General features: G+C 41.0%; 2 protein-coding genes, 1 long non-coding RNA gene, 1 other non-coding gene and 1 pseudogene across 7 annotated transcripts; 2 read left to right on the top strand and 3 right to left on the bottom strand.

The window, feature by feature from the left end:
* Positions 1–3,192: 3,192 nt before the first annotated feature.
* On the bottom strand, positions 3,193–30,207 carry LOC115834473. Its single transcript, XR_004029406.1, has 2 exons — positions 30,129–30,207; positions 3,193–3,728 (listed from the first exon to the last, which is right to left on the bottom strand). It is a non-coding gene; the product is annotated as an uncharacterized LOC115834473 (long non-coding RNA).
* LOC100600965 lies at positions 14,987–18,943 on the bottom strand (annotated as a pseudogene).
* On the bottom strand, positions 23,699–23,824 carry LOC115834575. Its single transcript, XR_004029515.1, has one exon. It is a non-coding gene; the product is annotated as a U4atac minor spliceosomal RNA (small nuclear RNA).
* WTAP (WT1 associated protein) lies at positions 29,192–59,833 on the top strand. 4 transcript variants are annotated; one of them, XM_030809922.1, is made up of 8 exons: positions 29,192–30,626; positions 39,504–39,541; positions 42,200–42,255; positions 45,276–45,334; positions 46,862–46,989; positions 51,702–51,880; positions 56,947–57,101; positions 58,544–59,833. In XM_030809922.1, exons 2-8 carry the CDS (start codon positions 39,512–39,514, stop codon positions 59,125–59,127), a joined length of 1,191 nt encoding a protein of 396 aa, XP_030665782.1. In that variant the 5' UTR covers positions 29,192–30,626; positions 39,504–39,511; the 3' UTR covers positions 59,128–59,833. The 4 variants fall into 4 exon arrangements, with proteins under 4 accessions (XP_030665782.1, XP_030665784.1, XP_030665783.1 ...); XM_030809923.1 differs by lacking the exon at positions 29,192–30,626 and adding an exon at positions 30,785–30,982; XM_030809924.1 differs by lacking the exons at positions 56,947–57,101; positions 58,544–59,833 and adding an exon at positions 52,101–52,929.
* LOC115832905 (collagen alpha-1(I) chain-like) lies at positions 30,641–31,715 on the top strand. Its single transcript, XM_030804691.1, has one exon. The coding sequence runs from the start codon at positions 30,641–30,643 to the stop codon at positions 31,226–31,228; it is 588 nt and encodes a 195-aa protein (XP_030660551.1). The 3' UTR covers positions 31,229–31,715.
* Positions 59,834–64,300: the final 4,467 nt, after the last annotated feature.

Genomic DNA, 64,300 nt, shown 5'->3' on the forward strand with positions numbered 1-64,300 from the left:
AACAAAAAAAAACACTTGAACCCAGGAGGTGGAGACTGCAGTGAGCCGAGATCCTGCCACTGCACTCTGTACTCCAGTATGGGGAACAGAGCGAGACTCCGTCTCAAAACAAAAAATTAGCCAGGCATGGTGGCAAGCACCTGCAGTCCCAGTTACTCAGGAGACTGAGGCAGGAGAATCGCTTGAGCCTGGGAGGCAAAGGTTGCAGTGAGCTGAGATTGCGCCACTGCACTCTTGCCTGGGTAACAGAGTGAGACCTTGTCTCAAAAAAAAAAAAAAAAAAAAATCCAATAAAACATTTAGAAAAAAAAAAAAAGAAAATAAATCTGACTGTAACTTTTGACTCCCTAAAAACTTAACCACTAATAGCCTGCTGTTGACTGGCAATAACATAAAGTTTGTACATCACAGAGAGGACAATAACAAAGTTGATTAGCACATATTTTTATGTATATTGTGTTCTTAAAGTAAGCTAGAGAAAAGAAAAATGTTAAGAAAATCAAGGAAGAGAAATTATATTTACTATTCATTAAGCAGAAGTCGGTCATCAAAAAGGTCTTCATCCTCCTCATCTTTATGGTGAGTAGGCTGAGGAAGAGGAGAGGCTGATCTTGCTGTCTGGGGTGGGGGGCAGGGGTCGAGGCAGAAGAAAATCTACATAGAAGGGGACCCATGCAGTTCAAACCCATGTTGTTCAAGGGTCAAGTGTATTGCTGTTAAAGCTGTGTAACTCCGTGCCTTTAAACAGCTGCCACTCCCTCTCCCACATTCCTCACACCCAAAAGAATTGGGCCCATCCTCTTACACATGACTGTAGTCATCACTCTTGGACCTAAAGCTTGATACTGCTTCTCTGCCCTGACCTTGGTCCATCTGCCCCTTAGATCACATTTGCTTTGTAGCCTCAGTGAAGACCCAGCTTCCTGGAGTTTCCCTTCACAATGGCCCAGCTGATTCTTCCCAACCTAGTCGAGTGAAAGACTCAGACTTGCTGGGGACCCAGGAGGCCAAAAGAGAAGGGTTGTCCCATATTGAGAGTCTGGCAGAGCCCTCCATGAGCCTTTCATGAGGACTTCCTGCAACATCCTGCCTCCTTTATGGAAATGGACACCACCTCTTCCCCATTACTACTCCACGAAAACAAACAAACAAACAAACAAACATGGTCACTGCATTCTATGTAAGGGTGGGATCTGTCATTATTAAACTGCCAACTTCTAGTTCATATCCCAGGATTTGTCATGGAGTAAGATTGATTTCAGGTGCACAGTTCCAAGAATGACTCTCAAGAGCTACTCAAGCTACTAAAGAGTGGTCCAGACCACTGAGGGCTGTGACCAAGCATAAGGATCTTGGCTGGCTGAATCTCTGGGCCAGCACAACCCAGGGGCTGCACTCCACCCTGTACATCTACTCGGAGCAGCCAAAATAGGTACACAGGAGGAATGGCCTCGCATACCACCCAGGTCCATGCCAGATTGTGGTCCACTGAGAACAGTATTGATATCAGAGTATTTCCGGGAACCTATGTCCCATCTCAGGCAACTCCCAGGACTCAATCCATCTTGGCCTGCATCACTCTCCTCTAGTGCCAGCTTATATCTGCATTTACCCTTTGGTGAGAAATTAGATAAAATCGCATAAAATAAAATTTCATTTTCATGCTAAAGATACTTAGTGTGAGGAACTAGTCAGCTGTATGTTGGTACACTAGAGGTGAGCCACTAAAAACGATCACTGTTCAGTTAGATGTGGACAAAACATATTTAAGAGTGGGACAATTATTAAACATTTAAGGGATCAGATTGGTTTGCAGGTGTCTTTAGGGGCCAATCCACTTTAGAGAATTGATGGAAATTAGAGACAACACATTACTAGTGTGGTGATGCAGTAGCTCCAATAATTTTCTGGTTCTTCATCTGAATTCATTTACATGTTTTAAGTTAAAATGCATTGTTGGCCAGGCGTGGTGGCTCACTTTTTGGGAGGCCGAGGTGGGCGGATCACAAGGTCAGGAGATCGAGACCATCCTGGCTAACACAGCGAAACCCCGTCTCTACTAAAAATACAAAAAATTAGCTGGGCGTGGTGGCAGGCGCCTGTAGTCCCAGCTACTCGGGAGGCTGAGGCAGGAGAATGCCATGAACCAGGAGGCGGAGCTTGCAGTGAGCTGAGATTGTGTCACTGCACTCCAGTCTTGGTGACAGTGCGAGACTCTGTCTCAAAAAAAAAAAAAAAAATGCATTGTTAACATGTGTGGCATGTTTTCCAACTCCCATTTTTTTGATGGCATGGATAAGACTTAGTCTCTAAGTACTAAATGAAGAACAGCTATCTCTCTGAGTGCACTTTGAAAGTAATGCTTAAATGTCTGGTCTCTGGGACATAACATCTATCTTTGTTAAACTCTGACTTTTTACTGACCTGATTTTCATTTAGGTTCAGTCTAAGCTTTCCAAATCAAGCAGAGACCTAATTTTCTTAAGCTTCCCTGGAACACAATGTAGGATCTCGGCTTTTAGACTGAACTCTAGGAGACACAAATTCTCAGTGATGGGGTGGTCTCCAAAACCATGAGAAAGAGTCCACTTAAAGCAACTGTCAGGCAAGACAATATGTAAGATTTCCCTGTATTCCACCCACATGCCACCATTGTGAGCAATATAACCCCACACCTGCTTCCTCTCCAGGCCAATCCCTGGAGATGTGAGAAACCATGGTTAGCATGCTCAAAGATGAGCAGCAGCAGCAGAAGGCAAGACACTAGAGAAGGCACCTGCCAGCTGCCAACATCTTTCTCCCGCTGTAGGCTGCTGACCTGCTTAGAGGCCTGTGCTGAAGAAGTTTTGACTTTAAATCACTTTCGGAGTTCTGGTTCTCACATGGGAATGAGCATTTTGGATAGTGAATTGAGCCTGTGTTCTAACTTAAAGTGATTATAAGACTTTTTATTACTAAAGAACATATATTTTTTAAAAGGTCACAGGACCAAGCTGGCGCGATAGCACATGCCTATAGTCCCAGCTACTTGGGAGGCTGAGGCACGAGGATCACCTGAGCCTAGGAGTTCCAGGCAGCAGTGAGCCATGATCATGCCACTGCACTCCAGCCTGGTGACAGAGAGAGACCCTGTTTCAAAAAAAAAAAAAGTCATGGGACCAGCATTTGATCCAGGGATGAAGAAAAAACAAGCCCATGAAGCAAATTTAATGACCTATTGGGCAATAAAGGAATATCACTTCATGATCTCATCCATGAGTCATTGTTATTGTGTAATAGTCACACATCAGTGCTATGGTGGAATCTCAAAATCTCCAACATTTTTGGTATTTGAATGGTACCCAACATTTCCAGCTTGAATGTGGACTTTTCCCCAGCAATTTGTATATTCTATGAGTCATTTCAGCGGGGATTTTAGGAGAGAACCTGTGCTCATTCCCCCTCTTGCCGGAGGATCACCCACCCCCAGTCAGCCCAAGTGTGACCTTTACAGTTAGAAAGTGCTATACACAGCTGTGGCTTGGGATCTTAAAGACTTTTTATGGCTTCCTGAGTTGTCTTCAAACATTTTTTGAAATTCCCTTTAGAAGAGTAACACTAGCTGCTTTGACAGATATATTCCTGCTTCTCCATGGTCTGCATTCTCATCACAGTCTCATGCAGAGGTTCCTTGGCTTCCACTTCATGGCTTCATCCTCCTCTAGGTCCTTGGCTTCCCCTCCATCCAGCTGGCACAAGGCAAAGAGAGTGAGAAAGGTTGTTGTGGAGTGGAAACATCATATATCCCCGCTGGATTATCTGGAGCTCAGCTACGTGGCCACATCCTGGCCATACCTCTGTGACCAGGCAGAAGAGGAAATGGATTTGGTGACTATTTGACAAGTCTGTGTCACAAAAAATTTATTAAGGTTTCTGTAACTGGTAATTAGTAAATGTTAAGATATCAATTAATATTCAGAGACTATCAAGAAATGTTATGCCACAATTCTAGTCACTTTCTAAAGAATTTAGACATGCAAGAAATGGATGCTTTAGCTGAATGCCTAGTGACCAGTTGTTAGGATCAATATTTGATCAAATCCAAATATTACCATTAGAGAATAAACTTCTGAAATTCAAGAATGAATCTGAAGTTTTATTCAAAGTAAACTATTAAAACATTTAATAGTAGTAGTTTAAAATTCATTAATTTTAAATACCTGACGTAGTTTCTCAGCATGTCAGCTGCTAGATTACTGCAGAGGTCACTGCAGAACTATTAGTCAGATGAAGTATAAGTGTTGTATGTATTATTGCAAGGGCAAAATCCCATAATATTTAATAGTGATTGTGGAAGTTAATTTTATTTTTTCTATTTTTAAAAAATTAACCGTTATACAATCATGGCTGAAAGTTAATTTTAATAATTAGTTTTCTGTACAAAGATAATTATTAAGAACTTAAAAACCTAAATAGGGCCAGGCGCGGTGGCTCATGACTGTGATCCCAGCACTTTGGGAGGCCAAGGCGGGTGGATCACTTGAGGTATGGAGTTTAAGACCAGCCTAGCCAACATGGTGAAACCTCATCTCTATTAAAAATACAAAAAATTAGCGGGTGTGGTGGCAGGCACCTGTAGTCCCAGCTACTCGGGAGGCTGAGGCAGGAGAATGGCATAAACCCAGGAGGCGGAGCTTGCAGTGAGCCGAGATTGCCCCACTGCACTCCAGCAGTGGACGACTCCGTCTCAAAAAACAAACAAACAAAAATGTCTGGGCACGGTGGCTCATGCCTGTAATCCCAGCACTTTGGGAGGTTGAGGCGGGTGGATCACCTGAGGTTGGGAGTTCAAGACCAGCCTGACCAACATGGAGAAACTCCGTCTCTACTAAAAATACAAAAATTAGCCAGGCACGTTGGGAGGCGCCTTAACCCCAGCTACTCGGGAGGTGGAGGCAGGAGAATTGCCTGAACCTGGGAGGCAGAGGTTGCAGTGAGCTCAGATTGCACCATTGCACTCCAGCCTGGGCAACAAGAGTGAAACTCCATCTTAAAAAAAAAAAAAAAAAAAAAAACAAAATAATTAGCCAGGAGTGGTGGTGCATGCCTGTAGTCCCAGCTACTCGGGAGGCTGAGGCAGGAGAGTTGCTTGAGGCTGGGAGGCAGAGGTTGTAGTGAGCCGAGATCACACTACTACACTCCAGACTGAGCAACAGAACAAGACTCTGTCACAAAACAAAACAAAACAAAACAAAACACCTAAATAGGCTGGGCATGATGGCTCATGCCTGTAATTCAAGTGCTTTCGGTGGCTGGGGTGGGAGGACCGCCTGAGGCCAGGAGTTCAAGACCAGCCTAGGAAACATAGCAAGACTCTATCTCTACAAAAAATAAAAATTAGTCAGACATGGTGGCACTCACCTTTATTCCTAGCTACTCGGGAGGCTGGGATGGAAGGATCCCTTCAGTCCAGGAGTTAGAGGCTGCAGTGAGCTATGATCATTCCACTGCCCTCCAGCCTGGGTGATGGAGTGAGACTCTGCTCTCTTTAGAAAAAAAAAAAAAAAAAAAAAAAGCTAAATGCAGTGGAAAGTTAATAAAGGCATTAAAAGAGTATGTTATTAGCTAGATAACTTTAGAAAGACCATTATGTTCTTTTGAATCAACAAATGTATATGAATTTAAATAATGATATTAACAGAATGAGATGTATTTAGCTCATTTAAAGTTATTGCATAATATATACACATTTATATTTTAACTTACAGAATTTCAGTGAATACAGAACTTAAGAATATTTTCACCCCATACTTCATCTACTGACTATCTAGATAGTGAAAATAATAGAAATGGCATGGCATGTTCATATGACTGATGATGTTAGCCTGGTTGAATATGATGGTAACCTATGCTGTTACATAATCACTCATCTAGCAAAGGTCAGGGACAGCCCAAGTGACATTAAAATGATAACTTGACTCCAGCTTTCCAAAAGTCAAGGCTGAAACTACATAAATTTTAGAAAACTACCTAGGTCAAAGTTATGCCATGTTTTATCCTTAAAACACTTATTAAATATATATTATCTTTTCTGTGCCTTCTAGTAAGATTCCTGTATAGAGTAGGCATACCTATCTGCTGACATTTATCCTGTATATCTTGCTCATTCCCTAATTTCAGTGTTTGAGGCTCCCGAACACACCCTGGCCCTTGCCAATCCCTTCTTTAGGGGCCAGACTCATGTCTGTGTCCTGGCTTTCACTCACAGTCCTACCTGGAGTAATAACCAGCTGGTGCGCCACACAGTTCCACTTCCTGCACTCTCTCACTGCCGAGCCCTGCTTGGAGAATGGACCTCTGGAAACATTTGTTTGCCTAAAACATGCCTAAGTTTTCCCTGCCTTCTGGCCATAGCCTTAGACAGCCCAGTTTTCCTTATTAAGGAAGCCTCTGGGGCCCTGATGATCTCCACAGCAGCCCCTTTTAGCCGCCTTCTACCCAAATCTACCCTCATTACCATTTGCCCCTTCCCCTGTCAGGGGCAATGGCACTACTCAAACTTACTGGATCGTTTGGCTAATTAAGCATTTTCTTTTCTCTCACTTTTTCCTAGAGAACAAGAACAAAATCTCCTTGCCATGTATCTAAGGTTTTTCCTACTGAGAGAGAGACTTGTTATTCAGTTCAATAGTTTATGGGCATAAAATAAGGATGCCCTAAATAAGGGACCTTACTTTTATCATATAAATCTGATGAGCTTAAATGTACTTTAGATTACATTCTCTGTAGTTAGTTGTGCCTTTATGCTGCTAAGCATTTGTAGTGGCTAACACCTGTAATCCCGGTGCTTTGGGAGGCTGAGGCGGGAGGATCCCTTGAAGCCGGGAGTTCAAGACCAGCCTGGGCAGCCAAGCAAGACCCTGTCTGTATAAACAATTATTTTTCTTTTATTTGAAACTGAGTCTCACTCTGTCACCCAGGCTGGAGTGCAGTGGTGCAATCTCAGCTCACTGTAATCTCCACCTCCCAGGTTGAAGTGATTCTTGTGCCTCAGCCTCCCTAGGAGCTGGGACTACAGACGTGCACCGCCACACCCAGCTAATTTTTGTATTTTAAGTAGACAGGGTTTCACCATGTTGGCCAGGCTGGTCTCAACCTCCCAACCTCAGATGATCTGCCCACCTCCACGGCCTCCCAAAGTGCTGAGAATACAGGTGTGAGCCACCCTGCCCAGCCTATAAACAATTTTTTAAAAAATCAGCCAGCAGCAATACAGGGAGACTCTCTCTCTCCAAAAAAAAAAAAAAAAAAGCAGAAAAAAAGAAAGAAAGAAAAAAAAGCCAGGCATGGTGGTGTGCGCCTGTAGTCCCAGTTACTGAGAGGCTGAGGTGGGAGGATCACTTGAGCCCAGGAGGCAGAGGATGCAGTTTGTTGTGATGGCACCACTGCACGCCAGCCTGGGCGACAGAGCAAGAACTTATCTCAAAAAAAAAAAAAAAAAAAGCCAGGTGTTGTGGTATTTGCCTATAGTCCCAGCTACTCAGGAGGCTAAGGTAGGACTGCTTAAGCCCAGGGGTTCGAGGCTGCAGTGAGCTCTGATTGCACCACTGCACTCCAGTCCGGCCAACAGTGAGACCTCATCTTTAAAAAAAAATGGCTTCCGGCCTGGCATGGTGGCTCACGCCTGTAATCCCAGCACTTTGGGAGGCCGAGGCGGGCGAATCACCTGAGGTTGGGAGTTCGAGACCAGCCTGACCAACATGGAGAAACCCTGTCTCTACCAAAAATACAAAATTAGCCAGGCGTGGTGGCGCATGCCTGTAATCCCAGCTACTTGGGAGGCTGAGGCAGAAGAATAGCTTGAACCTGGGAGGTGGAGGTTGCAGTGGGCCGAGATTGCGCCATTGCACTCCAGCCTGGGTGACAAGAGCGAAGGGCTTCTGTTTTTGTATGTACGTATGGAAATTCTGTTGTGTGTTTCAAGGAGTGGACAAAGAAAGCAGCTTACTACATGCAAGTTGAGGCTTTACCTCTTTTTTTTTTAAAGGAAGATTTAACAAGTTTCACTTAGTACAATACTTCTAAATGGAAATCACAAGAAAAGATTTAAACCAAAGCCTCAGAATTCCATACAAATAACATGACAAAACTCCTAAAATATAGTATTACATCTTAAAATTGTCCCATATCTTAAAAAAAAAGTAAAAGTGTATACTCAAGTGTACACTCACATGCCTTACAGGATATTAAACCAAAAAGATAGAATTAACAAACATGCCAAATGTTTTCACTTTGAATCGCATACACAGCCCCTATATTTGACGTGCATCCAAAATTTTCAATGTATTTGTGGGGTATAAGAGCAACATTTAACATAAGTGAAACTGCATCAACCTAAATATGCTTACTGCTTAGGTACACTCCTACAACATAACTAACTTGAAGAAAGCTGAAAATTGTTTTAATAGTTATGGTCAATACTGAACTTTGTTATGTCCTAGATGAATGTTTCAGTGTTCAAAATTACTGAGCTCAAAGTTTTAAAATAATCTTCCACTTTTACAGTAAGCGTGTGTCACAAGCCTGTAATGCAAAACTGTTAAACTTTTGTTTTCTTTAAAAAGGAAAGGCCGGGCATGGTGGCTCATGCGTGTAATCCCAACACTTTGGGAAGCCGAGGCGTGCAGAACATGAGGTCAAGAGATCGAGATCATCCTGGCCAACATGGTGAAACCCCATCTCTACTAAAAATACAAAAATTAGGAGAGGCGGATCCAAGATGGCCGAATAGAAATAGCTCCAGTCTACAGCTCCCAGCGTTAGCAATGCAGAAGACGGGTGATTTCTGCGTTTCCAACTAAGGTACCAGGTTCATCTCACTGGGGCTTGTCGGACAGTGGGTACAGGACAGTGGGTGCAGCGCACTGAGAAAGCGCAAGGGGGCAGGGAATTCACTTTCATACCCGAGCAAAGCTGTGACAGATGGCACCTGGAAAATCGGTTCACTCCCACCCTAATACTGCGCTTTTCCAATGGTCTTAGCAAACAGCACACCAGGAGATTATATCCTGTGCGTGGCTCAGAGGGTCTCATGCCCATGGAGCCTTGCTCACTGCTAGCACAGCAGCCTGAGATTGAACTGCAAGGCGGCAGCGAGACTGGGGGAGGGGAGCCCGCCATTGCCGAGGCTTGAGTAGGTAAACAAAGTGGCCAGGAAGCTCAAACTGGGTGGAGCCACTGCAGCTGAAGGAGGCCTGCCTGCCTCTGTAGACTCCACCTCTGGGGGCAGGGCATAGCCAAACAAAAGGCAGCAGAAAACTCTGCAGACTTAAATGTCCCTGTCTGACAGCTTTGAAGAGAGTAGTGGTTCTCCCAGCATGGAGTTTGAGATCTGAGAACAGACAGACCGCCTCCTCAAGTGGGTCCCTAACCCCTGAGTAGCCTAACTGGGAGGCACCCCCCGAATAGGGGCAGATTGACACTTCACACGGCCAGGTACCCCTCTGAGAGGAAACCTCCAGAGGAATGATCAGGCAGCAACATTTGCTGTTCAGCAATATTCACTGTTCTACAGCCTCCACTGCTGATTCCCAGGCAAACAGGGTCTGGAGTGGACCTCCAGCAAACTCCAACAGACCTGCAGCTGAGGGTCCTGTTAGAAGGAAAACTAACAAACAGAAAGGACACCCACACCAAAACCCCATCTGTACGTCACCACCATCAAAGAACAAAGGTAGATAAAACCACAAAGATGGGGAAAAAACAGAGCAGAAAAGCTGAAAATTCTAAAAATCAGAGGACTTCTCCTCCTCCAAAGGAATGCAGCTCCTCACCAGCAATGGAACAAAGCTGGACAGAGAATGACTTTGACGAGTTGAGAGAAGGCTTCAGATGATCAAACTTCTCCGAGCTAAAGAAGGAAGTTTGAAACCATTGCAAAGAAGTTAAAAACCTTGAAAAAAGATTAAACGAATGGCTAACTAGAATAACCAATGCAGAGAAGTCCTTAAAGGACCTGATGGAGCTGAAAACCATGGCACGAGAACTACATGACAAATGCACAAGCTTCAGTAGCTGATTCGATCAACTGGAAGAAAGGGTATCAGTGATTGAAGATCAAACGAATGAAATGAAGCGAGAAGAGAAGTTTAGAGAAACAAGAGTAAAAAGAAACAAACAAAGCCTCCAAGAAATATGGGACTATGTGAAAAGACCAAATCTACATCTGATTGGTGTACCTGAAAGTGACAGGGAGAATGGAACCAAGCTGGAAAACACTCTGCAGGATATTATCCAGGAGAACTTCCCCAACCTAGCAAGGCAGGACAACATTCAAATTCAGGAAATACAGAGAACGCCACAAAGATACTCCTCAAGAAGAGCAACTCCAAGACACATAATTGTCAGATTCACCGAAGTTGAAATGAAGGAAAAAATGTTAAGGGCAGCCAGAGAGAAAGGTCGGGTTACCCACAAAGGGAAGCCCATCAGACTAAAAGCTGATCTCTCGGCAGAAACTCTACAAGCCAGAAGAGAGTGGGGGCCAATATTCAACGTTCTTAAAGAAAAGAATTTTCAACCCAGAATTTCATATCCAGCCAAACTAAGCTTCATAAGTGAAGGAGAAATAAAATCCTTTACAGACAAGCAAATGCTGAGAGATTTTGTCACCACTAGGCCTGCCCTACAAGAGCTCCTGAAGGAAGCACTAAACATAGAAAGGAACAACTGGTACCAGCCACTGCAAAAACATGCCAAATTGTAAAGACCATTGATGCCAAGAAGAAACTGCATCAACTAATGAGCAAAATAACCAGCTAACATCATAATGACAGGATCAAATTCACACATAACAATATTAACCTTAAATGTAAATGGGCTAAATGCTCCAATTAAAAGAAACAGACTGGCAAACTGGATAAAGAGTCAAGACCCATCAGTCTGCTGTATTCAGGAAACCCATCTCACATGCAGAGACACACATAGGCTCAAAATAAAGGGATGGAGGAAGATCTACCAAGCAAATGGAATACAAAAAAAAGGCAGGGGTTGCAATCCTAGTCTCTGATAAAACAGACTTTAAACCAACAAAGATCAAAAGAGACAAAGAAGGCCGTTACATAATGGTAAAGGGATCAATTCAACAAGAAGAGCTAATTATCCTAAATATATATGCACCCAATACAGGAGCACCCAAATTCATAAAGCAAGTCCTTAGAGACCTACAAAGAGACTTAGACTCCCACACAATAATAATGGGAGACTTTAACACCCCACTGTCAACATTAGACAGATCAACGAGACAGAAAGTTAACAAGGATATCCAGGAATTGAATTCAGTTCTGCACCAAGCGGGCCTAATAGACATCTACAGAACTCTCCACCCCAAATCAACAGAATATACATTCTTCTCTGCACCATATCGCATCTATTCCAAAATTGACCACATAGTTGGAAGTAAAGCACTCCTCAGCAAATGTAAAAGAACAGAAATTATAACAAACTGTCTCTCAAACCACAGTGCAATCAAACTGGAACTCAGGATTAAGAAACTCACTCAAAACCGCTCAACTACATGGAAACTGAACCACCTGCTCCTGAATGACTACTGGGTACGTAATGAAATGAAGACAGAAATAAAGATGTTCTTTGAAACCAATGAGAACAAAGACACAACATACCAGAATCTCTGGGACACATTTAAAGCAGTGTGTAGAGAGAAATTTATAGCACTAAATGCCCACAAGAGAAAGCAGGAAAGATCTAAAATTGACACCCTAACACCACAATTAAAAGAACTAGAGAAGCAAGAGCAAACATATTCAAAAGCTAGCAGAAGGCAAGAAATAACTAAGATCAGAGCAGAACTGAAGGAGACAGAGACACAAAAAACTCTTCAAAAAAAATCAATGAATCCAGGAGCTGGTTTTCTGAAAAGATCACAATTGATAGACCACTAGCAAGACTAATAAAGAAGAAAAGAGAGAAGAATCAAATAGATGCAATAAAAAATGATAAAGGAGATATCACAGAATCACCGATCCCACAGAAATACAAACTACCATCAGAGAATACTATAAACACCTCTACACAAATAAACTAGAAAATCTAGAAGAAATGGATAAATTCCTGGACACATGTACCCTCCCAAGACTAAACCAGGAAGAAGCTGAATCTCTGAATAGACCAATAACAGGCTCTGAAATTGAAGCAATAATTAATAGCTTACCAACAAAAAAAGTCCAGGACTAGCCGGATTCACAGCCAAATTCTATCAGAGCTACAAGGAGGAGCTGGTACCATTCCTTCTGAAACTATTCCAATCAATAGAAAAAGAGGGAATCCTCCCTAACTCATTTTATGAGGCCAGCATCATCCTGATACCAAAACCTGGCAGAGACATAACAAAAAAAGAGAATTTTAGACCAATATCCCTGATGAACATCGATGCAAAAATCCTCAGTAAAATACTGGCAAACCGAATCCAGCAGAACATCAAAAAGTTTATCCACCATGATCAAGTGGGCATCATCCCTGGGATGCAAGAATGGTTCAACATACGCAAACCAATAAATGTAATCCAGCATATAAACAGAACCAAAGACAAAAACCACATGATTATCTCAATAGATGCAGAAAAGGCCTTGGACAAAATTCAACAGCCCTTCATGCTAAAAACTCTCAATAAATTAGGTATTGATGGGACGTATTTCAAAATAATAAGAGCTATTTATGACAAACCCACAGCCAATATCATACTTAATGGGCAAAAATTGGAAGCATTCCCTTTGAAAACTGGCACAAGACAGGGATGCCCTCTCTCACCTCTCCTATTCAACACAGTGTTGGAAGTTCTGGCCAGGGCAATCAGGCAGGAGAAAGAAATAAAGGGTATTCAATTAGGAAAAGAGGAAGTCAAATTGTCCCTGTTTGCAGATGACATGATTGTATATCTAGAAAACCCCATCGTCTCAGCCCAAAATCTCCTTAAGCTGATAAGCAACTTCAGCAAAATCTCAGGATACAAAATCAATGTGCAAAAATCACAAGCATTCTTATACATCAATAACAGACAAACAGAGAGCCAAATCATGAGTGAACTCCCATTCACAATTGCTTCAAAAAGAATAAAATACCTAGGAATCCAACTTACAAGGGATGTGAAGGACATCTTCAAGGAGAACTACAAACCACTGCTCAATGAAATAAAAGACACAAACAAATGGAAGAATATTCCATGCTCATGGATAGGAAGAATCAATATGGTGAAAATGGCCTTACTGCCCAAGGTAATTTATAGATTCAATGCCATCCCCATCAAGCTACCAATGACTTTCTTCACAGAATTGGAAAAAACTACTTTAAAGTTCACACGGAACCAAAAAAGAGCCCACATTGCCAAGTCAATCCTAAGCCAAAAGAACAAAGCTGGAGGCATCACGCTACCTGACTTCAAACTATACTACAAGTCTACCAAAACAGCTTGGTACTGGTACCAAAACAGAGATATAGACCAATGGAACAGAACAGAGCCCTCAGAAATAATACCACACATCTACAACCATCTGATCTTTGACAAACGTGACAAAAACAAGAAATGGGGAAAGGATTCCCTATTTAACAAATGGTGCTGGGAAAACTGGCTAGCTGTATGTAGAAAACTGAAACTGGATCCTTTCCTTACACCTTATACAAAAATTAATTCAAGATGGATTAAAGACTTAAATGTTAGACCTAAAACCATAAAAACCCTAGAAGAAAACCTAAGCAATACCATTCAGGACATAGGCATGGGCAAGGACTTCATGTCTAAAACACCAAAAGCAATGGCAACAAAAGCCAAAATTGACAAATGGGATCTAATTAAACTAAAGAGCTTCTGCACAGCAAAAGAAACTACAATCAGAGTGAATAGGCAACCTACAGAATGGGAGAAAATTTTTGCAACCTACTCATCTGACAAAGGGCTAATATCCAGAATCTACAAAGAACTCAAACAAACTTACAAGAAAAAAACAACCCCATCAAAAAGTGGGCAAAGAATATGAACAGACACTTCCCAAAAGAAGACATTTATGCAGCCAACAGACACATGAAAAAATGCTCATCATCACTGGCCATCAGAGAAATGCAAATCAAAACTACAATGAGATATCATCTCACACCAGTAAGAATGGCAATCATTAAAAAGTCAGGAAACAACAGGTGCTGGAGAGGATGTGGAGAAATAGGAACACTTTTACACTGTTGGTGGGACTGTAAACTAGTTCAACCATTGTGGAAGACAGTGTGGCGATTCCTCAGGGATCTAGAACTAGAAATACCATTAGACCCAGCAATCCCATTACTAGGTATATACCCAAACGAATATAAATCATGTTGCTATAAAGACACATGCACACATATGTTTATTGTGGCACTACTCACAATAGGAAAGACTTGGAACCAACCCAAATGTCCAACAATGATAGACTGGATTAAGAAAATGTGGCACATATACGCCATGGAATACTATGCAGCCATAAAAAACATGGATGAAGCTGGAAACCATCATTCTCGGCAAACTATTGCAAGGACAAAAAACCAAACACCACATGTCCTCACTCATAGGTGGGAATTGAACAATTGAACGTGGACACAGGAAGAGGAACATTACACACTGGGGCCCATTGTGGGGTGGGGGGAGGGGGGCGGGATAGCATTAGGAGATATACCTAATGTAAATGACGAGTTAATGGGTGTAGTACAGCAACATGGCACATGTATACATATGTAACAAACCTGCACATTGTGCACATGTACCCTAGAACTTAAAGTATAAATATATATATACATATAAAAATATATATAAAATACAAAAATTAGCTGGGCGTGGTGGCGCGTGCCTATAGTCCCAGCTACTGGGAGGCTAAGGCAGGAGAAATCACTTGAACCTGGGAGGCGGAAGTTGCAGTGAGTCAAGATCGTGCCACTGCACTCCAACCTGGCGACAGAGTGAGACTCTGTCTCAAAAAAAGAGGAGAAAGAAAGAAGACAGAGAAGCTGACCAAGAGTGATCAGAATAAATTATATTTCCCATTTACCCATCATACTGGATATACTAGACATCCCTCCCATTCTATTCAACTCCCATAAATGCACAGCTTTTGTATCTGGAGTAGCTCTTTAGTGCTCCTTCCCTACCTAACCAAGGTTTGACTGACAGTCACTGGAGTTTTCCTCCAGAACGTAGTCATATCCACTCATACTGCTCTGATCACCCTAATCACCTCCATAACCACCACTCGCACTGCTCTGACCACCATAACCACCACTCACACTGCTCTGACCTCCATAACCACCACTCAGCTGATCTGACCACCATAACCACCTCCATAACCACCACTCACACTGCTCTGACCACCATAACCACCATTCATACTGCTCTAATCACCATAACCATCTCCATAACCACCATTCACATTGCTCTGACCACTGTAACCACCACTCACACTGCACTGATCACCATAACCACCTCCATAACCACCACTCACATTGCTCTGACCACCATAACCACCTCCATAACCACCACTCAGCTGCTCTGACCTCCCTAACCACCTCCATAACCACCACTCGCTGCTCTGACCACCATAACCACCTCCATAACCACCATCACACTGCTCTGACCACCATAACCACCCAACCACCACTCACACTGCTCTGACCACCATAACCACCATTCATACTGCTCTAATCACCATAACCATCTCCATAACCACCATTCACATTGCTCTGACCCTAACCACCACTCACACTGCACTGATCACCATAACCACCTCCATAACCACCACTCACATTGCTCTGACCACCATAACCACCCCATAACCACCACTCACCTCCCCCCCCCCCATAACCACCACTCGGCTGCTCTGACCACCATAACCACCTCCATAACCACCAGTCACACTGCTCTGACCACCATAACCACCTCCATAACCACCACTCACATTGCTCTGATCACCATAACCACCTCCATAACCACCACTCACACTGCTCTGATCACCATAACCACCTCCATAACCACCACTTACACTGCTCGGACCACCATAACCACCTCCATAACCACCACTCAGCTGCATAACTAGACTGGTTGGCTAAGCCCATCTCTCTCATCATTTGGCTACCATAAGCACCACCACTTGCCCCTGCTGTAGATTCAAGAAAAGTTCTACATAGCTGTGTTCATAAACCCCCCTACTTGTTCCTGCAGCATTTAAAAAGATCTCCATGTATCTGTGCTGCATATTAGCTTTGTCTTTTGCCATAGCTGCCACTGCATCTTCATGAGCAGCAAACTCAACATCTGCTCTACCAGTAGTCTCTGTCATCGGGTCCAGTTTCAGTATGTACTCTCATGAGGTTGAGGTGACTAGAAATTATAACATTCTTAGTGGCTCTGTAAGGTAAACCCCTCGTGTGTACACAGTGCCCTGTGGTGCTCTGGAAACTGGACGCACTATCTCCATATCTATGATCAGACATTCCTGAAAAACAGTAATTAGTCTTTTCCAAATCTATCAGACCTAAAGCCATATCCATCATTACAGCCACGATAGTCATAGCCTCTATACCCTCCACCACAGGGACCCTGCCTCATCCTTTCAAACCCAGCTCCTCTGCCAATGCTATTATACCCTCGGCCAGCCCCTGGCCTATCACTGGGACCTGGCCACTGCACAGCCATGAGCTTCTGAGAGGGATCATAGTAGGTATGAACTTCAGCTTGGCTATTCTAGATTTCAATGTACCTGTGCCCTATTCTTTCCCTGTGTTTCTTCAACGCCATCTCAGCTATCTGCTGTGAAGCCAACTGCACAAAGGCTTCCCCTGTGCTTCTGCCCTGTAAGTCCACTCACAGTGTTATCCCATTTGGCACAATTTCCAACCCTGAAAAGAAATAACAATCTCTTCCTTGGACAGCCAAATATAAGTCCTCTAAGCCAGACGAAGCCATCGTTGGCAGTATCAGGACTATTCAGACCTGTGTGCTTCAATACCCAATCCATTTCAACACTATTAGACTTGAATACTTCAACGTATCTGTGTCCCATGGTTTCTCTGTCTTTAAAGCCAATTTCGCTTCATCTGCAGATTCAAGTTCAACAAATGCTTCACCACTTGGTCTGCCTTCTCTGGTGTAGATGAAACAAATATCTGATGTGTCATCTTGTATTTTGCAATCAGAGAAGTGCATCACTTCATCAGCTGAGTAGGACCAGGGTAGGCCCTGGACCTTCACCACGAACCCCTCCCTGCCTTCCGTGCTCAGCATCGTGGCAACTGTTGAGCTCTTGGTGGCAAGTTTGGCTGAATGCAATTTTGGTGTAGTGGGCAATTATCCTCCTTCTGCCTTCAAATGGGCTATAGCAAGATGACAACCAGAACTACTTCTGCTCACATAAGCAAGTGATCACATGAGCACACCGGCTTTACCTCTTATCTCTGCTGCCGTCTAACTTCTCTGTGCCTCTGCTGTCCCATCTGTCACACGAGACTAATACAGGCCCTCACTTCCCTAGATGTAGGGTTGTGAAGACCAAAGAAACATCATTCCCCATCTCTTTGTCTGCCTATACCTTTTCCTCTATTCTTTTTCCCCTCCAGAAACCCAATGACCTTGGACTTCCCTGAGTCCCGCACTGGTTGACATATTACATACGGATTCTTCCCTCCAAGGGAAGATGAGCCGAGCTTCCATCAGGAACAGACCAGCACACTCCATCAGTCCCTTCTCCTGACTGTACATTCCCTACTTCACTCCCCAGGCAGGGCCTGGGTAGTGAACTTTTAAGAACCAACACTGATTTGACTTCCACCAGCAGGCTCAGCAGCACATCCTCTAGATGTTTTGCTCTTGTTTCATCGCCAGGCGGTGCTCTTTCCCACGGTACTATAAAGCAATTCCTGTTTTTCACTTTGCTGAAAAGGTGTGCCAAATGACTGCAATTCTGTGTGCCCAGATTATGATAAGCCTACCCTGGTGTCCTGCCTAATTAATCACATCACAGCCCACTGGCATTTTCATCAGAAGCCTTTGCTTGAGTGGATGGGGGCAGGCTGCAGATTCTTCTCTGTTGTCTGGCTGGAGTACAGCAGTTACTGTCTAAAGGTTTTCTGTCTTGGTAGACTGCCTCCTTTCCTGGACCTTTATACATAAGAGGCTTTTGCTGGTGGATGTTTTTGTCTGTGCTTGTTGATGTTTACAGATTGCTGGCTTCCGGGATATATGAGGCAAAAATGAAACACAGGGAGTGGGTCAGTCCTTGGGTCCTGAAGTCCATAGCCAGTTTGCCTTTCAGTCTTCTGCTTGTTTTACATATAATATTCAGGATTTTTAGCCGTACTTGGTGAGAGGAACATGCAAAAGTATGTCTACTCCATTTCCCAAGGAGTGGAAATTTCCCAAAATTGTGTTTAGAAACGGCTTGTTGTGTGGGAGACAGTTTTGATGGGAAGCAAAGATGGGTGGCAGAGGACCAATTGGGGGGCCACTGTTAGTCGACAAGAAAAGCTGAAGACCTGCATTGGCCAGTGGCACTGGGACCCAAATGAGTGGGATAGAGAAAACTATTTAGAGGTTAGGAAAAACAGGGAAGAGCAACAAAAACAAGTCTAACAGGCAGTCAGTGTGGTCCACAGTAGAACCATTGCTTAAGGCCCAGTGCTCTCCTCTGGCAGAAGAACGGATTTACAGTTTGTCAACAGGCATGTAGTTTTTGAATGGACTGTCTCCTGTCCTAGTGGGTCTTTAATTTGTGGGGAACAAAAAATTGTCCTTTTAAAAACTGAAGAGATTTGACTAAAGGTTTGACCAAACAGGATCTTACTGTTGCATCCATAAAGTTAAACACAATTAGCAAGCAACAGAGGCAAACAGAATAGTATTTTGAAAAGTTCTGAAAATAGGCCAGGCATGGTGGCTCACGCCTGTAATCTTAACACTTTGGGAGGTGAGGGTGGGAGAATCACTTGAGCCCAGGAGTTTGAGACCAGCCTGGGCAACATGGTGAGACTCCGTCTCCATAAAAAATGCAAAAGTTGGCTGGGTATGGTAGTTCGCACCTGTAGTCCCAGCTATTTGGGGGGCTGAGGTGGGAGTATCGCTTGAGCCCAGGAGGTGTAGGCTGCAGTGAACTGAGATCACACCACCGGTCTCCAGTCTGGGCAACAGAGCTAGACCCTGTCTCAAGGAAAAAACAAAAAAAAAGTTCTGAAAATAAAATCCTTCAAGACCCTTATATTTTTATTGTAGTTAGCTTTTTGTCTTATAAAAATTTGGTTTTCTGGAAATGAATAATGACTTTTAAATTTTTCCTTTATTAAATTGTGAAACAAGGGCTATGTACATCATAATGTAAAAACAACAACAATAAAGCAAAGTGTCACAGAAAAACCTAGTTTTGCTGGCCCCTCTCCATTTTATTTCACTTGTTGATCACGTAAATGCCCTTCCTCTCTAAGTTAGAATGTGTTTGGCTATGGGTAACAGGAATCCTGATGAACAGTGGTTTTAAATGTAAGGACATATCTGTTTTACCTAATAAAAAGTGCAAGAACTGGCAGTCCCTTGGTGAGTCTGGAAGATTAACAAGGTCTTCCCGGACCCAGGGACTTTCCATTCTTGACTCTGAATTCCCAGCAGCCTGCTTTCATTTTCCAACTTGTTGCCTCATTGTCACAAGATGTTTTCTATAGGTGCAAGCATCACAGCCTCTCACAGCCTAGTAAGAGACAAGAAGGAAGGGACGGGGAAAACATTTCACCTTGTGTGCCTCTCTCAGGAAGGAAAATTTTTCTCAGAAGCCCCGAGAGATTTCCTCTGATCCCAGCCAGAACTGCTCAACTGGCCAACTCTGCCTGCAAGAAGACTGAGCACCACCACTATGTGGTAAAGACCATGATAGCCATGCTTGCCTTAGACCAGGGGTTCTCATCAAGGGCATGACAGGAGGGGGCAGTATTGAAAATATAGAAAGGGACACTTTCAGTTGTCACATAAACAGAGAGGTGCTATTGGCATCTAGTGGGTTGGTCTGGGGATGCTAAATGTCCTAAAATGCACAAAATACTTTTCACACACACACAAATTGTCTTGTCCAAAATTCCAGTAGCACACTTGTTGAGAAACACTGGCTTACACCAGCCATAATTCATCCCCTGGCCTGAAGATACTATGACTCAAACACAATTTAGAAGTTCCTAGATTGTGCAAGAGGAGGAACATGGCTCTCAGTAGTGTGTGCCACAATATCCCAGCAGATGTTGGAAGGAGTACAGCAATGCCTAGTCATTCTGGCATGCTAAATCCTTTTCAGAAAGCTGCTATTATTTGTACCGAATGGGCAACTAGGAAAGAATTACAGGGATCAGGACAGGGAAATTACATGCAAAAGGTGCCTTTATTTTTCCTAATGAAGGGATTTTTTTCCAGTAGCTGGACAAGCCTGTTTCCGAGAATAACTGACTCTGAGTTACCCATACCTCTGTTACCTCTGTTGACTAATGGATGCTTCTCACTCCCACCAAGGAGTTCAGAATGTTGAAAACCTAACTCTATTTTTCTTACTATTATTATTTTAGAATTAGAGACAGGGTCTTGCTATGTTGCCCAGGAGGGTCTTGAACCCCTGGGTTCAAGGACTTCTCCCACCTCGGTATCCCAAAGTTCTAGGCTTATAGGCATGAGCCACTGCGCCTAACCATAAAATTATTATTTTTAATTGACACATCTTCTGGAGTACACTGTGATATTTCCATACATGTATACAATGTGTAGTGATCAAATCAGGGTAATTGGCACATCTATCACTTCAAATATCTATTATTGCTTTGTGTTGAAAATATTCAACATCTGCTCTTCTATTTGAAAATATACAATAAATCGTTGGTTATTATAGTTACCCAATGGTGCTGTAGAACACTAGCACTTATTCCTCCCATCTCGCTGTACTCTTGTATCTGTTAATAACCTCTGGCTGTCCCCTCCCTACCCCTACCCTTTCCAGCCTCTAGTAACCACTATTCTACTCTCTACTTCTATGAGATGAACTTTTTTAGCTTTCACGTATCAGTGAGAACATGCAGTATTTCTCTTTCTGTGCTTGGCTTATTTCACTTAATGTCCTCCTGTGGCTAAATAGTATTCCAACATATATATATATATATATATATATATATATATATATATATATATATATATGTATGGATATGTATGTATGTATATATATACCACATTTTCTTTCTTTCTTTTTCTCTCTCTTTTTCTCTTTCTTTCTGGGACAGGGTCTCTCCCCTCTGTCACCCAGGCTGGAATGCAGAGGTGCATTCATAGCTCACTATAGCCTTGAACTCCTGGGCTCATGAAATCTTCTCACCTCAGCCTCCCAAGTAGCTGGGATTATAGGCACACACCACCATGCCTGGCTAATTTTTATTTTTTTGTAGAGGCGGGGTCTCACTTTGTTGCCCAGGCTGGTCTCAAACCCTCCTTGAGCAATTCTCCCACTTCTGAACTCCCAGCCTCCTAAAGTGCTGGGATTATAGGCATGAGCCACCATGCCTGGTTTTCCTTATCCATTCATCTGTTGATGGACACTTAGGCTGAGTCTTTATCTTGGTTATTGTGAATGGTGCTGCAATATACACGGGAACGCGGACATCTCATCAACATATGAATTTCTGAAATAATATTTTAATAATAGTCTAGTAAAAATTTTGATAACAATCTACTTAGTTATTTTTTTAAAAAAACTTAGAATGTCAGAAGTCTTTGTGGTCTGCAGAGAAAATGAAGACTAAACATTATTAGCTTTAATTGTAATTTTAAAAATCTAAATGTTCATTAAATCTGAAAGATTAGATACATTGGGTTGATATGTTGCATTGCTGCTCACAGTAAAAACTTGTAAGTCAGTATAAAATCCACTAGATTAGAAAAAGAAAAGTAGGCTAGGAAGTTAGGTTTGGCTTCCCTATCTGTAAAACCACAACTCTCTATGCTTGACACAAACTAAGGTAAACAAATAATGTTTCTTAGGCTAATTGCTAATGGTAAATAGGAGATAACCTGGCATAGAAGAGTAAAAAGAGCATTCCAGACAGAAAGAATGGACTCAGCAGAGGTACTAACTGGTGAAACAGCATGACATGGTTATAGTCACACCAGATGTGAGCTCTTGAGAGCGTCGTGGATTAACATTAACATTTTTAACCAACAACTCTGATAATCTCTCCAGGATCCCTGGATTTCTGGGTGCCAATAACAAAACCTAGACTTACTGCAAATCTTTTTTTTTCCCTCTCTACTTCTGCAATAGATTGAATGTTTGCGTCCACCCAAAATTCATGTTGAAATCTTAACCCCTAATGTGGAGGTAGGTGGTGAGGCCCTTGGAAGGTGATTAGGTCATGAAGGTAGGGCCTTCATGAATGAGATCAGTGCCCTTATAAAAGGGATCCCATAGAGCTCTCTTTTCCCGTTTTCACCACATAAGAGATAAGAGAAGTTGGCTGGCACGGTAGCCCATGCCTGTAATCCCAGCACTTTGGGAGGCCGAGGCAGGTGGATCACGAGGTCAGGAGTTCAAGACCAGCCTGGCCAATGTGGTGAAACTCTGTCTCTACCCATGTCTCTAGCTGAGCACGGTGGCATGTGCCTGTAATCCCAGCTACTCAGGATGCTGAGGTGGGAAAATCGCTTGAACCAAGGAGGCGGAGGTTGCAGTGAGCCGAGATCGGGAGAGGTGGCTTGTGCCTGTGGTCGCAGCTACTGGAGAGGCTGAGACAGGAGGATCACCTGGGCAAAGGAGGCAGAGTCTGCAGTGAGCCAAAATCGTGCTACCTCACTCCAGCCTGAGCAACAGAGCAACACCCTTTCTCAAAAAAAAAAAAAAAAAAAAAAAAGCTATAGGCTAAGTATTAGGCTGATGGCAAAGAAGTGGCCAATTCACTTAATCTAACTCAGTATTATGGTTTTTTCTTTTCTTTTCTTTTTTTTTTTTTTTTTGAGACAGAGTCTTGCTCTGTCCCCCAGGTTGGAGTGCAGTCACACGATCTCGGCTCACTGCAACCTCCGCCTCCTGGGTTCAAGAGAGTCTCCTTCCTCAGCCTCCCGTGTAGTTGGGATTACAGGTGTGTGCCACCATGCCCGGCTAATTTTTGTATTTTTTAGCAGAGACAGGGTTTCACTATGTTGGCTAGGCTGGTCTCGAACTCCTGACCTCAAGTGATCTGCCCACCTCGGTCTCCCAAAGTCCTGGGATTACAGGCATGAGACACCATGCCCAGCCTTGCTTTTTTTTTTTTTTTTTTTTTTTTTGGGACAGAGTCTCACTCTGTCTCCCAGGCTGGAGTGCAGTGGCACAATCTCGGTTCATTGCAACCTCTGCCTCCCGGGTTCAAGTGAATCTCCTGTCTCATCCTCCGGAGTAGCTGGGATTACAGGTGCCCACCACCACGCCCGGCTAATTTTTTTTTTGTATATATATATTTTTTTAGCAGAGACAAGAGTTTCACCATGTTGGCCAGGCTGGTCACGAACTCTTGACCTCAAATGATCCGCCCACCTCGGCCTCCTAGAGTGCTGGGATTATAGGCGTAAGCCACCGTGCTCAGCCTGTATGTACTTTTTAATACAGTAATATGTAAATAACTGTGTGCGTATGGGAAAGCTGTTTTTCATTTTTCCAAAAATTACACCAAGGCAAAGCAAAGCTCTGGTTGATTTCAGTGTGTTGTGCAGGAGTTAGCAGTACTGCCCTCACTAGGTACCCACTGGACAATAGCACAACCCCAAGAAAAGGATGGTTGTAAGTTAACTTTCATCATGCGTTAATATTTCATTCAAAATGGTGACTTGAAGCTGGTTAGATACTGAAACTGAGACTATAGTATGCCTAACTCAGCTGCTCGATAACTTATAATAATTATATAAGCTTATATATATTATTACATATATATTATATAACATATATATTATATAAAAGCTTAAAATCTTATGACTTTTTTTTAGAATAATTATCTTTGCTAGTACTATCAGATTTGCATGACAACCCTTTCTCTTGTATTCTCTAAACTGGAGGTTGTCCCACTATTACTGATACTAAATTTGATGGTTTGGTTCAAATGGTGACCACCAGATGGCTCCACTATACAGGTGTATTTTCTTTATCTTTTTTTTTTTTTTGAGACAGTGTCTTGCTGTGTCGCCCAGGTTGTAGTGCAATGGCGCGATCTCGGCTCAGTGCAACCTCTGCTCCTGGGTTCAGGCAATTCTCCTGCCTCAGCCTCCTGAAGAGCTGGGACTACAGGCGCATGCCACTGCACCCAACTAATTTTTTTTTTGTATTTTTATTTTTATTTATTTATTTTTATTTTTTAATTTTTTTTTTCAGACGGAGTCTCGCTCTGTTGCCCAGGCTGGAGTGCAGTGGCACAATCTCAGCTCGCTGCAAGCTCCGCCTCCCGGGTTCATGCCATTCTCCTGCCTCAGCCTCCCGAGTAGCTGGGACCACTGCCACCCACCACCACACCTGGCTAATTTTTTGTATTTTTACTAGAGACGGGGTTTCACCGTGTTAGCCAGGATGGTCTCAATCTCCTGACTTCGTGATGTGCCCGTCTCAGCCTCCCAAAGTGCTGGGATTACAGGCATGAGCCACTGAGCCCAGCAGTTTTATTTATTTTTGAGACAGAGTTTTGCTCTCGTTGCCCAGGCTGTAGTGCAATGGTGCGATCTTGGCTCACCACAACTTCCACCTCCTGGGTTCAAGCAATTCTCCTGCCTCAGCCTCCTGAGTAGCTGGGATTACAGGCATGTGCCACCATGCCCGGCTAATTTTGTATTTTTAGTAGAGACGGGGTTTCTCCACGTTGGTCAGGCTGGTCTCGAACTCCCAACCTCAGGTGATCTGCCTGCCTTGGCCTCCCAAAGTGCTGGGATTACAGGCGTGAGCCACTGCGGCCGACTTTTTTTTTTTTTTTTTGTATTTTTAGTAGAGATGGGGTTTCACTATGTTGGCCAGGTTGGTCTTGACCTTGTGATCTGCTTGCCTCGGCCTCCCAAAGTGCTGGAATTACAGGCATGAGCCACCGCACCCAGCCTGTAATTTCTTTTACAATTAGGTAAGTAGCCTGTAGAGTGATACTTCGATGGCATTTCCCAGCAATCTTTCATCTAAAGGTTTTAAAGTCCATTGATAGTCCTTGTCTGAGTTAATTATTTCATTAAGGTTTGCATCATGGTTATTGTCTAATTCTCTATTTTATTCTATACTTATTAGCTGGCATCCTATAGTAAAGAAGAGTTTTTCCTCATCAACTGGGTATCAACCACATTCTTTATTAAAAAAAACGAAAAAAAAAAAAACAGGGTAGTTTGGGAGCAGTGGCCCATGCCTGTCCTCCCAGCGCTTTGGGAGGTTGAGGTGGGAGCATCACTTGAGCCCAGGAGTTCAAGACCAGCCTGGGCAACAAGCAAGACCCCATCTCTAAAAAAACAAGCAAAAACAATTAGCCAGGTATGGTGGTGAGCACCTGTAGTCCCAGCTTCTGAGGAGGCAGGAGGATCACTTGAGCCCAGGAGGTCAAGACTGCAGTGAGCCATGTTCGTGCCACTGCACTCCAGCCTGGATGACAGAGCAAGACTCTGTCTTAAAAACAAAAACCAATGAAACAAAAAACAAACAGGGTAAATGCTATCTCCCTTTAATAACTAATTTTCAGAATATCAAATTGGTGTAATAGACACTACCAATGATGGAAAAATAGTTTCCCTCTTCTCATCCTCTCTTCTCTGTACTAGAGAGTAGATTTTTATTTATTCAGTATTTGCAATCAATTGTATTCATTTTCTTTTTGACGCTAAAACTGCCCTAAATTTGGCCCGTGGGAGATCCTTCAAGCTGGCTCCCATGTCTCTAAAATTTATTTTTGAGAGACTAAAAATACAAATGGTGAATGGCCAGAATACACATAAAAACAGAATTCTGACCCATTACCTACAACAACTAGCCCAGTAAACCAACCACTTATCTACCATAAGTGTACTCCCAGCCTGAAAGCCAAACCTGCTATCAACCAGACTGGTAGGAAGTCAGACTGCTATCTCTGGAAGCAATCCGGGAAGCTAAATAATAACTTCTATGACAATCAGCTCAAAATGGACAGGACTTGATTAAAAATTGATAGCTTCCCTAATTTTTGTCCCCACTTCTAGCTTACGACCATCCGGAGAAAGCCAAATAATGCTCCTTTAACCAAGACCATAGGATGCCAACTTGTAGTTAGCTTCCAGCTTCCCCATGCCAACAGCTTCCAATCAGGCATACCTGTGAAACATTTCCTTTTGTCCGCTGTAAAGCTTTCCCACTCCTCTGCATGCCTTTGAACCTCTGCTAAAACATAAGGGATGGTGGCTGACTCCCTTGCTACGGCAAGTTCTCAATCGACTTTGCTTTTCTCATTTGGTTTGCAATAAAATGCATCCTTTATAGTGACACAATTTGATGAATTCTGACAAATGTATACATCCCCATTAACCATGACACAGAACATTTCCATCACCCCCAAAAGTTCTCCCATTTTCCTTTCCAGTCAATTCTCTCCTCCCCTCCTAGCCAACCACTGATCTGCTGTCTATCACTATGGATTAGTGTTGTTTGTTCTCCTAAATACAGTTGGCATAGCCTCATTGGTGTAAGCACTTCCTTTGCGTTCAGGCACAACGAAATACCTGGCTCATCTTGCACCTTTCCCATCCCAGAGCTGGAATCAGCCAGTTCTCCAAAGGAGCTCTGGATCTTTTTAGTGGAAAATGGAATTTAGAAACCAAGATCTCGGTGTTAGATGTGCTCACTGTTACTGTACGGTGACCATGCCTGTACATCCTGGTTCAGCCAGGACTGTTCGTTTTAATCTGAAAGTCCAGCATCCAGAGAAAACCCCTCTGTTTGTGGCAAACTAGAACAACTGGTCACCCTAGTGCTTCTAGGCCCATTCAGTCCACAGAACTAGGACTTTTTTTTTTGCAGTTTAAACTTTTTTTTCTTTTTGATAGGGTCTATTGCCCAAGCTGGAGTGCAATGGTGAGATCACAACTCACTGTAACTTTAAACTCCTGGGCTCAATTGGGCCTCTAGCCTCAGCCTCCCAAGTAGCTAGGACTATAAGCACAGGCCACCACCCCTGGCTATTTTATTATTTTGTATTTTGTAGAGACAAGATCTCACTGTGTTGCCCAGGCTGGTCTTGAACTCCTAAGCCACTTTGGCTTCCCAAAGCACTGGGATTACAGGTGTCTGCCACTGCACCCAGCCCTCCAGTTTAAACTCAATATTACAGACTTTTTTTTTTCTGAACTTCTTAAAATTCTTTATATTAGTTTCCACCCCCACCCCCGGATGAACAAACTTCTTAAAAATTGTTTTAAATTTTTAAAAAAATGGAGACGGGGTCTTGCTATGTTGCCCAGGCTGGTCTCAAACTCCTGGACTCTAGTGATCCTCCCACTTTGGCCTACCAAAGTGCTGGGATTACAGGCATCAGCCATCTGGCCCTTTTCTGAACTTCTTCAATCTTGCATTTGTATCTCATTCTCTCATACGCTGCAAATCTTTGTATATAGTAACATTAAAATACTTATGTTATCCTACCATATACAGTACATAGTTTCAAAACCACAGTAACAACGTTACCATTAATCATAAATCAGTGAAGCTGAAAGCTCCTGTGCACTTTTTTCATCCTTAGAATACACAGTTGACCCTTGAACAACACTGGTTTGGAATGCCAGGGTCCACCTATATGTGGATTTTTTTCACTCCAACACAGATGAAAAATACAGTGGGGCGGGGGACGGTGGCTCACACCTATAATCCCAGCATTTTGGGAGGCTAGGTGGGAGGATCACTTGAGCCCAGGAGTTCAAGACCAGACTAGGCAACGCAGCTCTCTACAAAAAATAGAAAAAAATTAGCTAGATGTGCTGGCACATGCCTGTGGTCCCAGCTACTCGGGAGGCTGAGATGGGAGGATTGCTTAAGCCCAGGAAGTCAAGGCTGTAAGTGAGCCGTGATCGTACCACCGCACTCCAGCCTGGACGACAGAGTCAGACCCTGTTCTCAAAAAAGAAAAAAAAAAAGAAAAGCAAGGGAAGGGAAGGAAGGGAGGGAGGGGGGAAGAGAGGGAGGGAGGGAAGGAGGGAGGGAAGAAGAGAGGGAGAGAAAGAAAAAAAGAAAAGGAAAGGGAAGGAAGAAAACAAAACAGAAGTACAGTGGGATGCAAAACACGCCTATACAAAGAACCAACTTTCCCTATGCTCAGCTCCGGGACTTTAGTATGCGGATTTCTGCATATGCTCGCAGAAGGTCCTAAATCCAATCTCCTGCATATAAGGAAAGACTACACTATCTCAACACAGATACACTACTAGAGTACTGTGTTCAAAAGCTCGGAGGGGCCAGTGGTGGTGGTTCACTCCTGTAATCCCAGCACTTTGGGAGGCCAACCTGCGGGCGGATCACCTGAGGTCAGGAGTTTGAGACCAGCCTGGCCAACATGGTGAAACCCCATCTCTACTAAAAATACAAAAATCAGCAGGGGATGGTGGCGCATGCCTGTAATCCCAGCTACTCAGGAGGCTGAGGTGGGAGAATCGCTTGAACCCAGGAGGCAGAGGTTGCAGTGAGCTGAGATTGCACCACTGCACTCCCGGTTGGGCAACACAGCGAGACTGTCTCAAAAAAAAAAAAAAAAAAAAAAAAACCCAAAGAATAATTATTTTTTCTGTGTATCTTAGTTATATCAGTTAACAGTTAAGTTCATTTGTTTCAATTTGCTTTCAACCTTAGGATTTACTTTGTTTCCTTTTTTATTTACTTTTTTGGCTATGTAAAACTAAAAGTTCAAAGACAGAAATCTTGTCTCCCCCCTGCACTCTTTATAGGTAACTAAAAATTTTAAGTTTCCAGGATATCCTTCCAATTCCTCCCCAAAAATAAGCATATATACATAAATATTCATATTAAATATAAATATATATTTTTATATATTTAATACATAAAAGCATATATGCTTATTTTTGCTTTTGAATACAGTGAATACTTATTATACTTAAGTATTTAAGTGAATACTTAATATAACCTGAGACTCATTCCAAAGCAACACGTGATTATTTTCTGAATCTTTTTAATGGTTGCACTGTGTTCTGCTGTATGGATGCACCATTCCCAGTCAGTTCCCTATTAATGGATATTTGGGTTATCCCTAACTTTTGCTATGACGAAAAGCACTGCAATAACTTTGTATACCTATTGTTTCCATGTGTGGAGTTGCACCTTCAGAATAAGGTTAGGGTTAGAAGTATAACTGCATGGTATAAGAATAAACACAAGTAATTTTGTACTCCACAGAACTTGAACCATTTTTCCACTCCCACCAGGAAAGGTAATTTTAATGTGTATGTCCATTGTAAGTGAGGTGGAGCGACTTTCTATGTTTAAGGACCATTACGGTATTTTTTCTGAGAATCATCTGTTCATGTCCTTCTCCATTTTCTCCTTTGGCTTTTGGACTGTTTGTTTTCAAGTTTTGAGAGTTCTTGTGATACAAGTTGCAAAGATTTTCTCCAGACTGATCTGATTCACTGGAAATACACTACGACCATCTGGAGTGTACTTTAATCTTATCCTAATAAATCACCTTAGTACAAGACACTCCTTTGGGGATGAACAGGTTTGATAAAGCCGGCTAAGGGCAGACCAATCAAAAGAATTAGGTACTCTTCTAGTAAGTGTTTACAGACTGTTTCACGTTCTCCAGATAACACCGCCCTTACTCGGCGGTCCAGATAGCAGTCTTGCTTCAGGGAGTCTACTCCACTTGCAGGACCTCTTTGATCGGGTTCACTAAACCTCACAGGGCCGCCTTCCCCGCGTTCCAGTTAGCAACGGGCCCTCAGCGCCGCGGACACAGCGCAACCTCCGACGCCAGAGAACAATAGCTCCTCGATGCGTCTCCGGAGATGTCAAGGAGGAACGAACCCAGCGGCCAGGAGACTGCGCTTCACGACTGAAGAGAGGGAGGGCATCGGTTTCTAAGTTCTCAAAACTTACAGGTGAGCTTCTGCTAAGAGTAAACGCCCGCGGCTCGCCGCCCACGGCCTCTCTCAAGGTGGCACCTGGTCCTCCGGCACGCGGAAGCATCACAGATGAGCGACGCGAACACACAGAGCGGCCAATCACGCGCCGCCTTCGCCCAGATCCCTCCGCACGAGGCAGCCCCCCCCCCCCCCCCCCCCGCAGCCGCAGGTGGCCCCGGCGAATGCTTCCACCTTCCCTTCCCGTGATGCCCCGGGGCTGACCTCCGACCTCGCCGGCCCGCCCCTCCCATCGGCCGCTTCCCTTACTGAGCTTGCTGAGCTCCGGGGCCCTCGGAGCTCGCTCCAGGCTCCCGGGAAAGGACGGGGCGTATTACCGGGGAGCAGCTACTCCACTGCGCCTCGAGGCCCCGATCGGGCTAGGCCGGCGGCCTCCCTCCCTTCACCTTTCCTCTCCTGGCGGGGCTTGGCGGCGGGCGAGTGACTGCAGCCACGCCTGAAAGGCGACTCTTCTGTGAGTGGGCCAGAATGCGAACATGGCGGAGCGGGGAGGCTGGCGGGAGGCGGGAGGCAGTGGCGCTGGCCTGCGGCGCGTTCGGACCGGCTGTGGGGCGGGGCAGGGCGGAGAGGAGCCGTGCGGCGGGGCGGGGCCGGGTGGCGGGGCCTGGTTTCCTCCCTCAGCGCCATTTTGTGGCAGCGAGACCCACAAATAAAGGGGAGCACTGGGGTTGCGGCGGGAGTAGGAGCGCGGCGGGGCCGGCGGCAGAGCTGTCCGGCTGCGCGGTGGCCCGGGGGGCCCGGGCGGCAGGGCAAGCAGCGCGGCCTCGGCCTATGCGACCGGTGGCGCCGGCGCGGCTTCCGCCTGGAGAGGTAAGTGCGGGCCGGCTGGCGGGAGCGGACGCGGGGGACCTCTGGGGCCTGAGGGGTGGCGCGCAGCCGCCCCAGGCGGGTAAGGGGCGGGCAGGGCCCGAAAGGCCACTCGGGCCTGGTGCGGCACCGGTCTCTCGTTATCAGCTCTACCTTCCCGCCTGCGGGGAACACTTCCACCGCTTCGAGGCCATTTTATCTCCGTCCTCCGTCCCCAAGGCCCGGGGTGAGAGGGGTGGCCCGGGTTGAGAGGGGTGCTGCGGCGGCCGGAGAGACCGGCCACTCACGGAGGCCAGAGGATGCCCTCCCCGGGCTGAGCGGCGGCCCTCGTTTTTTCCTCGCCTCGGTGTCGCCCCCTCCACCTCCCTTGGGTCTCTCCCGAGGACCTGGCGGCACTAACGAGTTCAGCAAGGAAAAAAAGAAACATTCGTTCCTTGCATTACATGTCACGCAGTAGGATGTTACTGCAGCTACGTTCTGTTGTAGACTTCCATTTTTAAGTGAGTACAAGCATTCTGAGGAAAGAAACTAAATTATTTGCAGGTTTTTGTGAAATCCGAGTCTTACCTTGGATCCCTGTGAGACAGTTACTAGATTTTTTCCCACTGTTTTTCATAAGTCAGTGTACACGTAGTGGAAAAGCCCAAGTTCTTGTTTTGATAAAGTCACTCGGTTGTTTGATCCCAAATGACTAGCTTAACATTATCAAGGACTAGCATAACTGTGATTATGTAAAGAAAAAAAACCCAAAAAACTATTATTTAGTCTGGTAGGGAAATACTTCGATGAGTATGTTACAATTGGAAGTTGTATTTGTGCCTATTTTATCTAGTTTTAGTTAATTCCGTTGCTTCGGAAGATAAGTGGACGTCATAGATCCATCACAAGTTCTCGTTTTTTGGATTTTAAAATTTTGACCATTAAGTTTTCTACGATAGATAAACATGTTGTGGACATTTAAAACCGTAATTTAAAATTATGAGCGAAAAATCTTTTCAAGATGGATACATTTTAATTCATTCAAGTAGCATCTGATTAGCCAAGTCGGGGAAAGATTGCAGTCCGCAAGTTGGCTTGTGATAAGGTTGAGGTTACATTTTAAGGGTTTGGGTAGGTGTGTTTCTTACAGTGCTTTTAGATCTTAAAGTATCTTAAGCAGACACATAGTTTAAAAGTTCAGTATTTTTAGTACTTTTTCATTGGCAGAATTTGAACAAGCTACCAGAATTTCTAACTCCTAAACGATAAAAGTAATAATAATAGTGTGTCCCAGGCACTGCTTATTTTTACATGGCTCTTTTATGTCTAGCTTTTCCAATTCAACGTTGAGTCATGTTTGCTGAAAATTTTTTTGTGTATTGTTTGTCAGAAATAAGCTGGTAGAGATGAAACAAAATGTGTTAAAAGCCCTATGATGTGGAGATGAGTGTTGTCACAATTTGTACAGTACATTAAAGCATTCAAGGTCTCTTATGGTCTTGTATGTAGTATCGAATCCCCTTGAATATGTTGTTTAGCCGTTTTGATCATTATGTATTTGTTTGTTGCTCCTCAAAATTGTATGTTAGTAGGTCCTTCAGCAAAACAAGACTGAAGATAGTATTTTGGTTTTATTCTTGTTTTTAATTTTTTTAGTTGTCTCCAACTTTTCTGTCTCTAAATATTTTGTTTCTTGTAGTTACTAAGCTTAACACAGAAAAACTTTTCAGTATCTCCACAATAGTATACTTCGTTGTGTATTGTGTATAACAGGGTGTTCCATCTGACTAAAATATATTGCTATAAATATTTTCTGCCTTTGAAGATGTAGTTAATAGAATTTAATCTTTTCTAAGTGCACATTGAAGATGCCTTTTATGTTCATATTATGTTCATATTTTATTTGAAAAATTATTTGTATAGCATTTTTATTGTGCTGAAAGCATTAATAATTTGCAGCACTTTGTGAGGCAGGCAAAATTATCTTTTGCTGATTTGGAAACTGCAAGAGTTAAAAGACTTGCTTGGAATCACACATGGCAGATAGAGGATAAGGAAAAGCCTTTCAGTTCCTCATCAGTACCTTGCTACTACAGTGTCTGAAGATTGGTGTCTTACATTCAGCTATGATTTGTTTCACCAAGGTACCGTGTCTTCTTACTGAAGTTGTTTTGGCTGGCGCTTGCCTCTGTTCAGAGGGAACTGAGTTACCTAACTTTATGATGCTAAGAGCCAGGAAGGTACTGGAATCTGGGATGCTAGGCACCTAACCAGGCTAGACTGAACTCCATACTAAGCTGGTTTTCTATGTTAAGGCATCAAAAGTAGATGGTGGTCCTGATTTTCGGAGATATATTGTCTCTGAAATACCTACATAAATAACTGAAACCTTTACGTAATTTTAAAACTAGTCAATCATGTTACCACCTTTTTGAGGGGCACCAAATTTGAGACCCTTACCCCCAATTTATTAATCAATAGCTGTTTTAATCACCTAATAGCTGATCACCTTATGACTCACAGTCATTTTCATCCTGGAAAGTGGGAACTAACTATGACTTTAAAAAGTGCTGTTATTAAATGTGTGACTCATAAGAACTGAACATATTTTCTTTATTATTTTCCTTCAGGATTCAACTTTAATTGACTCCAAATGATGTTAGGGTCATTCTATTTTTCTGATACGAGAATAGATTGTTCTGAGAACCTAGAATATTCATTGCCTTTATGAATCTAGAATTGACTTTAAATGGTTATTGTGTTTGTCATTTGTGCTAAAAAAAAAAAATTGCCCTGGGGAATACCAAACTTCTCGGTACATTCGTGTGGTGTGAAAGTCAAAATTGCCAATTAGGTTCTATTTTGACCAAATAGTTGAATGTTGTAGACAGTTGTAAATTTTGAACCTGTTCTAATTTGCCTTTTGCCAGATGGTGCATTTAACTTTGTGGCATATCATCGACTTTCAAGGAAAGATTTACTTTTCATCAGATTAAAGTTGAAGGATTTTCTTTCTAAATACTGAGGCTCTGAATTTCCCAAATTGGATACCCCAGACAGCTAGAGTGATCTTAAAAGTGACTCTGAGAGTTGACTTAGGAAGTGTAGACATTTATCCAAAACCTGTATTTACTCCTGACTTATATTACAAATACAGAATTTTATTTTTAAAGAAAATTTCAATAAAAAGCACCATTTAATTAAAATCTACTCAACATCAAACTTTTTAAAAAGAACATAAGCCAATATCAGGAGTTGGAGACCAGCCTGGCCAACATAGTGAAACGTTGTTTCTATTAGAAAAAAAAAAAATACAAAAATTAGCTGGGCATGGTGGTGCGTGCCTGTAGTTCCAGCTCCTAGGGAGGCTGAGGCAGTAGAATCGCTTGAACCCGGGAGGTGGAGGTTGCAGTGAGCCGAGATCATGCCTGTGCACTCCAGCCTGGGCAACAGAGAGAGACTCCGTCTCAAAAATAGAAAAAAAAAGAAAAGAAATTTCACTAATTGCAGGCTGGGCATGGTGGCTCACAACTGTAATCCCAGCACTTTTGGAGGCCCAAGCAGGAGGATTCCTGAGCCCAGGAGTTCAAGACCAGCCTGGGCAACATAGCAAGACTTCATCTCTACTAACAAGAAAAAAAAAAAAAATTAGCTGGGCGTGGTGGTTCACACCTGTGATCCCAGCTACAAAGGAGGCTGAGGCAAGAGGATCAGTTGAGCCCAAGAGATGGAGGCTGCAGTGAGCTGTGATCGAGTCACTGCACTCCAGCCTGGGCAACAGAGTGAGACTCTGTCTCAAAAAAAGAGAGGAAAAAAAAGAAAATTTTAGTAACTTTGTTTAGAATTCTAAATATTGGAGATGCCAGAGAATTCTGCAGTAAGTGTTAGAAACAGTCAGGAGGACAGTATGATTATTATCCTCAACCTGTGGATTATCTCTTCAGGTTTTTCAAGAAACACTGAGTCTGTGTTTTTGATGTGGAGAAGAAACTATTAATTAAATGCCCGTTTTGTGCCAGTTACCATGCTAAAGATTAATGTCTGTCTTCGGAAATAGCACAGTATTTGGGCCCTGGTTGTGGTAATTCTTTTTGAGATGGGGAAACTGAGGTGCAGAGATTTTGCTACTTTTGTATTTGCAAAGTTGACAGCCTGTTTTAGAATACCAAGGTTATCAGAACTTTCTTCATGTGTTTCTCAGTCCTTTTAATGCCCTGTAAAAACAGATTATCATCTCATTTGTTGCTATGCTTACAGTTAATTTTATTTTAGTGGAATAAGAATATGGATACCTGTCTTTAAGAAGAGAGTAAGCAAGTAAACCTAGGGGAAGTATCAGATTGTAGAACCACATACCGATGATCCTTGCCAAAATCCTGGCATAGGAATTTGAACCCCGGTGTATGAAAAGTCTGCCCTTTGCATACTCAGGTTTCGCATCCCATGAATGCTGTGTTTTTGATCCGAGTACTGTATTTTTTAATCTGAGTTTGATTGAAAAAAATCCACATATAAATGGACCCATGCAGCTAAAACCTGGGTTGTTAAAGGACCAACTGTAATAACTTTTATAAGCTGGAATTTATATTGAATAGCATCCATGATACTTTAGTATTACAACTAAAATTGTACATACTGAGTAGGTAGGATGCCCAGTAACTAGATAAAAGGTATACCACCCAGCCATGGTGATAAACATAGCTGTTTTCAAACTGTCATTCACAGATCTCTACCACAGTACCTGTTACATGAAGTTCCTGGTTGGTTCTCAAAAGTTTATGTTCACATATACATAGATACAGATACTGATACCCTGGTTAAATATGTACAGCTCAAATAGCTAAAATTGTCTTTAAGATTTTTTAAATTAAAAATATTATTGGCCAGGCGCAGTGGCTTGCACTTGTAATCCCAACACTTTGGGAGGCCAAGGCAGGCGGATCACCTGAGGTGAGGAGTTCAAGACCAACCTGGTCAACGTGGTGAAACTAAAAATACAAAAATTAGCTGGGCGTGGTGACGGGCACCTGTAATCTCAGCTACTCTGGAGGCTGAGGCAGGAGAATCGCTTGAATCCAGGCGGCGGAGGTTGCAGTGAGCCAAGATCGCGCCATTGCACTCCAGCCTGGGCGACAGAGACCGGGGACGGGGGGTGAGGTGTCTCTCTCTGTCTCTCTCTCTGTGTGTGTGTGTGTGTGTGTGTGTGTGTGTGTGTGTGTATAAAATTGATCTTTAGCTCTAGACAAATGGGAAATTACAAGGAAATGCCAGATTTGATATCTGGGTTCTAAGACTTTGCAGCCTAATGTATGTGTCATGCTAAAATAGAAGTAGTTAGACATGTGGAGTTAAATATGGTGATGGTTTCTCAAATGATTAAAATGACTGCCACCAGGTTAAGGTAGTTACAAAGCAGCTTTCTATAATGGCAGCAGAGATAATAAACTGGGCAACAAGGGTCATAAAGTAGGCAGGAACCAATTTAAAGAAAAAAAAGAATACACATTTTATATGATAGTAATATGGTTTATGTCTTCATAGGACAGAGTGACTTGCTCAGTGAAACAGACTGTATACAATTAGCTCAGAAACAAATACTGAGGTTTTTATCTGTTTGCTATATCCCTTGAGAAAGATTAAAGAGGGAAGGCAGGGTGCAGTGGCTCACGCCTGTAATGCCAGCACTTTGGGAGGCCGAGGCAGTTGGATTGCTTGAGCCCAGGAGTTCGAGACCAGCCTGGGCAGCATGGTGAAACCCTGTCTCTACCAAAAAAAAAGTACAAAAATTAGCTGGGTGTGGTGGCACATGCCTGTAGTCCCAGGTACTCAGGAAGCTGAGGTGGGAGGATCACTTGAGCCTGGGAGGTCAAGATTGCACTGAGCCATGATCGCACCACTGCACTCTGTCTCAAAAAGAAAAAGAAAAAAAAAAAAAGCCCAGCACGCTGGCTCACGCCTGTAGTCCCAGCACTTTGGGAGGCTGAGGTGGGCAGATCACCTGAGGTCGGGATTTCAAGACCACCCTGACCAACATGGAGAAACCCCATCTCTACTAAAAATACAAAGAAGTTAGCTGGGCATGGTGGCGCATGCCTGTAATCCCAGCTACTTGGGAGGCTGAGGCAGGAGAATTGCTTGAACCCAGGAGGCGGAGGTTGTGGTGAGCTGAGATCACGCCATTGCACTCCAGCCTGGGCAACAAGAGCGAAACTCCATCTCCAAAGAAAGAGAGAGAGAAAGAAGCAAGCCAGTAATCTGAGATCAATTTATGACTTTTCCTCTAAATTCTGCTTTCTTCAACACAATTTACTTAATCTGAAAACCAGAGTTTATGATTAGAATGTTTCATTTATAAAGTAGAGTTGAGATTGTACGTAGTATAAAAAATGCTGTTGGAAGATTCTCTCCTTTTGAGGAATCTCAAAATCAAGTGGGAGAAATCAAGTAGTCTTGGTGTGTGTGTGTTTTGTTTGTTTGTTTTAATGAGAGACAGGGTCTTACTACATTGCCCAGGCTTGGTTCAAACTCCTAGGCTCAAGCAACTCTCCTGCCTCAGCCTCCCAAAGTGCTGGGATTACAAGTGTGAGCCACCACACCGGCCTCAAGTAGCTTTCGAGATGGTGCCACAGCACTCCAGCCTGGCAACAGAGTGAGACTCCATCTCAAAAAAAAAAAAAATTCAGTTTAACATACCAAGCTTTTGGTCAAATTTCTAGTAGTTTAGAATTTATAATAAGTATGGGTAAAATAAACCATAAATACTTTAAAGTAAGGGAACATTCATGAGTATGCTATTAGAAATAATACCTAGGGCTGGGTGTGATCCTTCCACAGGTAGTCCATAGCTACTTGAGAGGCTGAGGTGAAAGGATGACTTGAGCCCAAGAGTTCAAGACTAGCCTGGGCACTATGGTGGGTCCCCGTCTCTTAAGAAAAAAAGAATAGGAATAACTAAATTAGTATAAGAACTAATTACTTAATTTGTATAAGTTAATAATATGCCAGATGCAATTTAGATGCTTTTTCAAAAGAGCACTGGTACTCAGAACCCTGATTCAATTTTTTAATCCTCATAGAATTTTTATATAAAGATTTTAGGTTTGTCAGGTTAGCTCTTCATGTTGTATACTTTTTTTTCCAACCTTATATTTTAATGTGGTATTTATGGTATGTTTATTACACATTTTTTCTTTGTCTTTTTTTTTTTAGTGTGTGGATTTGTAGTTTAATGAATAATAGCTTCTATTAGCATTCGTTCTAAAAAAACAGCATAATAAAGTGTTCCCTACTTGAATTCATTAACCTATCTTTGAAACAGGGTTAAGTGAATTTTGTATAATAAAGAAGCTAATTTTGAGATACAAAATATTTGGCATAAAATTAAATACTGTGGGAATATTTTTATTAAGGTGTGACGTACATGTGTATGTGAGTTTTTGTTGTTTGTTTGAGATGGAGTCTCTGTCGCCCAGGCTGGAATGCAGTGGCGCGCCATCTCAGCTTGCTGCAACCTCTGCCTCCCAGGTTGAGGTGATTCCTGCCTCAGTCTCCCTAGTTGCTGGGATTACAGGCATGTGCCACTACGCTGGGCTAATTTTTTAAATTTTTTGGTAGAGACCAGGTTTCACCATGTTGGCCAGACTTGTCTTGAACTTCTGACCTCAAGTGATCCACCCACCAGCCTCCCAAAATGCTGGGATTACAGTCGTGAGCCATCACGCCCAGCCAGTGTAACATATATTTTAAAATATGTGATAGGATGGGCGTGGTGGTTCACGCCTGTAATCCCAGCACTTTGGGAGGCCAAGGCGGACGGATTGCAGTGTCAGGAGTTTGAGACCAGCCTGACCAACACGGTGAAACCCTGTCTCTACTAAAAATACAAAAATGAGCCAGGTGTGGTGGCACGCACCTGTAGTCCCAGCTATTTAGGGGGCTGAGGCAGGAGAATTGCTTGAACCCTGGAGGCAGAGGTCGCAGTGACCTGAGATTGCGCCACTGCACTCCATCCTGGGCGACAGAGCGAGACTGTGTCTCAAAAAAAATAAAAATAAAATATATAATATGTCTAAAAAACTATTGGGCAGTAGTAAATTATGACTGTGGTAGGTACTACCTTAATTTAACAACATAATGCTATAAAAAGAAAGACTTAAACTGGTATTACCCTTTTGTAGCCCCTTAGCAACATGCCTAGGATACTACTTGAGGTCATTATATTTCTCTTGACCCTTTATGGCGATATCAAATGATTTGAATGGCTGATCAGCTTTTTTACGAGGGAATTTGTAAAAACTACCCAATAACTATAATAATGGAAGATGTTAACAAAGGAGGATCTGGGTACAGAGTATGTAGGAACTCTGTAATATCTTTGCCACTTTTTTGTAAATCTAAAACTATTTTAAAATTGTTTATTTAAATTCTAATTATTTGACAGTAATTTAGTTCACTAATAAATTGATTTGAAAGAGTCAGTATTTTTTATTCCTACTTTCACTGGAAGAAAATCAATTGAACTTGTTTTCCTCAACTTTTTTTTTAGGATTCAAGATGACCAACGAAGAACCTCTTCCCAAGAAGGTATGGGTTTTGGTTTTGGGTTTTTTTGTTTTGTTTTGTTTTGGGTTTTTTTGTTTTTTAAGCAGTTTTAAGCACTTTTAAAAAAATAGACTTGAAGGGATTATCATTGTTTGCTTATTTTTCATTTCTTTGCCTTTATAACAGTAATAGCATTGGAGTTGTACAATGTGCCAGATATTGTATCTTATATCCTGTATATTTTTAGAATATTCTCAGATTTTGGAAAACTTTAGTTATAATATTCCCATGGTCTACTCTTAATGTTCATTATGTGAATATTTCCAGGTACATATATACAAATAATGTCAAAAATGGACATTATGAGTATATTATTATTCTTTTCCTAGTGTAAATCCCTTTGATTGTAATTAAACACTTTATTTAAAAAAATGGTTATAGCTAATTTTCAAATTCTACCTTTTTCTCTGAAGTTTTGTTGTCTAGTCTCAAATCTCTCCCTGTTGTGCATTCCTACCTTGAGTTTAGTTACTCTTAAATACACACATACACAGTGGCTGTTAAAAAAGAGGTAACATGGTCTCTAGGAGGAATTTATGATTCAATTGGGAAAGCTTACTAAACTTAATATTTAAGTGAATAATTTAGATATTACAGAAGTTTCCTATTGTGGAGTCAAATTACTCATTAAATGAATAAAAGATTGTACTATGCGTTCATAATCTGAGAATTACTGTGTGCTCCCTCTGGTACCCTTTGATTTTCCTCCCTTGGAACAGGGTCTTGCTCTCTCGCCCAGGTTGGAGTGCAGTGGTGCAATCTTGGCTTACTGCAGTCTCTGCCTCCTGGGCTCAAGCGATCATCCCACCTCAGCCTCCTCAGTATCTGGCAGCTACAAGTGCCACCACGCCCAGCTCTTTTTTGTATTTCTTGTAGAGATGGGGTTTTACCATGTTGCCCAGGCTGGTCTCGAACTCCCGGGCTCAAGAGATAGCCACCTGCCTCTACCTTCCAAAGTGCTGGGATAATAGGCATGAGCTGCCTCTGGCAGCCTTTCAGTATATTACACTATAATAGTTGCCCCATTGCATTTTATGGTAATACTATTTTACTGGTTAGTATTATAATTTGAAACATTTTTAAGGAAAAAAATTTAAGTGTCTTGTAAGGGAATACTAATAAAGCCTTTATTTTATTTTTATTTTTTATTTTCTGAGACAGGGTCTCACTCTGTCGCCCATGCTGGAGTGCAGTGGTACAATCTTGGCCCATTGTGGCCTCGTACCCCAGCTTACGCAATCCTCCCACCTCTGCCCCCCAAAGTAGCTCAGACTACAGGTGTGCCACTACGCCTGGCTAATTTTTGTATTTTTTGGTAGAGATGGGGTTTTGCCATGTTACCCAGTCTGATCTTGAACTCCTGAGTTCAAGATATCCTCCCGCCCCAGTCTTCCAAAGTGCAGGAGGCATGAGCCACAATACGCAGCCAAAGCCTTAATTTTATACTGAGATAGGAGAGGTATCTCACCTTTACAGCCTTTATTTGGTGTAGTGAATATACTGTTTCTCAATTTTTGAAGCATGTTAGCTTATGCCCTTTTTCAACTTTTTATTTTGAAATAATTATAGATTCATAGGAAGTTGCAAATAAATGTACAGAGAGGTTCTGTGCAACTTTCACTGAGCGTGCTTCATTGTTAACATCTTGCGTGACTAGCAGACATCTCTAATAACTATGAAAATCAGGGAATTGACATTGGTACAATCCACAGAGCTTATTCACATTTCATGTTATACTTGCACTGTTAGTGGGGGGAGTAGGGAAGAGCTATATGCACTATTATCATGTCTAGCTTTGTGTAACCATCATTAATCAAGATACATATCTGAACTGTCACCATAAAGCTTCATCGAGTTATTCTTTTATAGCCACATCTACCCCCTCCCTGTCCTTGCCTGACCCCTGGCAACCACTAATTTATCTCCATTTGTATAGTTGTTACTTCAGAGTGTTATATAAATGTAATCATGTAGTATGCATCTTTTTGAGACTATTTTTTTTTTCCTTAGCGCAGTTTCCTTAAGGCTTACACAAATTGTTTCATGTATCAGTAGTCCTGTTTCTTTTTATTGCTTGAAGTGTTCCATGGTGTGGCTGTATGATAGTTTAATCATTTGCCTGTTAAAGGACATTTGGATAGTTTTCAGTTTTTTAGCTTTTACAAGTAAAGCTGCTTGCATGTTAGTTTTCATTTCTTTGAGATACATGTTTAAGAGTTCCAACCGCTGGGTTATATGGCACATTCATTTTTAGTTGTATTAATAAAAGGAACCGCCATACTTCTTCAGATACCATTTTACATTCTTACTTGCAGTGTAGGAAACTTCAGTTTCTCTGAATCCTCACCAGCATTTGGTGTTGCCACTAATTTTTATTTTAGCCATTCTAATCAGTGTGTGGTGATAACTGGGGTTTTAATGTGCATTTTCCTAATGATGATACCCATTGTTAAGATACCAAATAGTTCACCTTAAAAAAAAAAAAAAAAAAAACTTTTGTAATAAAATACTTTTTTTTTTTAATCATAATATGTACCGAGCCGTTTAAATCTCAAACTCAGGAGATGGTTCATAGGTCTCATTATAGAACTTTGTGTCTTCAGGAAGATCACTAAATTCATATTGTAATTCTCTTTATAGGTTCGATTGAGTGAAACAGACTTCAAAGTTATGGCAAGAGATGAGTTAATTCTAAGGTAAAATGTTCTTTGTTCAAAAACAAAGTCTTTCTATAGAACATTATATTGTGACTCTACACTGTAATTGTCTTTGTGCCAGATATTGTTTTTAATGTTGTTATATCCTCAATTAATGTACTTTTTGAGCATACTATGACCTATTTCTTACATTAACACTGAGGAAAACGTAACACTTTAAAGAACTACTAGGAAGCTATAAGTTTAACAAATATATGGCTTGTTTTGTGTAGTTTTTCCTTTCATGTTTAACATTTGAAAAACAAATGTAATCCTAAAAGGTGCACTTATATTTATGGAAGAAATACATAATTTACTAATGAAGTGAGGTTACTTTTTCTTATTAGTGTGACCTTCACCATGTCATATAACTTCATACTCTTCATTTTCTCATCTGTAAGTTGAAGAGGTTGGGTTAAGTTATTGTTAAAGGTGACTTCCAGTTCTGAATTTCTGTGGTTATCTTGTAAATGTCTTACAAAAGCAGATTGTCAAGTACAGCGTATAATCTTTTTAGATTGTGTAAGAAATCAGGAAGTAGGATGTTCTGTTTTATAACTTAAATATATTCTTTCTGTATTTTATTGCTGTGGTTAGTAAGTTTCTTGATAACTTATAGATAAAAATAAAATGAGTATTTTAACAGGCTGAAAGCGGAGGAGAGAAAAGATGTTTTGTGAGATAGGCTAACACGGATTTTGTTGTTTCCTAGAGTGTGACAATTTCCTACTTTCACCTTTGCACAGCTACTGTATTATGAACACACTTTTTATCTTTTTTTTTTTTTTTTTGCCATAATCTCATACATAGGACAGTTTCCATTGCATACCTTTGTCTTTCTGCACATAAAATTTAAATTTTTGGTATTCTAAAACACTTCTGTCTTATGCTGAAGTATATACTTACTTAAGATATACTACTACTCAATGCTGGGTTTTTTTTGTTTGTTTTAATGTGCATATAAATTATAATAGAGGTGAGGTGTTGCTCAGGCTGGTCTTGAATGCCTGGCCTGAAGTGATTCTCTCACCTTGGCCTCCCAAAGTGCTGGGATTACAGGCATGGGCCACCATGCCTGGCCATGATTTTTTTTTCCCTATCTCTGGCGTTGTACACTTTTTTTTATGCCTTCTTACATAATTGCTCTGGTTAGTCTGTGCAGTCATTTTCTTGATTTAACTGTAGGAGGGGAAAAATCAGTAATCTTAATAAAGAATCATAGAAATGTTTTATTTTAAGATACCTTTAAGGTTTCTAAATCATATGCAGTGTATTTCCTTGCGGTCAGTTTAACATCTTTCCTTAGGGAATTCATGTAAGACTTTTAGGTGAGTTTTTTTCTCTTTAATTCCCTTGGAGATTTTAAACCAGCTGCTACTTATTTAACTAGTCTGTGCCTTCTATCCTTGCGATATACATGTTCTTGCTTCAGTTTTTATATTTTTCTGTTCTTCTAAAATAAATCATTCTTTTATAGCCTCCACTGAAGACCTTTCTCTATACATCCCCAAATATTTGGTAAACTGTATGTGTCCTAGGTTGTAAGTGCCATAAAAATAAAGCATGGCCTTGGCTGAACATTAGTGTTTATATAGAAAGTGGATTAGTCTGGTATTAGGAAGGTTTTTTGTTTTTCTTTTCCTTTTTTTTTTTAGACAGAGTCTTGCTCTGTCACCAGGCTGGAATGCAGTTGCGTGATCTCGGCTCACTGTAACCGCCACCTCCCAGTCAAGCGATTCTCCTGCCTCAGCCTCCCAAGTAGCTGGGACTATGGGCATGCGCCACCATGCCCTGCTAATTTTTTTGTATTTTCAGTAGAGACGGGATTTCACTGTGTTGGCCAGGATGGTCTCAATTTCTTGACCTCATGATCTGCCCACCTCGGCCTCCCAAAGTGCTGGGATTCCAGGCATGAGCCTTTTTGTTGATTATGTTGTAATATTAATAACTCACGACAAGCCTGTTTTTAAGATTATAAAATGGTTTTCTAAAGCCAAATTTTAATTAACTGTACCTGAAGAGCACCTTGAAAACATGGCTCTTAAGTATGCAGGATAGCAGACATTCACGGCAGGGTACTTTCCATTAGGAACTGCCTAATAAGACTAGGAAAAATCTTTATTGCTAAGAGGACCTAGCAGTGTATATATTCAGGGTAGAGAAGTATAATGAAGAAAAACAGTCCCCTTATATTCTGATAGCATATGGCATTTATGCAGGTTTCTGACAGTTAGATGTGATTGTTAAATTACAGTCTTGAAAAATATTATATTCTCCCCCTATGTTTACAGGCAGAAATTGATATTACCTTGAGAAGAGTCACATGGTATTTTCACAAAAGAGCCAAGATAACCTTCAACTCTACATAATGAGGCACATTTCTAATATGCCTTTTTTTCTAAGTGGACAACATATGAAAGCAGCAGTGGGATTTTTTTTTTTTCAGATTCTATAACCTAGGATTATCCTGAACATCATCAGTGACACCAAAGTGAATCTGGGGTTTGATCTCACCCAGAGCATGCTTGGCATGTTCTCAGCAGAAAACACCTTCTCTATATATCTCCTTTTACCTGTTTCCTGTAAAATGGGAAGGAATAATGAGGGACTACTTTATTATCAGTTAAACTAGATTTAGGCCGGGTGTGGTGACTCAGGCCTGTAATTTCAGCACTTTGGGAGGCCAAGGTGTGAGGATCATTTAAGCTCGGGAGTTCAAGACCAGCCTGGGCAACATAGTGAGACCCCATCTTTAAAAAAAAATTAGCCATGTGCCTTTGGTCCCAGCTATACAGGAAGCTGAAGCAGGGATATCGCTTGAGCCCAGACCCTGTTTGCACCACACTGCACTCCAGCCTGGGGGACAGAGCGAGACTCTTGTCTAAAAAAAACTAGATTTAAAATGAAAAATCCAGAAGAATGCTCAGTATTACTAAAATCTGTGAGTTTATAGATAACTTCTAGTTTATTTAATAAAAACTATTTTATTGTAACAACTAATTATGGATTTTTTTTATTAGATGGAAACAATATGAAGCATATGTACAAGCTTTGGAGGGCAAGTACACAGATCTTAACTGTAAGTTTGAGTTTTAGCTTCCTAAAGACTGAATAATCTCCTTTTGATTGTTGTTACAATCAAAAGGGTAATTGGTTTTATTAAAGCAAATGTAATTTTTCTCGTATTTTATTATAAGAACTATACATAGGCACTGTGTTGGGTGCAAGAAAATACAAAGATGAATGAGACACAGTCTCAGTCATTGGAGAAGACAGATGTGTAATACTCATGTAATGGCATGACTTAGCAAAATTATATGCGAGGTTCTGAGTATAGATACAGTAACTCAGAACTACTTGAAACTTTTCTTACTTGTCCCTAACCCCTTCTACATAGGAATTTGACTTGAAGCATGAGTTACTTGTCTAGAAGAGAAATAAATAGAAGCAACCAGTAACAGATTTATGACAGCTTAAATCAATATATATAACTTAATTATATTTAATATATACAGATAAATTTGCTGAAAATAAGAAAGTTTATCATTTTAAGCCATTTTAGTCTCACTTTTTACTGTTTGAATCACATACTATTTGTTGAGTATAAAAACCAATATATATTGTTTTCTAACTTCAGAAGGGTTAATACCCTGAAATTCTAATTTTACATGACTTATGTTACCCATAGAAGTCATGAACATTATGAAAGTTTAAGGCTAGGCACAGTGGCTCACACCTATAATCCCAGCACTTTGGGAGGCCAAGGTGGGACGATCACTTGAGCCCAGGAGTTTGAGACCAGCATAGGCAACATAGGGAGACCTTGTCTCGACAAAAAAAAAAAAAAAAAAATGAGTCAGGAGGATCACTTGAGCCCGGGAGGTCAAGGCTGCAGTGAGCCCTGATTGTGCCACTGGACTCCTGCCTGGGTAACAGAATAAGATCCTGCCTCAAGTTTAAAATACGAATTGTCCAGCAGTTATTACTGTTTTATTTATTTGTTTGTTTGAGACAGGGTCTTGCACTGTCGCCCAGGCTGGAGTGCAATGGCACAATCTGGGCTTAGTGCAACCTCCACCTCCCAGGTTCAAGTCATTCACCTGCCTCAGCCTCCCAAGTAGCTGGGATTACAGACATGCATCACCACGACCGGCTAATTTTGTATTTTTAGTAGAGATGGTGTTTCACCATGTTGGTTAGGCTGGTCTCAAAATCCTGACCTCAGGTGATCTACCTGCCTCGGCCTCCCAAAGTGCTGGGATTACAGGCGTGAGCCACTGTGCCCAGACAGCATTTTTATATTAAATAGGTTAAAACATACTAATCAGGATTTTGTGAATAGTGTATAACACAGATGTTTCCTGTCTTCTGTTGGAAATAGATGAAACTATGAAAACATAATTCAGTTAGTAGTCATGGAGCACTATGACACCATTGCCTCCTAAAGGAGCTCTCATGACCAGGAAAAAATTCGCTTGTTATAAAAGTAGTTAGGATGGAAACTAAAGACTTGATTAATTTTTTGACCCTAGTTTTTATTGTTCTTGACAGACGTATTTAGAACTTGATATTAAAATTATATTTATAATATTTTTTTAATCATCAGCTAATGATGTAACTGGCCTAAGAGAGTCTGAAGAAAAACTAAAGCAACAACAGCAGGAGTCTGCACGCAGGGAAAACATCCTTGTAATGCGACTAGCAACCAAGGAACAAGAGATGCAAGAGTGTACTGTAAGTATTTCAAGTTACATAAATGTCTTTAGTTGAGGAATTGGTTTTTAGTCCACATTATTACATGTTAATTTTAAACACTTAATGCTAAATGTAAGAGCTTATCTTTTATAGGTACGTATGCTTTGAGCTTTAAGAATGCTAGATGAAAAATTTTGATAATGTCTCATTTAGACGTTTTTTTGTGGCCAAGATGGCAAAGTTTTTTTTTTTTTTTTTTTTTTTTGAAATTGTCATGCCTTATAAATATTAGTTCATCAATTCCAGACATTTTTCAGATACCTTGGTGTCTGAGGGTGTAATCAATAAAGGAGCATTTGCTCTTTATTGCTTTGCTTTCACTGATGAGGAAAGCCATCTGATGACTTTATCTCTGCTCTCTTGTCCCCTCTGTGTATAGAACTGTTTTTCCTAGTGTCAGCAACTTCTTCAGTGTCTCCTTTTTAATTGTTAGAACTTTGATGTGTACTGTGTAGTATTTACTATGTCTACGTAGATCTGAAATCTAGTGACATAATTGATCATCCAGCTCTGGTAGTTTAGGCTCAATCTTACAGTGTAATTATACAAAATAATTAGAGGCAGCTGTATCCTTGTTTCTGATTTTAAAATCTGAATGTTTCTTCAATTCTTTGTGTACTCTCCATTCATTTGATACATATAGAAGTCTTCTAATGTGTTATTAAAATCTTCTAAGGTAGTATTCTGGTCATCGGAGACACCAAAAATCTATGGGCACAGTCCTGTTCCTGTTTCTTTTGCCAATAGAACGTTCCTTAAGGCTGAGTCACAGTCCTTTTACTTCCCTTACAGAGATTGTTTAAATTTCCACAAAAGTACCTGTTCACTCTTCTTTTAGTTGTTACTAAATGACTTCTTCACATTTTACTTTTCTAAAGGCTGGCTTTTATCATTTTCTTTACTCTCCCCCCCTTTTCTTGAGACAGGGCCTCTCTCTCATCCAGGCTGGAGTGCAGTGGTGTAATCACACCTCACTTCAGCTTCCCGAGTAACTGGGACTTCAGGCACGCGCCACCAAGCGCAGCTAATTTTTTAATTTTTGTAGAGATGAGGTCTTCCCTATGTTTCCCAGACTGGTCTTGAACTCCTGTACTTTGGCAATCCTTACTCCTTGGCCTCCCAGAACTGTTGGGATTATAGGTGTGAGCCATCACACCTGGCCCATTATCATTTTCTCTACCTTCTTACCACATTTTGTCCTTTTGTTTGTCAGTTTTGTTGTAATTCTCACCACCACTAATACTTCTTTCTCCATAGTTACTAATGAATGTTTTAACAAATTTCTCTTTACACAAAAAATGGATCTTACCTTTAGACTGCTAGCACTTGGGAGACAGAGTGTGAATAGATGGTGTTGATGTTAATATCTCATAGGATCAGAATGTCTTGAATTCCTTTTCTGGATTCCTACTCTTGACATCATAGTTGATCTGTGCACATCACAATGTGTGTGCTATTCATGCATCTCCGATTCTCCATCTGTCGTATATGTGCTGGCAGTTTTGATCATATTATGCCTGGTCAAGGCCTTCGGTGATACCTCATCACTCTTGTCTCCTCGACCTGGATTTTAAGGTTATTTCAACTGTAATGGAACCTAACCTTTTCCAGCTTTTTTTTTTTTTTTTTTTTTAACAGCTGTCACCTGCACACGCCAGCTGAACAACTTCCTATTCTTCCAATTATAATACAAGTGAGGTTTTGTAGACAGGGCAGGGCAGCAGGAGCAAAATCACAAGGAAAGGGCAAGATTATATATGGCAGATGAGGATAAAGTTTCAGGTGAGAGTGAAAAAAGATGAGGTCAGGCTGGAATCTTGGGTATTCTAGAAGAGAGGGGACCACTGAAGAATTTTTCACCAAGAGATGTATGTGATAGATCAGATTTAGATTTACATTTTAGGTAGATCACTCTGGCTTGAGTATGAAAGATGGATTTGAGAGGAACAGGACTTTAAGCAAGAAAACCAACTGTGAGGCTGTTAAAATAGTCCAGATGAAATACATGAAGCCACTGGTGATAACAGACAGGATAGAATAGGTGTTTTGGAGGCACAGTCAATAGGACTTGTTTAGTTTGGATGCTGTTGTGGAAGGAATGAAAAAATTCTAGGGAGGAATCACAGCTTCAGGTTTGTCTTGTTTGACTGAGTAATGATGCTACTAGGATAGAGCCTACAAAGATGAAATTTTAAGAGTAGAGTGTGGTGTTAGGAAAACTGAGGAAATCCGGCATTCCCTCCTCCTTCCCCAGAATATAAAGTGATTAAAACAAAGGCATACATAAAGTTCTGTACAATACGAATTTAAAATTGTTCGTTAGACTTGGCAGTTAAGAGGTTGTTGGCCAAGGAAGCCAAAAGATTGGATATCCCTGCTCTAGAGGAACTGTCAAGTGGGAAGTGAGAGAAACTGAATTTAAAGAGTAGAAAGAATGGGAGTTATGTACTATAGGAGTTCAGAGGGAATAGGTTAAGCAAATGGTTGAAAGGATTGGCCCTGAGAAGGAGGGTTTCTTACCCTCTTGAGAGTGAAAAATAGTGGAAAGGTTTGTATTAGGTACCTGTCCTTTAAAACAGAGCTGCTGCATTTACACTTGGTATTTAAAATTAAGCTAAGCTTAGAAAAAATAAAATACATCCTTAGGAGTCTATTTGTGTAGATCTTTTGTTTGTCCAGCATACTAACTCATCCATTTGACCTTTTAATAATAATGCTTTATTTTTTTGTCTGCATGCAGTCTTTGCCAAGTACATCAGTAGTCAATTTAGTTAGTTTTGAGTGTAAGGCATAAGTTAGCCACGTAGTTACTATATTCTGAACTATATACTATATTCTTAACTATATTCTATTTTGTTGGTAAGTAAAATCTATCATTTTTGTTCACCTCAGTGATATTTCTGTTTTTCATTTAGTCTTCTGCCAATCAACTCAAAATAGATTTAGGAATAAAACTAACGTTGAAAACACTTTACTCAGTGTTCTCTTCCTAGAACATGGAATTTATTCTAGTCAGATTCACCTCTCTTCATGATTGAAAGTGTTGACTGTTGGGTCTTTATAAAGTTGGGTCTTTATAAAGCTGAGTCTCAGTCAGTGCTGTAGACTGTTTTAATCAGTCCTGTCAGTACATGGAGTGTACTGTAACTCATGGTTTATTTTTGCTCTGTTAAGTTATCTTAGCAGCTGGCTTCACATTGACTATGCAGTTGTACTAGATTTTTGCTCAATGAAACAAATATATTCCCAAACCACTTAGTATATTTGTTCCTTTTACTAAATTTATATTAGAAATTTTTTTTTTTTTTTTTTTTTTTTTTTTTTTGAGACGGAGTCTCGCTCTGTCGCCCAGGCTGGAGTGCAGTGGCGCGATCTCGGCTCACTGCAAGCTCCGCCTCCCGGGTTCACGCCATTCTCCTGCCTCAGCCTCTCCGAGTAGCTGGGACTACAGGCGCCCGCCACTACGCCCGGCTAATTTTTTGTATTTTTAGTAGAGACGGGGTTTCACCGTGGTCTCGATCTCCTGACCTCGTGATCCGCCCGCCTCGGCCTCCCAAAGTGCTGGGATTACAAGCGTGAGCCACCGCGCCCGGCCTTATATTAGAAAATTTTAACTGTAATCCTATTTAAGCCTTAGTGTGGAGTTAGATCTTGGGCCAGATCTACTTTGAGTATGCAGAAAATGATGAATTTGATGCTAATAACTATATTTCATATTTTAGAAATGTATTTTTAGTGTGCTAGTAAATAGCACAACTGAAGTCGAAATTGAAGGTTTCATATGTAAGTAGAAGGGTTCTGGTATGGTGGAAAAAGCTCTAGACTGGGAATCAGAAGGCTGGAGAACTAGAGTTCTAGTCCCGCTATGGCACTGAAGTAAACAGTTGGGTTATTTAATCTCAAAATAAGCAGTTTGGATTAGGTTAGTTACTTTCCAGCTTTACAATTCTATGATTCGGATCTATTCAGAAGGGGAAAAATATGAATTGCACTTTATTTTGGCTTAAGGTCCTATAGAGTTTTGCTTTCGTAAAGCTGTAACAGCAACTCTTGTAGCTATAAGTACTGTATATTTTTTCCTTTAGAAATTCAAATGTGTATCTTAAGTTATAATCTTGCACCTGATGTATTTTTAGGGGACTTTACATAGAATAATTTCCATAGGCAAAAAATTAAGCAAACCAAAAGACTTCATTAACTCTTAGGTAATTAATATTTTAAGCTTTGCTTTTTCCCAGTGGGTCAGCATTTTTAGTAAACATAACATTCATTTTTGTTTGTTTTTTGGTAATGTTTAGATTGTAAAGTAAAACGTATGTAGCCACTTTAAAGTTAAGTCCCAGATTTGGAGATGTAATCAAATGGCCTCAATTCCTAAATAAGTAACCTTAAATAGTTATTTTTTTAATTGACAAATAATTTTTGTACATACTCAAGGACTACTACATAGTGATATTTCAATACATATAATGTACAGTGATCAGATCGGGGTAATTAGCATATTCATCAAATAGTTTTTAATCTGTACTTTTTCTAGAAAGTTTTAAGATTTTTCTAGAGAATTTCAGGATCAAAGAGGGGAGGAGCTTAATGAAAGAGTTGGTAAATCAAGTGAATGGAGGGAGTTTTCCCCACCTTCTTATGTATGTTTCCTTTGATTTGGTCGTAATTGTTTCTTTTGCTTTGCACAGACTCAAATCCAGTACCTCAAGCAAGTCCAGCAGCCGAGCGTTGCCCAACTGAGATCAACAATGGTAGACCCAGCGATCAACTTGTTTTTCCTAAAAATGAAAGGTGAACTGGAACAGACTAAAGACAAACTGGAACAAGCCCAAAATGAACTGAGTGCCTGGAAGTTTACGCCTGATAGGTAAACAAATCATACTCCCCAGTCAAGACTTCCCTGACAGTCCCACTACGAGAAAGCTGTGGTGGGACAGCCAAGTACTCGTTTCCACACCAAGACTCAGACTTTTTGAGCCAAAAAAAAGCCACATTCTTACACTGTCCAGCTTGTAATGGTTAATGTAAAACTTACCAGATGAACCTTGTGTTTCAGCTTTTTTCTTTTCCCCTTCCCCTTGCTTCAGAGGCCTGATGGCGTCGGACTATTCCGAAGAAGTGGCCACCTCCGAAAAATTCCCCTTCTAGAACATGTAGACACTTGAGAAATGTTTCTGTTTGAAGAAAATAGAGGGAGAAACAGAAGTCTTAAGTCTGTGGCACACTGTGTCTTCAGACAGTTTGAAGGAATGAAAACCTAGAGATTTTAAATCATGAATTGAACATGTAAAATTCCAGTAAAATGTAAAAACGGAATATGCATCGCTCTTAACCTTGAGCATAGTGACTTAGAGACACTGTGTATCAGTTTTGCCAATAAGACTGTGGACTTCATGATTGTTGTTGAACTTCTGGGTCAAAACTCAAATGAGGTGAATTTTGCCTTTAAAGGGTTTATTTGCTGAGAACCAACTTTCAATAGTCATGAGAGAATCAAATGGTAGATGTCCGTACAAGTAGCGCATATATTTAAACATTTAGTTTGGGGCTCTATATTACTTGCTTGAGCCTTAATCAATGTGGTTTTATTCAATGGTTTGTTGTTTGAATGGTTGCAAAAACTGTAGATAATCTTACTGAGGACTGTACAAACATGAAGGTGTGGTATCAAACTTCAGGTTGAAACTGTTCGAAGCATTATAAACATTCATTTCACAACTAGATTGTATAAGGATATTAGCTGTGATGAGACTCACTGCATTTTTTTTTTAGTGAATTTTATGAAATCCCCATTCCATTCAACAGGCACATGTTTTAAAAGAGCTTTGTCGTTGGTGTTAATGGGGGAATGTGTTCCTTCATTGTATTTGGGCCTTTTGTATTGCACCTTGATATTAAATTAAATGTGCCTTGAAATAGTTGGTTTTTTTTTTTTAAGTTCAAAGAATATTATGATGATTTTGTTGTACTCTCTAACATTTTAATTTGGGGCGGGGAGGGCCTGTTGAGAGCAGATTCATTTTGGAAATACTGTTGCTGTGCTCTTCAAAGTGAAGGAAAAGGCGCTGTGCCTCATTTTTAAAAGACCTACATAAAAGACAAGGAGACTTGACGCTTGTTACTTTTATGACACTTTGTCCCAGGGTATTGCAGTAGAAAGTAATGCGGGACAGCTTCACAGGGTGTCTGCCAGAAGATAATGTGTTGGAACTGTGGGCTGGCCTAAGTAAGACATTTTGTGAATTGAAAAAAGGTATAGTGATCATTTCTAGCAAATTCATTTAATCATTTAGATAAATGAGGCATTATTTTCTTCATGCTTCCATCCAATCCTGGAGGTGAATTTTTTCCGTCAGATCATTCTATAAGTCACCAATTCAAATTTTCGCTTGGTGATAATGGAGTCTGAGATGAGTGGAAGATAAATGTTCCAGCTTGTCCCAACGTTTAAGTGCAGTTTTAACAAGGGTGACTTAAGTTCTCTCTTAATCATTCAAATCAATTGTAAGTATCATACGTTTGTGCTTTAGGGAACTGATTGTGGGGCAGAGGGTGGGTTGAAGAAGTGGTTTGTGTCAAGAAATCTGCTTCTAAAATTCTCACTATTTGTGAGGGTTGGAGGGTAAGTAACCAGATCTGTTTGAAATTAGCTTATGTGCTTGCATTAAGGCTTTTGTAAATATTTTATGCCATTTAAGTTCACAGTAGAAATGGCCTAAGTATCTTTTTAGTAGATTTTAATGGAAAAGTAATCCATAAAATGTACTATTAACATGTACTCAAATTTAGCAGGCATTTTTCTTTGCCACTTAGATAACAGTCATGAGTTCTGTGGGTTTTTTCTTGTCATTGTTAAAATTTTCTCTTTTAATAAGATAATACATGCTTGTGTATAAAATTGAAATACTGTAGAGAAAGGGGGAGATGAAAAGTGAGTGTCACTCCCAGATGTGACCTTGACATCCTCATTCTGTTCTCCAAGAGCAGTAACTGCTATTACTTTTTCTTGGGTATCATCAAGATAATTTCTATGCATATACAGTCATTTTATGTATATTGTTTTAAACAAATGTGATCATACCATAAACACAGATGAGTTGCACCTTGTTTTTTTTTACTTGGTCTCTGGCATTTTTCCGTTTTTTAGTGTATCTAGACAACTACATTTTTAATGGTTACATAGTGTATTTCTGTTATATTAAGGAATCATAATTTGAATCACTTATAAATGGAATTTTTTTCTATAAAATTGGCTGTAAGCCAGAGTATATCAGGTACTATAACTACATCACTAATTTGAAACAAATAATGGCTCAGGCAATCCCTTGTCTGGAATATTTCCAGTAGTGGAATGGGTTTTGCTTTGGGTTGCGTGCACGCGCACGCGCGTGTGTGTGTCTTTGCTTTACTGTTTTTCTGTTTTAATTTTGAGGAAGAAAGATTCCCAGAAATAACCTGTCCAGTTCAGTTAAAATATTTCATTCATGTGAGAATGCACACATTTTAGAGTGTTTAGAGGTATATCTTTCAAAGTGCTTTCTATTATGTTTGTGGGTTAATCGATTTTAGGAATGGGTTGATTTTTTTGTTTGTAATTTAAAAAAATTATTTCAAAAACAATTACTTGTAATTAAATTATTTTTCAAAACTGTGGTTTTGTTAAAATTTATTTTACTAATCACTAGTTTTAAACGTGATATGACTATCTTAGCTCAGACATTTATTTATTAAAAGGTATGACTTTTTAAACGAAACCTTTTTTGCTTTAGAATTTGTGACATTTTTATATGGTGTTAAGTCAGGTCACAAATTAATGTATCCTACAGTTGTCTTTTTCTACTCTTTAAAATTCATATAGTAAGAAGGTTAGTTGTAAACACCAATGAAATATATACTTTGCAAGAAGACAGTTTTGAGAGCATAGGCAGTAAAGTGGAAGGAATTCCATTGTTTTTAACAATCTTGCATATCTCTTATTTTCCCACTGTTTAATTTCTAAGTGGATGTTCAGTGGAGGCTAACGCCTGAGAGTGCTCATGGAAAATGGTGGAAATCTGGAGCTACAGTAGCAGTGAACAAGAATACCAGCTAATAAAGTTATCATATCAAAGAATAAAGCCTTTACCACATGCTCACTGGTGGCTTTCACCCTTGGGCTCCTCTGAGCAGTAGTAACCCAGGTTGAACTCTTTTCTGGAAGAAAGCTTAATTACAAACTTTTCCTTGAATTACATTAGGTTAGAAAACTTGCAGCCAGGCACAGTGGCTCATGCCTGTAATCCCAACACTTTGGAAGGCTGAGGTAGGCAGGTCACTTGAGCTTAGGAGTTTGAGACCAGCCTGGGCAACATGGCGAAACCCCATCTCTACTAAAAATCCAAAATTAGCTGGGGGTGCTCATGCACACCTATAGTCCCAGCTACTCCAGAGGCTGAGGTGGGAGGATCACCTGAGCCTGAGGACATCAAGCCTCCAGTGAGCTGAGATCACGCCACTGCACTCCAGCCTGGGCAATACAGTGAGACCCCCATCTCAAAAAAAAAATATGCTGTAGGTGAAAGAACCATGCAACACTTCAAAGACTGATAATTATTTACAAAATGCTCTCATTTTTAAAGTTATAAGGCATACTGAAGTAGTGTATCAGGCAAGTGAAAGCCTCACTAGAAGAAGGAAAGACTAGAATTTAAAAAATGTTTTAACCAATAAGGTCATCCTGGACTTACCCCAAGGACAAGAATGTCACACTGTCTTTATCCAAGTCTCAAAGGTAAATATCACAATTATTTACTTAGATCCCTTTAAAAGTGATCATTTCTTTTTTTTTCTTTTTTGTCTTCATAAATAATTACAAAAACAAGCAAATAATTTCTCCTTTTATTGCTGAGGCTAAAGAAAAGCAGTAAAATTTTATTGGGAAACATTTGAGCTTTTCATTACATACTTGCAATTGCTATGTATATGCACATAGGTTCTATAGTATGTTGCACTAGCATTTGGAAACTAATTTGTGGAAAGTGTGACACTCCTAGATTGGCACATATTTGCATGTTTGAATTGTGATACGTGACCACTGGTCTTATTTTTGTGTCAAAAGGATGATCTTTTCTGTTAATAGTCTTAAGTCTTTAAAAAAAAAAAAAAAAACCTTAATTGCTGAATGTGCCTCAATTAATATAATATATTCTTGAGAGTTATGGAAGATGGATGTACCAGAAAACTTCCCTCTCTCCTCTTTTTTGAGGCAGGGTCCCTGTTTCCCAAGCTGGAATGCAGTGGCATGGTCACAGCGTCAACCACTTGGGCTTAAGCAGTCCTCTCACCTCAGCCTTTCCAGAGGCTGGCACTACAAGCATGTGTGCCTGGCTACTTTTTAAAAAAAATTTTGTAGAGTTGGGGTCTCACTATGTTGCCCATGCTGGAGGACTTCCTGTTAAGGAAAATCCTTATTAAATGTTTTTCTAGCAAGAATACTCTCATTCATTTTTATTTGTAGGTACTGATTTTCATAGAGAAGTATTTGTGATTGATGTTGCATGTACCTTTTCAAGAACTTTTCTGATAAAGTGCAAGATTCCTTAGTGTAATAATACTGGTATAGCCAAGGTGTGTGTTAATTAACTGGCTCTGTTTCCATTTCAAGTGATAATTTGAGATGAAAATAGATGGATTTCAGAATTGATTATTGATGTAATAGAAACAAGGTGTAGCTGTTTGGGCACTTTTTGTTTAGGGTTTATTTTTGCTGCTGTGTTGGCAAAATACTGAAATGCAGAAGATGGATGTGTCCCAGTAAAGAAGATGGTAATTATGGGGAAGCATCTGCTGTGATAGAGTTATGCTTGTATGTGTTACATCTATCACTGTAATAATTGTAAGCAAAGACAGAGAGTTTTGTCTTCATTTTGTGATGGATGGCTCTTTCCTTTGCAGCCAAACAGGGAAAAAGTTAATGGCGAAGTGTCGAATGCTTATCCAGGAGAATCAAGAGCTTGGAAGGCAGCTGTCCCAGGGACGTATTGCACAACTTGAAGCAGAGTTGGCTTTACAGAAGAAATACAGTGAGGAGCTTAAAAGCAGTCAGGATGGTAAGGGGTTTTTTCTCTTTTCTTTTTTTTTTTTTTTTTTGAAAAGTTCTCTTAACTTTGCATTGGCTTTTTAAAACTGCCAGTCATGAATATTATAGGTTAGATTCTGTACATTGTTAACCTCTGCTCTATGATTGTATATTATTGTGAATGAAGCATTTTTAGTTGAGTCCGCAAACAAAGCCATATAATTTTAGTATGTTTATCCCCACCCTCCTAATTCTTTATTGTTCAAAATTTCTTCATTTTTGTTTTTAGTCGGGGGTAGGATTTGGTAAAAGATAAAAGGGTGTTGTATTACTTAACAAGATGGACAAATTTGTATTCATTGTTTGAAAGAGAGAATATCTTTTTAAGCATTTCTCGTTAAGCGTAAATTTTAGAAACATTGGTAGTTTTCAGCGATCTGAAAGTAATATAGTTGATTGTATCTGTGAAGGTTTTATTAGTGAATAAGAGATTTAATCTTTAAATTTGCTGAGATAAACAAAACTTGTCAGCCTCCATCCTTTTTAGTGCAAGTGTAGCTGCATCCCTGTTTCTCTTCTTTGTAAGGTGCATTATTAATAAGGAAAATATCCAAATTCTTTGAAATTTTAAATTGAAAATTAGTGTCTGGTTAATTGCAAAGATGATCAGTAACCAAGTAATTTCTTCTGAACTACCTACCTTTTCAAAATCTTCAGGAATTATTTCCTGTGACTTTTGTCCTTATATATGTAACAGTCCTTGGTTGAGAACATGGGCCTCTTTGGAGTGTTATAGAGGACCACACTGTCCTTAAGGATCAGACCTGCTATGGAACTAAGGCACTGGGTCAGGAATAAGGGGATTGGCCATAGTGGGCCCATAAGTAAATGTGAGTCAAACTTTGGGGCTGTAATCAGGCATATGGCAAGATGGATCAAAACAATTTTAACTTGGTTGCTTAATACAGTCGCCCTCGGTATCCATGGTGGATTGGTGTCAGGACCTCCCACAGTAAGCCCCTCATATAAAATGATGTCATATTTACATATAAACCTATGTACATCTTCCCCTTTGAGCCATCTCTAGATTACTTAACAGTACCTAATACAATATAAATGCTATGAAAATAGTTATTTTACTGTATTGTTTGGGGGATAATGACAAGAAAAAAAAAATCTGTACATGTTCAGTATAGACCCAGTTTTTTCTTCCTTGAATATTTTCCTTCTACAGTTGGTTGAATTCATGGTTGCATGTGGAGGGCCAACTGTATATTAAGTGTCTGACTTCCCCCAAAACAAACTCAGTCATATTTTAAGATTCTAAGCAAAATTTTTAAATGTAGTGTGATTTTAGAATTGTATTTGTTTACTTAAGCATTTATTGACTCCCTTGCTTTGCAGCAGGCACTAAAGAAACATTTTTTAATGTTGTAAGCGATATTAAAGTTGGTCTGACTCTCCTTTGCACAGAATTGAATGACTTCATCATCCAGCTTGATGAAGAAGTAGAGGGTATGCAGAGTACCATTCTAGTTCTGCAGCAGCAGCTGAAGGAGACACGCCAGCAGTTGGCTCAGTACCAGCAGCAGCAGTCTCAGGCCTCTGCCCCAAGTACCAGCAGGACTACAGCTTCTGAACCTATAGAACAGTCAGAGGCCACAAGTAAAGACTGCAGTCGTCTGACAAACGGACCAAGTAATGGTAGCTCCTCCCGCCAGAGGACGTCTGGGTCTGGATTTCACAGGGAGGGCAACACAACCGAAGATGACTTTCCTTCTTCTCCAGGGAATGGTAATAAGTCCTCCAACAGCTCAGAGGAGAGAACTGGCAGAGGAGGTAGTGGTTACGTAAATCAACTCAGTGCGGGGTATGAAAGTGTAGACTCTCCCACGGGCAGTGAAAACTCTCTCACACACCAATCAAATGACACAGACTCCAATCATGACCCTCAAGAGGAGAAAGCAGTGAGTGGGAAAGGTAACCGAACTGTGGGTTCCCGCCACGTTCAGAATGGCTTGGACTCAAGTGTAAATGTACAGGGTTCAGTTTTGTAATATTTTTTCAGCAAATTTTTATACAGTGTCATTTAATTTGGGAGAGGATACTGTCCAGAAAATTAATGCATACTTTTGTCACAATTTGCCTTTTTGTGGGTGTATGTTTTGTTTTTTTTCGTTTTTTCTCTTTGTTTTTTTCTGGGTTTTTTTTGTTTTGTTTTGTTTTGTTTTTTGCTTCAATACCTCTGCCACTTTGGAAATTGTAACAGTTAATTACTTTGAATGTTGCTAAAAGGACATTTTGTGTAGGGTCAAGTTATTTTTATATGAGTTAATGTGAAATTGTAAATGGAAATTTTTCCTTAAAATATAACACAATGACGTCTGTATAAATCTATGTCTGTGTAGAATCTGTGCTGTGTAAGGGCATTCTTACTCATGCTGTTACTGTACTTATGCACCATTCAGACTTGTTAGAGTAGATGTGGGTTTATGACTGCCAAGTTTGCCCAGTACAGTAGTTTTTATCACTAAAAGTTGGACTCATTGATGGAGTCCTGTAGTAGTTTCAGTGTTAGATACAGTTTTTTCCACCATACATCTGTGCATTTTCTCTTTAGGTGACTGTTTAAGAAATTTGTGTGCATAGTTACTCAGTTTTTATGAACTGTTGTATCCTGTTAATGCATATTGCTCTGTGACTCCAGTATATCTTACCTGTACTGACCAAACCTAAATAAAGATTTTTATTGTAACTCCTTAATTAGCTTTTTTGTTTTGTTTTGGATGTATGTTTAGCATTTGTCATTTTCATTGAGTCACTGAATTTCTACTCATTATCCTTCAAGTACCACAACAGTCAAACTTAAGACCAAGCATTGATTACGATTTTGCACACAATTTTTAATTTATGCCTTATTTTGCAAAACGGAGCTGGAGTTTAGGGCTACACTGAAAATTTTTTCTTGACTCATAATTGTTACAAAATATTTTAAAATACAGAAAAGTATAAAGAAAATAGTCATCTATTTCTTAGGCTTTTTTTTTTTTTTTTTTTTTAAGTTGAGGCAGGGTCTCGCTTTGTCACCTAGGCTCAAGTGCAGTGGTGCAGTCATGGCTTACTGCAGCCTCAAAGTCCTAGACTCAAGTGATCCTCCCACCTCAGCCTTCCGAGTACCTGAGACTATAGGCATATACTACCACACCCAGCTACGTTTATTTTAATTTTAATAGAGACAAGGCCTTGCTATGTTGCACAGGCTTGCCTCAAACTCCTGGCCCCAAGGGATCCTTCTGCCTTGCCTTCCCAACGTGTTGGGATTGCAGGAGTGAGCTACAGCTCCCAGCCCTTTTTGAGTTTTAATTGAAAAGCAGGGTTTGTTTTTTGTGATCTGATTTCAAGTAGAGTATCTTTGTAGTCAGTGATGTTTGTTTTAAAACGTTGGCCAGCACTACTGACTTTTACCAGCAACATATCTGGTAATATTACATGAGTAAGGGGTGTTAGAATGTAGATAGGAGAAAATGTTTTTAAGGTGGAAGAATGTCAAAGTTCGCTCCATTTTCTCAGAGGTAATTAAGTATAAAAGTCTGTGATACTGAATGGCCTTCAAATGTGTAGCTTTCATATATGGTTGAAATTCCATTTCTGCTAAAAGCAAAGTATTGTTTTAGACATAACTTGTAATACAATCAAGGAACCTTGGAAGTGGAGTTGTAATACTCGAAAACTGAGGTACAACTTATTTGAAAGTAACTGCTGCTTTTGCTTGTTTAGCTGATACAGGTATATCCGGTCTTCAGAAGTATATTAAATACTGCACTGTCTCTTGATTAACCTTTTCTTTTTTTTCTTTTTTTTTTTTGCGAGAGTCTCGCTCTGCCACCCAGGCTGGAGTGCTGTGGCACCATCGCGGCTCACTGCAACCTCCACCTCCCGGATTCAAGCAATTCTCCTGCCTCAGACTCCTGAGTAGCTGGGACTACAGGCGTGCGCTACCACGCCCGGCTTATTTTTGTGTTTTCAGAAGAGACTGGGTTTCACTGTGTTGGCCAGGCTGGTCTCGAACTCCTGACCTCGTGAAGCACCCACCTCGGCCTCCCAAAGTGCTAGGATTACAGGCGTGAGCCACTGTGCCCAGCCTTGATTAACCTTTTCTACAGTCTGCTCAAGTGAGTAAAAAATGCTGTATGATTTTTAATTTGCATGTGATTAAACATTTTGGTGTTTGATATATCAGATACTGTGTTTGGCTTTTGTTATGTACATCCTTCAACTTGACCAATTTAAACAAAAATGGAATTTCTCTGTCTTGTTGGTGTAATGTAATCAAGAGTTTGTGATAGGAAATTAATTTTTCAACCAGTGATACAATTTTATGACTGAATTTAATATTGACCTGTTAATGTGACATTTTCATGTTTCTGTTGAGTCTGCCTTGATGAATAACTCAGAGCACTTATGCTGTGGTACATAGAGTCAGTATTTCTCATTTCTGGAATTAGATGCTTTATTTTCTGGTATGACTATGATAAGAGGTGATAGAGTGGCTTCTGCATCTAATTGGTTTGAATCCTGGTATTACACTTAACTGATTTGGGCAAATGTATCCTTGAGGCTCAATGTTTTGTTTTTCTCCGCTGTAAGAGCACTCATTACTGTCTTAGCTTGGGCTGCTATGAAAAAAAAAACCACAGACTGGGTAGCTTTACATACTCATTCCTCATTGTTTTTGGAGGCTGGGAAGTCTAAAGATCACAGTGCCCCGTGATTGGTGCCCCAGTTTGGTTCCTGCTAGGAGTCCTCTATATATAGAGAGTGCAATAGATGTCAGTTTCCTTGGCTCCTCAGCTGTATTGGATACAACTGACTACTCCAGTTTTTTAGACACTTTTGCAAAACAATGTAAAGCCATTCCTTCTGACAACCTTCTTTCTCAGATGTTCCCTCTTTCATGAGTAGTTATGCCCTGTACTCAAATCATTGCCTGCTGCTCTATGTCACTGCCTTGGGAGTTCACCTATCCCTGTGGTTATAGTGAACACTTTCATAGTCCCAGGTAATGTCATGAACTGATCTGGACCCATCATGGGGTGGCTGTGCTGAGGCAGTGTTGAGCTAGCCCCTAGTGGTAAGGAGCACACTGCTCACCTCCATCCTATGACACATCCACTTTGGTGATTCACTGTTCGCCTCATGGAGACCAAGGAGGAATTTGCTACATGGTAGGTTGGTGAATCCAGCCTCTAGCATAAAGACCTGGCTTGGACTCCTGCAACCCTTTACGAAACTTAACCAAGAATGATTGCATCTTACGGGGGGGAAGATGCTGAGAAGGCCCCTTCAGGATAAACTGGCTCCATAGCACTGCTGTAATGGTGGCTCCTCATGAGTAAGCACTTGGAGATTTTTGTGGCTTCCTGCCCACTCACCCTGCTCACCAGTCCAGGTAGTTTATGATTTGAGATCTAGATGTAATTTTATTTATTTATTTTTTTTGAGACGGAGTTTCGCTCTTGTTGCCCAGGCTGTAGTGCAATGGAGTGATCTCGGCTCACCGCAACCTCCGCCTCCCGGGTTCAAGCAATTCTCCTGCCTTAGCCTCCCTAGTAGCTGGGATTTACGGGCATGTGCCACCACACCCAGCTAATTTTGTATTTTTAGTAGAGACAGAGTTTCTCCATGTTGGTCAGGCAGGTCTTGAATTCCAGACCTCAGGTGATCTGCCCGCCTTGGCCTCCCAAAGTGCGGATTACAGGCATGAGCCACCGCACCCGGCCAAGACGTAATTTTAAAAATTATTTTCCAGCTGGCCGGGTGCGGTGGCTCACGCCTGTAATCCCAGCACTTTGGGAGGCCGAGGTGGGCGGATCACAAGGTCAGGAGTTCGAGACCAGCCTAACATGGTGAAACCCCCTCTTTACTAAAAATACAAAAATTAGCTGGGTATGGTGGCACGGGCCTGTAATCCCAGCTACTCAGGAGGCTGAGGCAGAAGAATTGCTTGAACCTGGGAGGTGGAGGTTGCGGTGAGCCGAGATCACGTCACTGCACTCCAGCCTGGGTGACAGAGCAAGACTCCATCTCAAAAAAAAAAAAAAAAAAATTCCTCTTCTTTCCTTCATTCATTATTCTTAGTCCCCGTCTATCCCATATGAGTAGGTAATCATATGAGTAGCTATAATGAGGACTCCTCGGGGGACAGATGCTGTTTGGCCACTCAACAGAAGCATGCAATTACCTTCTCAAGATTTGCTCCTAAACTTACTCTAGATAGAGCCTTCAGGCAGGAAACAATACATTCCTTGTCTCCAGAAGAATATATTCACACTCATTCAAATGTGCTAGGCACTGGCCATAAAGAATGTATTGGTGTTCATTCATAACTGCCTATAATGTGCTAGGAGCTGTGCATAAAGCAGTGTAACAGGATCATCTTGCAAAGCTTATATAGTCTAGTAGAGGAGACAGATAAACTAGGAATTATACAGTAAGTTGAAAGAGGAAGTTAGGGGTAAGATGCTGCACCAAATGCAGGAGATGGGAAGGTTTTTCTATAAGAAGTCATGTTTAGGAGGAGTTTCAGAGGTAAATTTCTGGTTTGGTTAACAGAAGATAGTTACACTGCTCACTGAGATTAGAGAAGGCTGGAAGAGTTTGGTTTCAATATGTCAAATTTGATATGCTTATAGGAAATTTTATTTATTTATTTGAGACAGAGTTTCTGTTGCTCAGGCTGGAGTGCAGTGGTGTGATCTCGGCTCACTGAAACCTCTGCCTCCTAGGTTCAAGCGATTCTCCCATGTCAGCCTCCCCAGTAGCTGGGATTACAGGCACACGCCACCACACCCGGCTAATTTTTGTATTTTATGGTAGAAACGGGATATCACTCTGTTGGCCAGGCTGGTCTCAAACTGCTGACCTCAAATGATCCGCCCTCCTCGGCCTCCCAAAGTGCTGGGATTACAGGTGTGAGCCAACGTGCCCGACCTGATGTGCCTGTAAGAATTTAAATGAAGAGGGTCAGTCAGCTTAGGAGACGAGGTTAGATGTAAGGATTTCAGACTTGTCAGTATACAGATGGTGAATGACTGGTATTACCCAGGGAGCTGGTGCAAACTAGGAGCCTTGGGGAACATGTTAAGGGGATGTCAGAGTAAGCCCACAAAGACTCAGAAGTGGCCAGGGAGTAAGGGGAAAATGGGATAGAACAGAGCAAAAGCCACGGAG

The sequence above is a fragment of the Nomascus leucogenys genome, chromosome 3 (genome assembly GCF_006542625.1).
Source record: "Nomascus leucogenys isolate Asia chromosome 3, Asia_NLE_v1, whole genome shotgun sequence".
NCBI lineage: Eukaryota > Metazoa > Chordata > Mammalia > Primates > Hylobatidae > Nomascus > Nomascus leucogenys.

Coding starts and splice junctions, on each gene's coding strand:
- LOC115832905 (XM_030804691.1), top strand. CDS start 30,641: ATGCGAACATGGCGGAGCGGGGAGGCTGGCGGGAGGCGGGAGGCAGTG.
- WTAP (XM_030809922.1), top strand. CDS start 39,512: ATGACCAACGAAGAACCTCTTCCCAAGAAG. Junction 39,542..42,199: donor AAGAACCTCTTCCCAAGAAG/GTATGGGTTTTG, acceptor TTCTCTTTATAG/GTTCGATTGAGTGAAACAGA. Junction 45,335..46,861: donor CAAGTACACAGATCTTAACT/GTAAGTTTGAGT, acceptor TTTAATCATCAG/CTAATGATGTAACTGGCCTA.